Genomic DNA, 72,089 nt, shown 5'->3' with positions numbered 1-72,089 from the left:
TGGAGTCATTGCGGATAGTTCTCTGAAAACATCCACTCAATGTACAGCAGCAGTCAAAAGAGCAAACAGAATGCCAGGAATAATTAAGAAAGGGATAGATAATAGGACAGAAAATATCATGTTGCCTCTATATAAATCCATGATACACCCACATCTTGAATACTGTGTGCAGATGTGGTCACTCCATCTCAAAAAAGATATATTAGAATTGGAAAAGGTTCAGAAAAGGGCAACAAAAATGACTAGAAGTATGGAATGGCTTCTGTATGAGGAGAGATTAATAAGACTGGGACTTTTCAGCTTGGAAAAGAGATGGCTAAGGGGAGATATGATTGAGGTCTATAAATCATGACTGGTATAGAGAAAGTAGATTAGGAAGTACTGATTACTACTTCTCATAACACAAGAATTAGGAGTCACCAAATGAAATTAATAGGCAGCAGGTTTAAAACAAATAAGAGGAAGTATTTCTTCACACAACGCACAGTCAACCTGTGGAACTCCTTGTCAGAGGATGTTGTGAAGGCCAACACCATAACAGGGTTCAAAAAAGAACTCGATAAATTAATGGAGGATAGGTCCATCAATGGCTATTAGCCAGGATGGACAGGAATGGTGTCCCTCGCCTCTGTTTGCCAGAAGCTGGGAATGAGCAACAGGGTACGGATCACTTGATTACCTGTTCTGTTCATTCCCTCTGGGGCACCTGGCACTGGCCACCACTGAAAGACAGGATCCTGGGCTAGATGGCCCTTTGGTCTGACCCAGTAGGGCCATTCTTATGTTATGTTCTTATATTTATGAGGAAAGGAGAAAACTGAATAAAATCAAAAAGAAAGTTTGCTAAAGATACCTACATTTACACTTTGCATAAGACAAGGCAGTCTCTGCTACAGAAAAGAAATGCAAATGCTTACATGTTCCATAACAAAATCTGTAGCCCTGACCCCAGCGTTAGAGTCACTCTACTCTATTCCCAGAGACAGGGAGCCTCCCTCCACAGACCTCAGAGCTCTCACTCCCCACCCCAGCCATCACTTTAGGTCCATTTGCCAGTCCAGACATCATCATTTAATGCATCCTCCCCTGTTTTCATAAAAAGGTTTCCCCAGATATATACACACACAAAATATATTTCGGATTTTATTGCTTTCTCTAAAGAAATGTCTATACTAGGAGGGCTTTGTGGGGTAGGAATACCATATACAATAACTGCACAGACCTCCTAGTGTGGACACAGCTATACTGCTAACGCTGGGCTTTGCACTGGTAAGTAAAACCACCCCACACCAGCAAAACAAGCTATATAAGCAAAAGCATAGCTTTGTCAGTATAACTGCATCTAGACTAGGAGCTTCTGCCAGCACAGCTGAGTTGGTCAGGGAATCACACCTCTTCACATATCTAATGACACAGTTGTGCTTGCAGAAGTCTGTAGTAAAGATCTGGCCTATGGCTTTGTCCAGTCCAGGTCTTCAAGTTGATCCACTGAACACATAACTTTTAAATGATGCCTTTCAAAGATTTATTGGCTTCATTTCAGAGACCCTTGGGCCATGTATTCTGCAGGCATAACTATGTCTGTTGGGAAGTGACAAAGCATGATCCCTCACCAACAGCACTGTGCCAGCAGAAGTCCCTACTGTAGATGCAGCTATACAGCCAAAGCTGAGCTTTTACAAGTACAGTTTGTTTTGTTCATAGGGGATGTATTATACAGGTACAAAGTGCAACTTTACCAGTAGCACTGCATCCACACTCATAGAACTTTGGCAGCATATATCAGGATTCCTACACTGGTAAAGTGCATCTGGAATAGACATGGCCTTAAACATTACATATACATCAGGCAAAGTGGTTTCTGAGGGCCATACCCACTTCAGGAAGGTAGTTTTCCTGACTGGGAGGGGTATTTCTATAGCTGACTCTCACCAGCTCACTTCTCTTGGTTGGTAAATATTACTTTATTGACAGATATATTCAGTCTGTCACATTTGTACGTGCTGTTATTATGCCTAGAGAAGAGAAGGCTTCAGCAGTGTAATCCAAGAATTGACCTAGAGAGTGGATATTGATATTCATTTTCAACTCAATTTTTAACTACATCTTGACTCTTCATTATTAAAAAATGCCCTCAAAATAAATGGAGGGAGAGAGAGATTATTCCTTCCAAGAGCTGGTGTTATTGTCGCCAATCTCTTAGCTCACGGCAAGCAAATTGGAGGTCTCATTCATACTTGATGAATCCCCCTCAACATCCCAGCACTGACAAGTATTTTCCTGAATGAGTGATGCAGAGTCAACCAAGGCAGAACTTTAAATTCTATTCAGGAAAAAAAAAAGCTGTCAGAATGACATTATGGGGTTCCCATTCTTATTGTCTTTTAGGAATCAATCCTGCAAGGTTCTAAGCACTCCCGCCCTGATCCACCAAAGGATCTTGAATTCAGTTAGACTTTGTGTTTTAATTTACATGAACTTTCTTTCCCCAAGCTTTGTGTTACTGGGTTAAAGGATCTTTGATCTTTCCTGGTAGCCTGCCTTTCCTCATATTAGGGCACCCGATGTACAACCAGTATACCCAGAGTTCACAAAGCCATGGTTTTTGGCTATTTTCTCCTGGATTGGCTAAGTCCCATTAGCGTTAATGAGAGTGGAAGTTACATGAATGGATGGAAGGTGGAAAAGACTGCTAAGAGAGTCTTCCCTTTGTGCATTTAGGTGCCAAAAATCACAAATCTTCATTTCATAGTTCTTATGTCAAGACTATCCCAAAGAGAACACTAACACCACAGGATGTAACCCTATGGTATTTATTCATTTATAAAATAACCCTCTGAACTGAGATGGGACTCTTTAGCTGCATGTCTGAGCCCTTGTCTGTGTCAGCACAACACAATTTAATTGAAATTAACATGATTGTGTCCATACATTTGCTTCTTTGCTTGCTGCATCCTTTCTGGATAATCAGACATGCTAGCACTAAAGGAAAGCAAAATTCATACCAAGAGGTAATAAATTATTGATTAAGGCATCTTGCTCAATATGAGCCCTTACAGAAAGCTAACAGTAACTCAGACCATTAAAAAAGTGGTTCTGGCAAATGCTGAAATGAAATCAGAACAGAAATATATACTAGTGCACTAAAAGATTATACAGAAAATACTATGGTATTTGAAAGGAATTACATTATGTTTTTGAATGAAATTTTCCAATAAAGAAGATAAGATCAAAACTGTTAACTTAAGAAAGCCAGAATTGCTTTTTATCTACCCTTTGTAATTTTAATTGAATATTAATACAATATAAGAAATGTGATTAATATTATAACAGATGTATTCTACAATATTATAATAAATCCGTTTCTTATTTCTTCTGTTTCATATTTCATGTGCTTCACCTGCATAAGATCAGGGCTCAGGGTCCCCTCGTGTTAGGTCAATCCCTAAGACCTAAATGACCTAAAAGAATTTGCAATCTTTTGTTTGGACAAGGCGGACAAAACAAACACAGACTGCGGGAGGTGTCTGGTAGAAGGGGAGGATGAGGTAGTTGTGCAAAGAGCAAGTTTTACACAATCCAAGCAAATAATTTGCAAATAATCTATATACTGAAAAATGTTTGCCCAGAAATTATAAATAGTGAATAAATTAATAAAAATCAAAGTCTGTGCATGGATAATTAGCAACTAGAAAAAAAATGTCTAATTCACTGGATGAATAGTTCATCACAAATAGTCTGCTGAGTTCCAGCTGAAAAGTGAAATAATAGAATGAAGTAAATCATTCTGTAATTTTAATCCTGGCCTCTGTATTGCAGTCATTGGACCAAATTCAACCCTGGTCTAAGTAGGTGGTATCTCTTACTGAAGAGAAAGGTGCTGTGCCTGCTTACAAAACAGCTGAATTAGGCCCCTTGTTTAAAAAAAACAGCATCTGCAGAAAAAAATAAGAAAGGACAGTTTATTATAGCAAGTGTTGTTGTATTAATTTAGATGAAATAAAAAGGCCAAAGGTATTAACATAACCCAGTCATTGTCCAACATTAAACAGTGTTAAACAAGATTAGAGGTTTAATATACAGCCTGCTTAGTACCATGGCAAACACACCATTAAAAGCCTTTTAGCCTTCTATTAAAGAAAAGAAGGAAAAACAGTTAAAGCATTTGAAAGGTAAAGTATTAAATAAGGCTTTCATTTTAACAACGTCCCTTGTTCCACCTTTCCTTGTCGCTGGAGATAGTTTTTAGAAGGAAAAACCCCTTGTCTGACAGTATCTAAGATGGTAATAACTGTCCTTTTTGGGGAAAAGAGAAGAAGTTAGTTGATATGGGATGGAGCTGTTGTTGCTTTTAGAGTCCAATCCTGTTCAACGCAGGTGGAGCCAGTGGAAGTGTCAGTGTCATCTGGGCCCCTCTCTCTGGCCTGGTCTGGTAAGGACATCTCTCACTATTAGGATAACACAGGCCTCGGGTCCCAGGAGATGGTGAGGTGAAAACCATGATAGTGAAGTTTGCTCCAGTAGTCAATTTTTCTCCCCAAAGTCTCTTCCTTTAAGGACCCCAAAAGGGAATATTGATTGGAATAGCCCATCCCCTCAAAATTTTGTCCCCCGTTTAGGCCTAGTTTCCAACGTGCCAATTTTGGTTCACTGATTTCTAGTTCCACTCTTTTCTTGTTTATCAAGCATGATCTTAACACAGTCCTTGAGTTATATCAGTAGGCCTTTTTATTTGGACTAATTCAGTCTGTCTCCCTTTTGTATCTTTCCCCATCAACACTTGTTATTATAGGTTATTATGACATGTTATGAACTTTCATGTACTTTTTAAAGTTGAACTTAAAATTGGGGTAAATTTGTAGGCCAAATTATCACAACAGGGCCTAAGTGACAGCTGTAGTTAAGGTTCTCTAAATGTTTCAATTTTAATCCCATTTTTTCTAATGCAAGATTTTCTAGGCTGGGTCTCTGCATATTTTTTTCCTTCTAGTTTAAGGAAAAAGCATTGTAGACATTTGGGAGAATGAGGAGTATGGAAAAAAATGCACTACTTCAAATATAACTTTTCAAATATAAAAAGTTTTCTGTAACAGTTTTTGGAAGAGGTATCGCACCAAGTATGTGGAGTCAGAAAGTTCAAATCTGGCTGGGAACTAACCCTATGAAAAATGTGCCTTTCAGTGTAACAGTCAAAACTGGTTTTGATTTTTCTAGTTTATGAAAGTCTGAAATTAGTAGTTCAGAAACATGCAGTAATAGTTTAAGAATGATAACACTTTTTAAGCTCTCATTGTTGTAAATAAAGTAATAATAAAACCTAGCTCTTATATGGTGATTTTTATCAGTAGATCTCAAAGCAATTTACAGATGAGGTAAGTACCAGCACCCCATTTTACAGATGGGAAAACTGAGGCACACAGGAGTCTCCCAGCAGGCCAGTGGTTGAGCGAGGCCCAGAACCCAAGTCGCGTCACTCCCAGTCCAGTTCTTTATCCACTAGACAGTACTGCTACTAGGCTACTCAATCCCCTATGCCACATGAAAATGGCATGCCCTGTACATACAGCTAATTCAGAACAGGAGAAAAATATAGAGAACCCTATCTCAGTGATTACAAGATGGGCCAGGTACTAAGGGAGTGCTGAAACATTTCAGAAGACAGCTACTTGCGGCTTGTCGACACTCAAAATGCTACTACAGCAAACACTACCCTCCAGTTTTACTGCTGATGAAAGTCTTAGAACTTGCCTGTGTTTTTCAGAACTCCCAGGTTTATTTAACTTTGTGTCTAAAAGTAATTACATCATCATCCTATATATTTAGTTATAATTAATTTCATAACTGAAACCTATCAAAGCACTTAGAGGCTGCCATTTTGGCAGAAAGACACAGTGGAACAAAGGAAAATTCACTCAACACTTCAATGAATGGGAACTGCAGGAGCCTTTAAAGGCTATTTTCAGATATTTCAATGTGGAAAAATTGGGTCTTAATTATTCCAGTGAAGCCCGACTAAAAACACAACAGGGAAGCTCGTGTGAGATATTTCTAATGGGGGGTAGGTGGAAAGAAGCTTTTAAAAACTCTGAGGCTACCTTTATATATCAAATAGAAGCAGTGAAGGTTGGGTTTTTGTGTGTGTGGCTTTTCAGCCTTTAAAGGTTCAATTCATATGCAGTGTATTATGTACGTATTATTCATAGCATTACTCATTGATGAAATTGTCTGTCAGTCACAATATTGTTAATAGGTTGTCACATCCATATGAATTATAATGAAAACTGAATGCATCTGTGAGGGTTTAAGTGGAAATTAATAAGACTCATAGGTCCAAAATTTCATTAAACCATAAATGTTGCTGTGGTCTCCTCTGAAAAGTGATTCAGAAAAAATGGTAACACGGGATTACATGCTTATTGCATCTCAATGATTTCCAGATCAAATGTGATCAGTTTACAAGTAAAACGATATTTTTTTTCTAACTGCAAATCCTAAAAGGGATATGAAAGTCAAGCTGATTGCTTTCATTCTTGAGCAGTCGCACAGAATGCCCTCTGTAGGCTGCAGAGGAGACTGGCATAGGGAGAATAATAGGGGCCATAGTTATAAAAGTGGGATGATCTGAAATGCAGAACAAAAAAGAAAATCACTTTTGTGGCAGTATTTTCAAAGTGAACAGATGGAGAACTTCCACAACAGAATGTTGTACTGTGAAGATGGACCAGATTGACAAATTACCCAGTTTGGAGGATTCTGGATCTGAATCCAGGTCCAAAATTTAAATAGCCTCAACCTATAAAGTTGACAACCCAAAACCCTGAACCCCAATACCTAAGAAGTTGGGGGAAATCCATACCCAGATATTAACTGTGCATCTTGGGTCAATCTTTAAATGAGCTCACAAAATTCATACAGTGCAGCCATTTAAAATCCAGCATGCAGATTCCTTTTCTGAGCACAGAGCTTTTTGAGCAACACATTTTGCTGGCAATGAAAAAGACATTTAGAGTTTCCAACTTTCAGTTTTATCTTCTAAGTTTTAACTAAATTATTATGAATTTGAGGAATGTTTATAATTCACTTTACACAGATGAGGATGACGCAAGTATCTCTAGGGGTCATGAACCAAGTAATGCAAGCAAAACAACAAACAAGCAGTTCGGTGCTGCAATGAAGTAAAATTTTTCAGTCAGAGCAGAGCAATGAGCAGAATGACAATGAGAGTAAAGGAACTCATCTTCACGTGAAGAATGATACAAGTAAGGATACAAATAAAGAACAAATTCCTCACAAGTTCAAGCAAACTTCTGCCTTACACCAATAATTACCAACGTTCTGTTAATAATGGGCATTACAGTGAATCCATTACTAATGGTGATGGCTAAGATAATGTGCATGTAGGAGAATCACATTATAAATCTTCTACTGTTAATTAAATTGCAAGAATTAAATCAATAGCAACTAAGAGGAAATCAACATGTCAGCTACATGCTAACTTAAAAGAGAAAACTGTTCACTCTACAAATAAGAGTAATAAAACAAGGAGCTTCCCAGATAACCTGTGTCATGGAGAACCAAGAATGTGAGACCCAGAGGTTTACCCATACTCATTTTATGAGGGCTTCCAAAAGCATCTATCCAGAGGTTTTTTTCCCCGTTGGAGCATTGTTTATTGAAAGATATATTTAATTAGACTCTAATTTCCACCCTTTTTCCCTCTCACAGCTTCTTTCCTCTCTCACAGTAGCCCCTTGCTTTGTGACTGGGATATTAATCTTTGTTATCCTGTCACGTGACTGAGGCCTGGAAATAAACATCAGTCTGTTACTAGCACTCCCATTTGTCAAACCTTTCTTACTTACTTACTTTCATTTTTCACACGGACAGGATAGGAATCCTTTTAGCACATTATTTACCCCTCTTCCCCTCACTATCCTCTTCATTCTCTGTCAGCTCTCCATGGCTGCCTCTTTCGATTCCACACCTCAACCATAGCTGGTTGAGGTTCCCCTCTCCTTCCACAAGGCCTAAGAACTGTTGGTTTTTCTCCCTGATTTCATGAAGTGATGATGTATGTGCATGAGTGACACAGACAAAAAAAGAGGGGGTGAGGACCTATAAAGGGGAATATCACCACCTCACAATTGCTTGCTTTGGTTGCATCCCACCCCTCATCTGCTGAGGGCCGGATTCTTTTTTATTACTAAGATGAGTACCTGACTCTGCAAGCAGTCTCCCTGAACTGTTTGTGGAGATAGACAACATTACAATCCAGGGCAACTGCACCTGTATTTCCCCTCTGTGGTCCAGCCAGGCACTCACTCCCAGGCTTCCAGCTCCCTTGGCTGTCACCTCTCTTATAAGGGTATGTCTACACTACGAAATTAGGTCGAATTTATAGAAGTCGTTTTTTTAGAAATCGTTTTTATATATTCAAGTGTGTGTGTCTCCACAGAAAATGCTCTAAGTGCATTAAGTGCATTGACTCGGCGGAGTGCTTCCACAGTACCGAGGCAAGCGTCGACTTCCGGAGTGTTGCACTGCGGGTAGCTATCCCACAGTTCCCGCAGTCTCCACTGCCCATTGGAATTCTGGGTTGAGATCCCAATGCCTGATGGGACTAAAACATTGTCGCGGGTGGTTCTGGGTACATATCGTCAGGCCCCCGTTCCCTCCCTCCCTCCGTGAAAGCAGCAGCAGACAATTGTTTCGCGCCTTTTTTCTTGAGTGCAGACGCCATACCACGGCAAGGATGGAGCCCGCTCAGGTAACCGTCACCGTATGTCTCCTAGGTGCTGGCAGACGTGGTACTGCATTGCTACACAGTAGCAGCAACCCATTGCCTTGTGGCAGCAGACGGTGCAGTAGGACTGGTAGCCATCATCGTCATGTCCGAGGTGCTCCTGTTCGCCTCTGTGAGGTCGATCAGGAGCGCCTGGGCAGACATGGGCACAGGGACTAAATTTGGAGTGATTTGACCAGGTCATTCTCTTTGGTTCAATAGGTCTGACTGCAGGACTATCTTATGGTGAGCAGGCAGGCGATACGGATTTGCTAGCAATCCTACTGCACCATCTTCTGCCGAGCAGCCATGAGATGTGCATGGCTTGCAGTCCTTCTGCACCGTCTGCTGCCAGCCAAAGATGTAAAAGATAGATGGAGTGGATCAAAACAAGAAATAGACCAGATTTGTTTTGTACTCATTTGCTTCCCCCCATCCCCCATCTAGGGGACTCATTCCTCTAGGTCACACTGCAGTCACTCACAGAGAAGGTGCAGCGAGGTAAATCTAGCCATGTATCAATCAGTGGCCAGACCAACCTGCTTGTTGCAATAAGAACAATAACTTAGGTGCACCATTTCTTATTGGAACCCTCCGTGAAGTCCTGCCTGAAATACTCCTTGATGTAAAGCCACCCCCTTTGTTGATTTTAATTCCCTGTAAGCCAACCCTGTAAGCCATGTCATCAGTCGCCCCTCCCTCTGTCAGAGCAATGGCAGACAATCGTTCCGCACCTTTTTTCTGTGCGGACACCATACCAAGGCAAGCATGGAGGCCACTCAGCTCACTTTGGCAATTAGGAGCACATTAAACACCACATGCATTATCCAGCAGTATATGCAGCACCAGAAACTGGCAGAGCGATACCGGGTGAGGAGGCAACGTCAGCGCGGTCACGTGAGTGATCAGGACATGGACACAGATTTCTCTGAAAGCATGTGCCCTGCCATTGCATGCATCATGGTGCTAATGGGGCAGGTTCATGCTGTGGAATGCCGATTCTGGGCTCGGGAAACAAGCACAGACTGGTGGGACCGCATAGTGTTGCAGGTCTGGGACGATTCCCAGTGGCTGTGAAACTTTCACATGCGTAAGGGCACTTTCATGGAACTTTGTGACTTGCTTTCCCCTGCCCTGAAGCACATGAATACCAAGATGAGAGCAGCCCTCACAGTTGAGAAGCGAGTGGCAATAGCCCTGTGGAAGCTTGCAACGCCAGACAGCTACCAGTCAGTTGGGAATCAATTTGGAGTGGGCAAATCTACTGTGGGTGCTGTGATGCAAGTAGCCAATGCAATCAAAGATCTGCTGATATCAAGGGTAGTGACCCTGGGAAATGTGCAGGTCATAGTGGATGGCTTTGCTGCAATGGGATTCCCTAACTGTGGTGGGGCCATAGACGGAACCCATATCCCTATCTTGGCACCGGAGCACCAAGCCGGCGAGTACATAAACCGCAAGGGGTACTTTTCAATAGTGCTGCAAGCTCTGGTGGATCACAAGGGACGTTTCACCAACATCAAGGTGGGATGGCCGGGAAAGGTACATGATGCTCTCATCTTCAGGAACTCTGGTCTGTTTCAAAAGCTGCAGGAAGGGACTTTATTCCCAGACCAGAAAATAACTGTTGGGGATGTTGAAATGCCTATAGTTATCCTTGGGGACCCAGCCTACCGCAGCCTGGACAGTAGTCAGGAGCTGATCAACTACAGGCTGAGCAAGTGCAGAATGGTAGTAGAATGTGCATTTGGATGTTTAAACTGCTGGCGCAGTTTACTGACTCGTTTAGACCTCAGCGAAACCAATATTCCCACTGTTATTACTGCTGGCTGTGCGCTCCACGATATCAGTGAGAGTAAGGGGGAGACATTTATGGCGGGGTGGGAGGTTGAGGCAAATCGCCCGGCTGCTGGATACGCGCAGCCAGACACAAGGGCGGTTAGAAGAGCACAGGAGGGCGCAGTACGCATCAGAGAAGCTTCGAAAACCAGTTTCATGACTGGCCTGTTCCCATTCCTACCCTTAGCCAAACATGATTCCAACTTCCTTACTCCCATTCCCTGTTCCCATTTCCCCCTTTAGCAAAACATGATTCCAATTTTCTTATCCCCATTCCCTGTTCCCATCTCCCCCTTTAGCAAAACATGATTCCAATTTTCTTACCCCCATTCCCTGTTCCCATCTCACACACCCACATGCCCATGCCCACCCACACCCACACCCCAGTCACTTCCTCATTGACTACAGATTATATAGTAAAACTTGAGTTCTGCTTAGCTATACCTTAACCAATCATTTTCCTGAAATTTAACTAACCAATCCTAACATATTGTAACATGATTATGTAACCAATTATATCCCACCACCTCAATTAGTTTACACCCAGCAAAATTAATTATACAGCAGACAGGAACAATCACAGAACCAGACAGAGATTATACAGACAAACAACAGCAAAGTGGGAACTATAATGACAAAACAATACAGAAGTGAGGATTTCACATCCCAGCTATTGATAAGTGGGTTCTTGCCAGACAGGATGCTATCAAACTAAGTTTCCTTTTACATTTTCTAGGCACTTCCCTTTCTCTGGAGGTGATAGGAATACAATCCTGTCCTGATAGTGCCTAACAGCCCAATAGCACCTTATTTCAATGTGACTAGTTTGGAATGTGAGGATGTGACCGTTCGCTTCCCAGCTTATGGCTGCCTCTGCTGCTTAGCCAAAGGCCTGAGCCTAAGCACAGGGCCACAAACTGTCACAGTAAGAGAAGGCCCTTATACCAGCAGACAGTGATTTTGATTCTTTCTTTTATACCTCTATAACTAGCCAAGTGATAAGAATACACCTAAATTCTTAGAGTACAGGCCTTTGCAGACAGGCCTGAATATCTATATCCTAACACTCCCCATTGCTCCACTCCCGGTTTGAGGCTCGTGGGGGGCTCAGGGCTTCAGCCCCATGGCTCAATTCCTGGCGTCAGCCCCACAGAGGGTGCCAGGGCTCCCCACTGCTCTGCTTCCGGTTTCAGCCAGTGTGTGTGTGCTGGAGCTCAGGGCTTTAGCTCCGAGGGGAGCGTCAGGGTTGAAACCAGGAGCAGAACCACATGGACCCCCAGGACAACCCCCATAGCTAAAGCCCCGAGCCCCAGCACTGTCCCCGGTCTAAAGCCCTAAGCCCCAGCGCTCCTGTGGGGCAGAAACCCTGAAAAATCCCCACACCCCAGAGCCCCGGCATCCTGAGAGTCAGAAGCCCCTTGCCATCACCCCCGTCCAGAGCCATGACCCCTGGATGCCCTGCGGCTGCAACCCCAACTGTCCATGGCTGGAAAAAGGTGAGAACCCCTGCAGTATATTACTGTATTGTATCTGCTGTTTGTTTGTTTTGTCTCCACTGCTGCCTGATTACTTGTGGTTTCCCATGGTGTCCAGCTGATCAGTCAGTCTGTAACTCTGGAGTTTGTATCTTTGAGGTTCTACTGTACTAGAGACAGGGCACAGGGCCGGCTCCAGGTTTTTCACCGCCCCAGCACACACACCAAAAAAAAGCCGGAGTGCTGCCGAAGCAAAAAAAAAAAAAAAAGGGCCAGGGTGCCGCTCCTTGACAAGTGCCGCCCCACGCATGTGCTTGGTTTGCTGGTGCCTAGAGCCAGCCCTGATGAGAGAATACTTAGTCCTGCCTTGAGTGCAGGGGACTGGACTAGATTACCTCTTGAGGTCCCTTCCACTCTAACAATTCTATGATAATTGCATTTTTAATACAATGGACCCCACAGGTATGAAACTTAATTCAATAAGGTTTAACTTAATCCAGTTTGTCTTAATGCCATAAGGTGTGTCCATGATATGGCAGGATATTTTCAGTCTCTCATAGGTTCTGCTCAGCATGAGTAAGTGCTGTAGAATCTGGGTTTTAGATTTTGGGACTATGTTTTGCTTTCTAAAGGGCCTAGCTTTCTTTGGATACATAATTCATAATTGTGAATTATTTCACCTTGCACTTTTCTTCTAGCAGGAAGGGAAGCTTGCAAACCTGCCTTCCAGGTTTCAAGATGTTGCTACTATTTTGAAGTTAAATCCTGTTATCTTTATTCATTCAACTAGTTCCTGATGTCTGTGGAACTACTTGTCTGGGGAAAAGCTTTATAATTCCTGGGGTTTTTAAGTGATTTGCTCCTTACTTATGTTTTAATTGGCTTGGTTTTCCCTTTAGCTTCAGGCAGTAACAATGTGTGTTAGTTCTCCTGAGACAATTCGCTGTTATTGAAGTCCTTCTGTCACACTGGAAATAAAACATAACCTGTATAACATCATAAAAAGAAAAGGAGTACTTGTGGCACCTTAGAGACTAACAAATTTATTAGAGCATAAGCTTTCGTAAGTTACAGCTCACTTCATCGGATGCACTATTTCACAGTTGGGACAATGTATACCTTCAAATCAGCGGCACTGCTACGGGTACCTGCATGGCCCCACAGTATGCCAACATTTTTATGGCTGACTTAGAACAACGCTTCCTCAGCTCTCGTCCCCTAATGCCCCTACTCTACTTGTGGTACATTGAGGGCATCTTCATAATTTGTACCCATGAAAAAGAAACCCTTGAGGAATTCCACCATGATTTCAACAATTTCCATCCCACCATCAACCTCAGCCTGGACCAGTCCACACAAGAGATCCACTTCCTGGACACTACGGTGCTAATAAGCGATGGTCACATAAACACCACCCTATACCGGAAACCTACTGACCGCTATACTTACCTACATGCCTCCAGCTTTCATCCAGACCACACCACATGATCCATTATCTACAGCCAAGCTCTATGATACAACCGCATTTGCTCCAACCCCTCAGACAGAGACAAACACCTACAAGATCTCTATCAAGCATTCTTACAACTACAATACCCACCTGCTGAAGTGAAGAAACAGATTGACAGAGCCAGAAGAGTACCCAGAAGTCACCTACTACAGGACAGGCCCAACAAAGAAAATAACAGAACGCCACTAGCCATCACCTTCAGCCCCCAACTAAAACTTCTCCAATGCATCATCAAGGATCTACAACCTATCCTGAAGGATGGCCCATCGCTCTCACAGATCTTGGGAGACAGGCCAGTCCTTGCTTACAGACAGCCCCCCAACCTGAAGCAAATACTCACCAGCAACCACACACCACACAACAAAAACACTAACCCAGGAACCTATCCTTGCAACAAAGCCCGTTGCCAACTGTGCCCACATATCTATTCAGGGGACACCATCACAGGGCCTAATCACATCAGCCACATTATCAGATGCTCGTTCACCTGGACAGTCTCTACGTAAAAGAATAAATGGACACAAATCAGACGTCAAGAATTATAACATTCAAAAACCAGTTGGAGAACACTTCGATCTCTTTGGTCACTTGATTACAGACCGAAAAGTTGCAACTCTTCAACAAAAAAACTTCAAAAACAGACTCCAACGAGAGACTGCTGAACTGGAATTAATTTGCCAACTGGATACAATTAACTTAGGCTTGAATAAAGACTGGGAGTGGATGGGTCATTACACAAAGTAAAACTATTTCCCCTTGTTTATTTCCCCTCCTTCTGTTCTTGTCAACTGCTGGAAATGGCCCACCTTGATAATCACTACAAAAGGTCCCCCCCAGCCCCGCTCTCCTGCTGGTGATAGCTCACCTTTCCTGATCACTCTTGTTACAGTCTGTATGGGAACACCCATTGTTTCATGTTCTTTGTGTATATAAAATCTCCCCACTGTATTTTCCACTGTATGCATCCGATGAAGTGAGCTGTAGCTCACGAAACCTTAGCTCTAATAAATTTGTTAGTCTCTAAGGTGCCACAAGTCCTCCTTTTCTTTTTACGGATATAGACTAATACGGCTGCTACTCTGAAACCTGTATAACATCATGTAACAGATTGCATGTATGTCAGGGGGAGGGGGTGCCCGGGAGACCCCAGGAGCAATGCTGACTGAAAATTCCTTCTGGGGTTCCAGGGGAACACATGCTGTATCAGCAGCTCCTTCACTCCTTCAAAGTGAGGTATGTGCCGCCTTCTGTATCAGCCCAGCTGTGCCAAATGGTGCACACAGTGGCCAGATTCTACTTCCATCAGCTGTTCTTGCTGGGAGCATTTTCTCTGCTTCCCAGTAGCATCATGCCCAGCAACTATGCTGGGGCCCGGGAGGAAGAAAGAGCTTTCCTTGTGCCTTCTAGTTCTATCCCACCTTCCCATTTGCACAGGACCAAGTAGCCCCTCTGATTAACCACCCCCCACTTGTTTAGTGTTATGTTCACAGCACACACACAGAAAAGTTAGATACAAACATTCATACTCTGGCTGGAAAGTTGCAGTGTAACACTACTTTATTTCTTAGCATTCAGAATGGCAATGCCACAAGAACCCAAAAAATAGACACGCACAAAGTGGGCTGCTCCCTCAAACAGAGAGACACAACCCACCCACTTTTACTGAGGCTGTCTGTCGGCAGACGTCTGCTGCTAGACCCAGATCCCACGCTTCCTACAGAACCCCACAACCTGCAAGCAGCGCCAGGAAAACCCCTGATATTTAAAGTGACTGTTTACAATTTTAACACAGTTTTCAGTACACCTCATTTAGATACATACAACCAAAAAAACTAAAAGTATTTGTAATCACCACTGCCCATTCTAGTCAGGCTGTTTGTTTGGCTCAAAGTCAATTAGCAACAATTCTTTAAACCTTTCCTCAGCAATTCATTTCAGCAGATGACACATAAGTGCCTACTCCTTTGCAGGTCTGAGTCACTGTTACACTAGTTAACAGAAACAGGTACCTGATCACAGATTCACAGGAAATCTTTCTATTCTATACAGTGGTTATTGCTCATGTTCATGTTTAAAGAAGACATTTATACCACAAAAAGAAAAGGAGTACTTGTGGCACCTTAGAGACTAACCAATTTATTTGAGCATGAGCTTTTGTGAGTTACAGAAAGCTCATGCTCAAATAAATTGGTTAGTCTCTAACGTGCCACAAGTACTCCTTTTCTTTTTGCGAATACAGACTAACACGGCTGTTACTCTGAAACCTGTCATTTATACCACAGACATTGTCAAAATGAAGAAACCATAATACATTTCTAGGACTAGAAGGCGTAACTCCTTTGTCATAAGAGAAAAAACTAGATCCAGTTTTCTGACTACCAGTGCCTTCAGTAATAAATGTCTCTCACTCAGCTGTGACTAATTACTGCCAGCTAGATGGGAAAGAATAGAGAGCAATGCTTTCCTCTTGTCAAAAAATCTCCCAACCACAAACCATAAATATGAACATCTTAAGCAGCATCGAACATACTGATATCATATTTCCTGGGGGGAGAAAACCCAGGGCTAATCTACACAATTTTTTGTCCAAGTAGCAGCATATATCTAAACTTGCAATTGATGCTGCCTTGAGTGTTGTGCTCTGACACTGCACATCTCTTTTCATGATCCTTCATTCTTCCCGGTACCCACACTCTACTTTAGTCTTGGGTTTCTCACTGGTAATTAGCCATTGTTCAAGTACTGACATCTGTCAGTGCAAGTGGAGGATACCTGATCTGTCAGTGTGTCTGCGGATGCACCATAGTGATGTTTTTGATACCATATGCATGTCACATAAAGCCTGGACAGGTTTTTTCACTGATAGGGACTAAGAAGCTAAATAAGAATTGAAAGAACCAGACAGGATTAAATGTTCAAACAATCAATTTTTTACTTTCAAAAATGTTTGTAGAAATTGAATTTAATGTCACATTTGCAAGTATCCACTGAAATCAAATTTTACATGCACACATTCAAGTTTGTGCTGCAGAAGTTTTTGCGTGCTCATCCAATCAAGGAATAAATACCAGATGACTTCTCTGATCCACCATAATTAAGCACCATAACTCAAATTTTGTGGTTAACCCCAGAGTAAACAAATTCAAATGTATTAATTGAATAATGGATTAATCTGAGGAAATCACAATTTGCTCATGGACAGTCCAAAAAGAGGTTTAATTTGATCATTTAAATAATGATTTAGTCAAATTAATTGCTCAGTTCTAACAACCAATATCATAGAATCATAGAATATCAGGGTTGGAAGGGACCTCAGGAGGTCATCTAGTCCAACCCCCTGCTCAAAAGCAGGACCCATCCCCAGTTAAATCATCCCAGCCAGGGCTTTGTCAAGCCTGACCTTAAAAACTTCTAAGGAAGGAGATTCGACCACCTCCCTAGGCAACGCATTCCAGTGTTTCACCACCCTCCTAGTGAAAAAGTTTTTCCTAATATCCAACCTAAACCTCCCCCACTGCAACTTGAGACCATTACTCCTTGTCCTGTCCTCTTCCACCACCGAGAATAGTCTAGAACCATCCTCCCTGGAATCACCTCTCAGGTAGTTGAAAGCAGCTATCAAATCCCCCCTCATTCTTCTCTTCCGCAGACTAAACAATCCCAGTTCCCTCAGCCTCTCCTCATAAGTCATGTGTTCCAGACCCCTAATCATTTTTGTTGCCCTTCGCTGGACTTTTTCCAATTTATCCACATCCTTCTTGTAGTGTGGGGCCCAAAACTGGACACAGTACTCCAGATGAGGCCTCACCAATGTCGAAGAGAGGGGAACAATCACGTCCCTCGATCTGCTCACTATGCCCCTACTTATACATCCCAAAATGCCATTGGCCTTCTTGGCAAGAAGGGCACACTGCTGACTCATATCCAGCTTCTCGTCTACTGTCACCCCTACGTCCTTTTCCCCAGAACTGCTGCCTAGCCATTCAGTCCCTAGTCTGTAGCTGTGCATTGGGTTCTTCCGTCCTAAGTGCAGGACCCTGCACTTGTTCTTGTTGAACCCCATCAGATTTCTTTTGGCCCAATCCTCCAATTTGTCTAGGTTAATCAATATAATCAAACATTTTTCTTTTTTTTCTTAAAGTGGAGAGACAGCAGATATCACTTATACCGGTTCACTTACACACACACATATTTTTTCTACTTTTGTATAACAGTTCTCAAATGTGGTTCATGTTTCTTTTCTCTTCTTGTACACAATATTCTACAGCTTTGTACTGATTCCACAAAAATTGACAAAGATGTAATTCTGTTGATGTCAATTGATTTACACTGGGGTAAGCTCATCAGGCATTGTCATAAGTTGTAATTCTAGCATCTGCATTTTAGGCAGCAAATCCTATCATTTAAGAGAGATCTCACTGTGATAGAATGTACCCATGTCCACACCCTACACACTATTGTAATAATATTTGTACAAGGTATGTCTCATTTGAAGACTCACAATTTGCTGGTCAGTATTGTCCTGATAAAATATGTGTGGCAACATTGTATGTGACGTTATAAGAGTTTCCTGTAGGATGTTATTAACACGTGTTCCAAACAGAGGTTGGCAAACAGCTCTGTCTCAAACAAAGGAATGAGTGCTCTGCTTAATTTGCATTTAAGTAGTAAACAGTCATCAAGCAGGACAGGTAGACAAAGAAATCTCAAACAGGTGAGGAAAACCCGCAGGGAATATCCTTACATACAGAGACTCTGTCTTCTGAATCTCAAGCTGCAAATCAATATCTCCCTCTCCTTCATGAGAATGGACAAAGAAAGCAGCCACTAAACAGAAGAAGAGGTCCTGGCCTAAGAAGTTTGGCCAGTAAGACTGTTGAGAGCATGTGCTGTGGTGAGAAAAACTTTGCTTTGAATTTAATATAGTTTGTTAAGTTGGGCACCAGTTGGGTTTTATCTTTATTTTTCTTATAACCATTTCTGACTTTTATGCCCTATTACTTGTATTCATTTCAAATCTCTCTGTTTGTAGTTCATAAACTTGTTTAACTGTTTTATGTAATCCAGTGTTTTGAAATTGAAGAGTCTGAAGAACTATTTGAAATAATAAGCTGGCATATTATTATCATAAAGTAATAACAGACTTAACATACATGTATTGTTCAGGAGAGGGCTGGACAGTACTGGACATATATTTCTGGTGGGAAAATCTAAGACTGGGAGTGAGTTGGAGTCACCCTGTAATACACCCAGACTTGAATATACTTTGCTATTCAGGGAAGCTAGTATCCCTTTCCTTTTCTCCCCCCATCTTACTCCTTTGGCCCTTTGCTGTCTGCAATAGAGGGTCAATGATGAGGACTAGTTTACAGATTACAATCAACACTTTAGAATTTACTTTAAATTGTACTAAAATTGTGAAAATCTTGCTGAACAGTGTAAAAGTCAGAAGAACAACAAAGAAAAGAGACAGTTTGTTACAAGTTCCATTTTATATGAATTAATCTTTACTTAATAAAGTATATATTTTGTTCCGGTTGTGCTGACAAAGGCCTCATTCTGTTGTATTCGGCAGTCTTTATCTAGGCATGCTTTAAGTGACTGACCATTATGAGTTAATTTCATATTTGGCATAATAGCAGTGATCATAAACTCACCTGGTATCCATGTGGAATTCACATCCATTCCCATAGGTGTTCTGTCATTCAGCAAGCTGCTTGATATACTCTTAAAGTAAGATGGTTCCATGCAATCTATAATGAATCTTAAACTAACATCTGATAATGTTACAATTGAGTTTTGATTGAATTTCAAGGAAGTGCGGAATAGTCTACCTTTATTTTTCCCCATTCGCAGGTCTTTAGAGGGAGATTTCAAATTGTGCAATGCTGATATATTCATCTTAAAAGATAATATACAGGTTATTTTAGTTTTCCAGTCTGATAAGGCTGAGATCTTGATGAAAACAACTAGCTGTGACACAACTCAAAACAAAAACAAAAAAAACCCAACCAGAAATACAGTTTTTTAGTAGGAAGGAAGTATTTAGGGGTGGATAGAAGCTATGCCTGTACCATATATGCACATCCTACATTTGCCAAAATGGTTTGCAGCCTTGAGAGTCCTACTGGATACAATGCAGTTCCTGGATTCACAGATAGGGTATTTTCAGCATTTACATCTGGCCAGGAGACTGTGGCCATGTCTTTGAAATGCAGACTATGTAACATGCATCCATTCCCATGGCACTCGCAGACTAAGCTCTAAATAGATCATATTCCAGCAGCCATCATTGCAGTCATTCAGGAAACTCTAGATAATGTAAAAAAATAGATGCCCACACGACTTAGGAGATGATCCTAAATCATCTGAATGAAAGTCATGCACCATCTTCCTGTTCACTTCTGAGTTCAATTCAAGGTGTTGGTGATGATCCAAGAAAGCCCTGAATCATCTGGTGTTTTGTTCTGAAAGACATCTAACCCCCTACCCCGTCAACCTCTTTTTGCACCAGTTAAAAGTTAGCCTACAAGTGCTTGCTTTCAGAACTTTAAAATGTAAACACTCCATGGATTGCAGTTTGGCTTTTTAAATTGAGGACACCTTCCTTTGGTTTGGCTGCCACAGCGTCAAGTGCTATAGAAATTAATAAAATAATTTTTCCTGTCCCTCCAATTTCCTCCACAACTGAGGTGCTGTAGTTCTTCCATGCAATGAGACAACCATTGTTTGCTTTGAAATGGTTTGTTTTGTTATGTTGTTAATCCTTCAGGTACTATGTAAACATGCTATCAGGAAATGTACTCCACAGCCTGTGTAGATTCCCTCTGGATTAGTATTATGCCTTCCTTTGAATTACAAGAACAATAAAGATGAATTTTCTTTTCTTTTCTTTTCTTTTCTTTTCTGAGAGTTGTGCTTGACTGTGATCTCTTTATGCAGGTAAGTAAAACTCACCTTCATTTCAACAGGAGTTTTGCCTGAATAGGGAGTTCAAGATTTGGCCTTTTGTGGGGGGCACCTCCTCATATATATGTCCCACTGAGATATTTTCCTCTATCTTCTATCTGTCCAGTAATGTAGTTTAGCATGACAAGATTGAGTTCTGTTTACATAATAATCTCCAAGTATTTGTAAAATGCTTGTCAGCATGAGATCTGCATACTCAGATATTTCAGAGAAGGGTTTGGTATAAAATCTAGATAAGCAGGTCAGCTGCTAACATTTCTTATTCTGCTTTCACTTATTAGCCTAAGAATGGATTATTATGCAGTTCCCTTTTCTATTCTCATTACAGTCATTTCAAGAAAGAGGTTTTTAATCCCTTTTACATTTTGTGAAAATCATCAGTTTGATATTTTCACTGCTCCTACAATCTAATTTGATTGAGTGGACATTCATATTCTCCATTGTAAAGCCATGGCAACCAGTGAGAAAAATGAAATGACTAGGACTAGCTAATCCACACATATAATACTGAGAATGTTAAAAGTAGCACTTCAGACTCTGATTTACATACTGTGTACAGGCTAATCAAATTCTAATAATCCATCCTCAGGACAAAGATTACAAATCCTTCTCATTACAGTCTTATGGGCCTTACTCATCAATTACTCCTTTCTCATGTAAGCCCTGGATCAGCCATTACAGTACTGCTTTCTCTTGTAACTTAAAACAAACTGATATCACTAATACAGGCTATTTAAATGTGCAATAAGGGAAGCTAGTAAGTACATCAGCAGAGAATGCTGACTGAAAATGGGGCGGGGGCTGTGCAAAAATAAAAGACAACTGACATGAAAGTGTCAAGACAGCCAGTTTGTGAAGGAAAAATTCCCATGAGCATGAATTTGAGTATCATTTACCTATGTGCCCTTCATATAAACTTACACGTACAGTACAGATTCTGCGTCTTAAGGGAAGAAGTCTTGTGCTCAAACACCAGCCTGGGACTCAGGAGACCCAAGTTGAGTTCTCAGGTACACCACAGACTCCCTTAGCAAGTCACATAGATACACACAAGGACTTAGCCACCTAAAATGGGAGTTAGGTGCCTAACTCTAAAATTTAGGCACCACTGAGATCCTTAAAATCCTGGCTATGCTGCTGCCTAACTCTGGAGGCACTTACGTTTCTGCTGTCAAAGTCCCCTAGGTTTCTACCTAAGGGCATGTGTTCTACTACCTCAGTTTGGGCACCTGGGCATCTATCCCACACTCAAACCCAGCAGGATCCTCAAACTGGTGGGCCAAATCTGGTAGGTGTTCTCAGAGCAAGCAGCAGCAACTATCACCCCTTATAACCTTTAGTCTAGTAGTTAGTTAAGGAACTCAGCTGAGATGTGAGAGACCTCCATTCTGCCTGACGAGAAGGAATTCTAACTGGGGTCTCCCACCTTTCAGGTGAGTGCCCTAACCACTGGTCTAATAGATATTCTGATGTGGGGCTCTCTCAATACCTCCTGTTGAAGCTGTTCCACTTTGGGTACATAACTAAATATGCATGATGCCAAAGAGTGAGTAAGGATGATTCTATAATCCAGTAGTTAAGGGAACTCACCTTGGAGGTGGAAAAACCCCTGTTCAAATTCCTTCTCGTCAACTAGAGGGGGAAACTGAACTGGGGTGTCCCGCCTGCCAGCTGCTGGGCTGTAGGTGATAAGAGAGGCTCCCTGTCCCTCCCTCTGTAGCCATTTTGTGTGGAGTTAGGCAGGCACTGCCACCATGCTTGCAAAAAACACTTTAGGTGCCTAACTCCAGGAGAGGGCGCATGGCAGGAGATCCTAAGCAAACATAAAATGCCAGCCTCCAGCCTGAATAAAATGCCAGTCTCCGCAGCAGCTGGGAGGCGTAATTCCCAGCTCAGTAGATGTGCATGCATGTTAGCGGTATGGCCGCTGTGGCTCTGGCTAGCTACCGGAGTACAATCCCACCCAACCCCGGGGTATGTAGTCAGGCGGAGAGCCACCTGAGCTGCTGCAGCCACACTGCTATTTTTATGCACTAGCTCAAGCAGACCTAGGACACGTGTCTACTCGAGCTGGGAATTACACCTCCCAGCTGTTGTCTAGATGTACCCTTAGGCACCTAACTCCCTGAGAGGGGCCAGACTTAGGACAAACCCGTCCCTTCATCATCTGCTATGGGCTATCTTAGTTGGCTCCCTGCCTAGTATGCTGGCTTGTGTGGATCCCATTCTTAGATGCCTATTTTTCCCCATGCATTGCATAGGCTAACTCACGCTATGTGGATTCCACTTGGTGGCTAGGCCCCTAAAAGTGAAGCACTGCAATGCTTTGTGGATTTGGGTCTGTCTCTCTCTGCAGATCAGTTCTCCATCTGCAAAACGGAGATAATAATCCTTCTTTTTCCTATCGGTTGCCAACTCTTTGGGTCAGAGACTTTTTCTTACTCTGTGTTTGCATATCACCCAGTACAACAGGGCACTATAAATGGTGAACAAAATAGGCCTACTTATCCATTGTCTTGCATCTTGTTTAGTCACTGGCATGAGTGCAGAGTGCCTACAAGCACTGCCAAATCACAGTGGTAACGTTTTACACCCGCTTTGCACAGGTGATGCAAAGTGGGTGTAAAACTGGATTTAAAATCAGTAGGAATTGGATTGGACCTTTAAGTAGGTTTTGAAGAGAAGGGTCCAAAGATGAAAGGCTAATGCTTTAATTCACTGTTTCACCTATCCCCCCCTTCCTAGTTATTCTGATTATTATTTATAAATGTGTTTCATAGATTCCAAGGCTAGAAGGAACCATTGTGATCATCTAATCTGACCTCCTGTATAACACAGGCCATAGAACGTCCCCAAAATAAAATGTGATTTGCATTCATTTTAATTAAATAAATTCTATTAAAATATTCCAGCATCCAATTTGTCTTAAAAATGTGTGTAGCAAACTCTAACCTGCGTGGAATATTTTATACACTGTATACCCAAAGCACCTCAACCATAGCCTTGTTATAACAACAGACTTTCTCCAAATTTCTCTTGTGACCATGACATTATCATAACCCACAATTCCCCACTCATATATAGCATAGTACATAAAAAAGAAGCTAGCAGTGATGAAGCTTTGTTGGCTTCCAAAACAAAACCTCAGATGTAATTTTATATAAACCTACGACTGAAGAACAAACATCAAAATCTAAATCTCCATTCAATGTTTTGCTCATGTTTAAAGTGATGTGTTTACATTACCTAGGCACTGTTCGATAATTCAAATTTTGCATGAAAGTAGTTTAGTGTTTGATGTAGAAATACTGTTTGCTGCATTAAAACCCAGCATGTTTATGAGCACACAGTATATACAAGTGGCAAGCCATGTTTTCCTAAAACTCAAAAGGTACATTAATAGTATAGTTTATGTTAATATTATGATTTCCCATCAGCTTTTAGCACGAGTGTGTGAGCTCTGCTAATAATTCAAGTTCCTTTGGGTTATTGCATAATTGAAAAAATGCAGATGAGCCTAGCAGCAAATAGCAAGGGCAGGTACCATCATTTTCATATTTCTTTAGGATACAGACTGTCACATTAAGTACCGAACAAGGGCTCAAGTTATATCTGAATGGCTAATCTCAGTATTCAGCTCCTCCACCTCCTTATAAATGCAAACAGTCCACAAAGCATTTGAGCACCAGAATGAAGAATATCAAATTTATCAACACAGAAGGATCTTATTCACAAATCTTTTTAGATTAAGTTCATGATTCGGAGTGAAATGACTGCTGATGGGAACTCCATAGATTTGACAGCAGAAAGTATGTATAGAGGAGAAAAGTCTGTTCCTTCAATTACTGAGTGCCGCTATCAGGGGAGGAGCACTCTCTCCTCACTGCTGGGCGTCCCCCACAGAGGCATCCTGAGAAATCTCTGAAGGGTGTTAACTGTTTTAGGATGGCCGGAGACCAATCAAGAGATTTGTCTCCCTACCCAAATCTATCATTGGGGTTAAAGATCACCCAGAATAAAAACCAATAAGGGAGTGTAGGTGCAAAACACAGCTATGTTTATTAGACCAACAACAGTTAAACAAGGCAAGTAAACAGGGTATTGTGATGGGTTCGTTTACAGAGACCCCCTTGGGACTGTCACCTGATGTGCTGAGACTACCTCTGAGCCTGTTTTCTCTGCCAGTTTGGGCCTCCAAAACCCTGCCTTGTTGAGCCAGACATGCCAGTCTGCTCCAACACGGACCCAGTGTCTGAACCACATGCCCCAACACTGAAGACTTAATTGAAAACCACTTAGCAGATTACCTTAAGTCCAGCACCCAGACACGCAGCTCCCAGTGGGCTCCAAACCCCAAATAAATCCATTTAACTCTGTATAAAGTCCATTGGGAGCTGGGCGTCTGGGTGCTAGAGACAGGAGCACTTGCTAAGCCATTTTCAGTTAAGTCTGCAGCGTTGGGGCGCGTGGTTCAGACCCTGGGTCTGTGCTGGAGCAGACTGGCGTGTCTGGCTCAACAAGGCAGGGTTCTGGAGGCCCAAACTGGCAGAGAAAACAGGCTCAGAGGTAGTCTCTGCACATCAGGTGAGAGTCCCAAGGGGGTCTCTGTGACCCAATCTGTCACAAACAGGGTATGCTATAAAGGACTCCCAACACAAATAAACAAGGTAAACAGGGCACTATAACTATACTGACTGTGACCAAAAGAGTTTATTCTCTCCCCAAGACGGATCCCAGGTAAAGGGGTTTGGAGGACTTAAAAGGTCTCTACCATTTCTTGCAGCTTGTGTGTGGAGCCTCCTGACTGCACGGTGCAGATCGGGTCCGGAACTAACCAGGTGACTCAGCAGGGTGAAGAGTGGACCTCAGGAGACAGGAAAGCTGGCAAACTCTACGTGATGCTGGTGATTCTTCTTTCTCCTCCCCTGCGTCATCATGGGTGCAAGTAAGATCCAGATGAGAGGGTGGCACTAGCAACTCACTCTTGCGTGCAAGTGTGTTAAACCCTCCCACAAGCCTAAGGTGCGGTGCTCAGGCTGACACACCCGAGTAGAACACACTGCTGTGGTAACAGCATCTACAGCACTCTACCACTCAGATGGGCAGCCCTGTCCTCCTGACATGCTAGCCCTTATATGCCCTGCACTTCCTGGGCAAATTACATGTCACATGGTTACCTGGTTTCCCACCTTTTGGTAGAAAGGGCAGGAAACTGTACCTGAGGAGGGGGAAGGAGGACAGCCAAGATGGACTCCCAGTTGTTGTTGCCAGAAATTCAAGATGGGTATTAATGACAAACAGAAATTTTCCCCCTACAGGGGCATGTGACCCTGCATGTTCCCCCACGTCACCTCTGGTTGTACATGTAAAGATCCTGGCAGGGAGCTTCCCAATTGTATTGTTGCTCCGCCTGAAATATTTGAAATTTTGGTCTGCCATATGTAAGATTTGGAACAACACAGATTTCATTGTGTATCAGTCAAAGTGCACAGCTTTCCAAGTAAGAGGCTCCGCTTGGAGACTCAGAATAAATAAGTGGTCTCAAATCTAGCTTTCAGACAGGGAGGAGGGCTCAAAGGATTTTAGAAAGATACAAGATGTAACAGCTGCCAGGACTGAAGAGATGGGTGGCTGAAGGCAGGGGAGATGGCAGGTAGAGGGATGACTAGAATGCTGAAAAGAGGAGGTTCAATGAAGGTGTCTTCTCAGCATGCTCTTTGGTGAAGAATGACTCAAAGAAATTATCTGTTTTCTCTGCAAGCTTTTTGCCTCCTCAATTTCCATTTCTACTCCCCATTGGCCCAGCAAGCCCACCATTTATCTCACACACAAAGAGCTCCAGCTATACTTAAATAATTTCTTATTTGTATTAATGATTCTGGCTGTATGCACTTCAGATTCCCTCTGAGCCGTTACTAATGTCTACCTGACATATATCCGCTATAATGTAAGCTCCTCTCTATTGACCTGTGTAGGACAGGAGTACTCCAGGCAGGTCCCTCTAACTTTCTTTTTAGTAATACTACAAAAAATATTTTCCTTGTAGTGATCAGTGCTGGTTATCCTTGTGTTGCGGTAATAGAAGGGGAGAGCAATTGTCTGGATCGTGATGAGCAATTGTCTGGATCGTGATGAGCAAAAATAGACAATCTTCAGTTCTTTTCCAGTGTATCAAATAAGTATTGTATTGTGAACAATATTTAAACCCAAGCTGGGTAATAGGAAGGATTGTACCACCTGAGTAGTTTCTCAGTCATTCCAGTTATTTTTAAAGGAGTGTGAAAGTACACATTTTGGTCTTCTTTCCTCGGAAGTTCATAGCAGAAAATAACGAGCTTAGCAGGGAGAGTGGTAAATTCATCATCACTTTGAGTCTTTACCTTGAGACTGGATGCCTTTCTGTGAAATATATGCTTTAGCTGAACCTCAGTTTACTGAGTTCAGTGTTTAATCACACAGAAGGGAAGAATAGTGCTCTTCACTGCAGGAATTATGGGATGAAATCTATGGTTTGGGTAATGCAAGGGGTTTGATAAGATAATAGTGTTCCTAGTTCCACTGAAGCTGATGGCAAACTTCCCATTGGCGTCAGTGAGGGGGCTAGGATTTCACGCCATATTCATAGCAAAATACATTACAAATCTACTGAGCCACAAAAGCCAAGTTTTCGATTTTAAATATCAGTCCCACCATGCAACAAAATGCAAAAAAGAAATAATGAATGAAACGACAACATACTGATCAACAATGAAAATATGGCAGTGCTTCTCAAATGCTGACCCCAGCTTTTTATGAAGATTATTAAATGCATCTAAGTGTAAATTGGATGATTTCCCAATTTGCACGAAACCAAAATGGTAATATGATTTAAAGTCATTCCATAATTTCAAGATGTTTATAGAAAAAAAACCATACCTTTTCAGAAGAGGAGCTCTACTTTATTGAGGTCATGCCCCAACTCTGCCATTTCTTACTGTGGATAAGAGTGGCAGAACTGGGCCCATAAAGAAAGAAGAATCTAACCCATCTAAAATATTTAGATTTTCCAGGGAAGAGATGTTTCAAGGAGCAAATCAAGTCAATTTTTATTGTCATGAACTAGGAAGAGACAGGCATACTGAAACAGGTGCAATAGAATCATTAACATCACAATTCTGCCAATGCACCTTATTTCTTATCTGCAACAAAGATTTGCAGAGAATGAAAATTATGCCAAGTTATGTACCAATTTTATGTTGTAGAATGACATCTCCAAACCCATTTCATTTGTATTCTAAACCAAATTTACATCCAGGTCTCCAGACATAAAACTCTTGTGCATTAACATATTTCACCCAGCAATCAGAGCTTTAAAACTCAAGCGGTGGTACTTTTAACTTGAGTTGGCTGTGTGTGAGTTGAAGACATGGGCAAGGGGTAGCACAACTTACAAGCTGCTAACACAAGCATTCTAATGTAGATGCAGACTAATCCCACTGAAATGCTGTTATTCCTCCAATGCTACCCCACAATTCTTACTGTGGGCCCAGAAAGGACAGACTGACTCTTCCACAATTAATTGAGAAAGAATTCCTAGAACAGCTCAGTTTAGTGAAGAGCAAAAAACCCTGGGACGTGCTCCCAAAAGTCCCAGCACCACCCATGAGTGAGTGCAGTGCCAGGACAGATAGAGCAGCTCAGACGTCAGTGTGGCTGACCTCATTTGAGCTAGGCTAACTCAAGAAAATATCTTGAGTTAGCTATGTAGTGAATACATACTCTAAAAGAACATGAGGTTTGATCTATTTATTCCAGAAGTCATACATTTTAGTGATTTCAAATGTCTTGTAGCTTTTTGGTTCTCAGTTTCCTTCTTTCACCTTCAACAATCACTGTTTAATTTCTTTAGAGTTCAGTGTCACAACCTAAATCAGACACCTTGTGAGGATTCTTGGAGCATTTGAGTACTCCTACTGATTTCATAAAGTTAACACTTGCCATTTGCTTTGCTGAATCATAGCCAGAATGCTCCTTGCAGGAGCAAGCCCATCGTTACTGGAGTTGTGGTGTTCGGTTATGTTTGCTTCTTGGATTCGAGCTGAAGTAAATATTAAATAGAGGCACAGAAGTTATTAATTATTATTACTACAGATCTTTTGGTAGTTTTTTATGAAGTGAAATAAATACATATTTTATTCTTTAGTTGACCTCTGTAGATTTCACACCTATCTGTGATGTGGCCCTTTTTCCCATGGATCTATTGTTTTGTCCTCCATTAAAGTTCCTGGTCTCTCCATAAGTGCTAAGAAGCCAAAGGAATGTTAAATGGATGCCTAAAGCAATACGCAGTTAAGATTGCAGAACCTTAACACAACCATATAGGAAAAAAACATGAAAGTTTGGTGTTGGGATTGAGGAATCAGGGCCTGAGAATGATGTTTGGATAAAGTGTTTGTGGTGAGATAAGGAACTAGTCAAGGCACTACTGGTAAATGTCAGATCCACTATTAGACACACATTTACCAAGTGCGTGAAGAAAGGAAGAACCTGAACATTGATTTCTGTGTTTGCCCTAGTACCTGTTTTTGCCATAAGTTGATGTCCTACCATACAAGTTTTTCTTGCATTATATTCATTTTGTATATTGACCTGGTCTCACTGTCCCCTTTGCCTCCAAATAAGCTTCACTTTTCACAATGACTGGAAATAACATTATATAAGGACAATTATGCTTCTGCAAAAAAGACCTGATTGGATGATGAATCATATTTATCAAAATGTTACTGTCAAGGTTCCTCCCCCACTCTGAACTCTAGGGTACAGATGTGGGGACCTGCATGAAAAACCTCCTAAGCTTATCTTTACCAGCTTAGGTCAAAACTTCCCCAAAGTACAAAATATTCCACCTGTCGTCCTTGGACTGGCCGCTACCACCACCAAACTAATACTGGTTACTGGGGAAGAGCTGTTTGGACGCGTCCTTCCCCCGAAAATACTTCCCAAAACCTTGCACCCCACTTCCTGGACAAGGTTTGGTAAAAAGCCTCACCAATTTGCCTAGGTGACTACAGACCCAGACCCTTGGATCTTAAGAACAATGAACAATCCTCCCAACACTTGCACCCCCCCTTTCCTGGGAAATGTTGGATAAAAAGCCTCACCAATTTGCATAGGTGACCACAGACCCAAACCCTTGGATCTGAGAACAATGAAAAAGCATTCAGTTTCTTACAAGAAGACTTTTAATAAAAATAGAAGTAAATAGAAATAAAGAAATCCCCCCTGTAAAATCAGGATGGTAGATGTCTTACAGGGTAATTAGATTCAAAAACATAGAGAACCCCTCTAGGCAAAACCTTAAGTTACAAAAAAGATACACAGACAGAAATAGTTATTCTATTCAGCACAATTCTTTTCTCAGCCATTTAAAGAAATCATAATCTAACACATACCTAGCTAGATTACTTACTAAAAGTTCTAAGACTCCATTCCTGGTCTATCCCCGGTAAAGACCAGCATACAGACAGACACAGACCCTTTGTTTCTCTCCCTCCTCCCAGCTTTTGAAAGTATCTTGTCTCCTCATTGGTCATTTTGGTCAGGTGCCAGCGAGGTTACCTTTAGCTTCTTAACCCTTTACAGGTGAGAGGAGCTTTCCCCTGGCCAGGAGGGATTTCAAAGGGGTTTACCCTTCCCTTTATATTTATGACAGTTACATATCATAACTCTTGTGCTGCACCCTTTGCCATGTTATGCTTACTGTCATGAAGAGGTGAAGTTCCCCCCAACCCCAAACAAAACAAAAAACCCACCAAAACCAGGGTTTGTAGAACTTTATGGATGTAATGAGATCCCAGCACTGACATTACACAACTGAGACAGTGCCATAAATTTCACTGGCATATGTCCAATATACCCCAGCATGCTGCATGACCTACTCTTGTTCTGTATGAGAAGTGTCCATTCTGTTGTGCTCTCTTGCATGTGGTTGTGACTCTGCAGACACGCAATGTGACAGTGATGTTCTATAATTCGAACAAGTAAATAAAAACCAAAAATCCTTATATTAACTTGTTTCTAATGTATTTATATTATGTTGCAAAATAGCAAAGATCTAAAGTAGTATAAGAAAATTCATACATTTTAAACACAGAAAGACTATTAGAAGATCTAGTATATATGAAATAACATAGCATATATAATACTATAGTTAGTAGATGTTTATGTGTATACACACCAACACACACTAATCACAACATATACTGACCACAAGTGGATTATTTTGTCACACACACACACACCCTACTTGTGATTATTAAAAGTTCCATGTTATTTTTAGTAAGAGGCGGGGCATGAACCAAATTCCAACTTGCCTAATTAATTAACTTTCCATCTCCCACCCATCCAATTAGAGATGCTAATTTTCATTTCTTCCTTTGAAACGTTGTGGTATAAAATGACTGGTATAGAATGACAGCTGTATTCCACAATGCTGCACAGATTTCACCAGTGCATGATGGAAGACAACCCAGGTGCTATGCCTAGTGAAACATATCACTAAGATTTCCTCAGCATTTCCAGTGCAAAGGGTCACTTTCAGTGCTTAGAAGTTTCTCTAAACACTACATTTTCAGATGGGATTAGATATACTTGCTTTCAGTCAAGGGGTGATTTTTTTCAAATGATAGTGTAAGCAAAACACAGTGACATTGTTAACATGCAAGGAATCAGTGAAGAAAATGCAGTTTTTATACTTGGAAAAAAAATTGGCACTTTTTTCCCTTCAGTAGCTCTGGCATTTCAGTGAAAGTGTTGGAAATTTGAAATTTCACAGGGACTTTTTCTTTAGGTTGTAGACGTGCCTTTCATTGGTTCAGTGCAAGTCAAATCTGTCTGGAAAAGTTATAATAGCATTTAAAATGTATTATAAATATGAACACTAGGGTTTATGTTAATAGTTTTATTAAGATTGCCTATACAACCTTAATGCTGCTCCCTTTTGCATAACCCACATGTCCAGTTAAAAATTCCAAATATCAAATACACATAACAAGCTGCAGTTTCCTTTTGGGTTTTGACTAGAGAAGAGCTACAGGCTCAGACAGTACCTGGAAAATTTTGGACAAAGAAGTTTATGAAAATTATTATTATTTGTGTTGCAGTTGCAGCAACAGGCCAGGGTTCCACTGTGCTAGGCACTGTACAAACAAATAAAGAAACAATCTCAGTCCCAAAAAGCTTACAGTCTAAAGATATGCCCTCACTGCATAGTTAACCCAGGTTCTTACCCAGGTTTTAGCCCAATCCCCCTCTACCCCACCATCCATATTAAAAAAATCTTCTGGACTAGATTTGGAGGTACCCTAAACCCAGACTAGCTGTCCTAGCTGGGGAGAGGGGGCTAGGTTAAAGCCCAGACTAGAACCCATCCACTTGCAGATGGATTCAGGCAAAAGTCATTCAAGTTCCGATAGTCTTCCAATCTCTTCCCACAGTTTCCTCTGAAGGACAGACAAGTTTTCCCACAATTGACCCAACTGACCCATGGGACGCACGTGGGTGAATGCAGAAACAATGAGGACACAGTAACATGTGTAAGGTTTGTTGTTGTAGCCTAGGTTGCTCACATCCAACCTAGGCTAACCCGGCTGCAAATTAACCAGGTTAACCATACAGCAAAGACATTCCAAAAGATAGAGACTATAGGCAACAGGTAAATACAACAAGCTGACAAAGGGGTACAAAGAAACAATGAGCCGATACTGGTCAGCTAGGGTTGCCAATTTTGGTTGGATGTATTCCTGGAGGTTTCATCACATGACATAATCTTTAATTAAAGATTAATCATAGAATCATAGAATAACAGAGTTGGAAGGGATCTCTGGAGGCCATCTAGTCCAACCCCCTGCCCAGAGCAGGACCAATCCCAACTAAATCATCCCAGCCAGGGCTTTATCAAGCCTGACCTTAAAAACTTCTAAGGAAGGGGATTCCACCACCTCCTTAGGTAACGCATTCCAGTGTTTCACCACCCTCCTAGTGAAAAAGCTTTTCCTAATATCCAACCTAAACCTCCCCCACTGCAACTTGAGACCATTACTCCTTGTCCTCTCATCTGCTATCACTGAGAATAGTCTAGATCCATCCTCTTTGGATCCACCTTTCAGGTAGTTAAAAGCAGCTATCAAATCACCCCTCATTCTTCTCTTCTGTAGACTAAACAATCCCAGTTCCCTCAGCCTCTCCTCATAACTCATGTGTTCCAGTCCCCTAATCATTTTTGTTGCCCTTCGCTGGACTCTCTCCAATTTCTCCACATCCTTCTTGTAGTGTGGGGCCCAAAACTGGACACAGTACTCCAGATGAGGCCTCATCAATGTCGAATAGAGGGGAACGATCACGTCCCTCGATCTGGTGGCAATGCCCCTACTTATACACCCCAAAATGCCATTGGCCTTCTTGGCAACAAGGGCACACTGTTGACTCATATCCAGCTTCTCGTCCACTGTAACCCCTAGGTCCTTCTCTGCAGAACTGCTGCCTAGCCATTCAGTCGCTAGTCTGTAGCGGTGCATTGGATTCTTCCGTCCTAAGTGCAGGACTCTGCACTTGTTCTTGTTGAACCCCATCAGATTTCTTTTGGCCCAATCCTCCAATTTGTCTAGGGCCCTCTGTATCCTATCCCTATTCTCCAGCGTATCTACCACTCCTCCCAGTTTAGTATCATCCGCAAACTTGCTGAGGGTGCAATCCACACCATCCTCCAGATCATTAATGAAGATATTGAACAAAACCGGCCCCAGGACCGACCCTTGGGGCACTCCGCTAGATACCGGCTGCCAACTAGACATGGAGCCATTGATCACTACCCGTTGAGCCCGACAATCTAGCCAACTTTCTACCCATCTCGTAGTGCATCCATGCAGCCCATACTTCTTTAACTTGCTGACAAGAATACTGTGGGAGACCGTATCAAAAGCTTTGCTGACGTCAAGAAATAACACGTCCACTGCTTTCCCTTCATCCACAGAACCAGTTATCTCATCATAGAAGGCAATTAGATTAGTCAGGCATGACTTTCCCTTGGTGAATCCATGCTGACTGTTCCTGATCACTTTCCTCTCGTCTAAGTGCTTTAGAATTGATTCCTTGAGGACATGCTCCATGATTTTTCTGGGGACTGAGGTGAGGCTGACCGGCCTGTAGTTCCCAGGATCATCCTTCTTCCCTTTTTTAAAGATGGGCACTACATTAGCCTTTTTCCAGTCTTCCGGGACTTCCCCCGATCACCATGAGTTTTCAAAGATAATGGCCAATAGCTCTGCAATCACATCCACCAATTCCTTTAGCACTCTCGGATGCAATGCATCCGGCACCATGGACTTGTGCACGTCCAGTTTTTCTAAATAGTCCCGAACCACTTATTCCTTCACAGAGGGCTGGCCACCTCCTCCCCATGCTGTGCTGCCCAGTGCAGTAGTCTGGGAGCTGACCTTGTTCGTGAAGACAGAGGCAAAAAAAGCATTGAGTACATTAGCTTTTTCCACATCCTCTGTCACTAGGTTGCCTCTCTCATTTAGTAAGGGGCCCACACTTTCCTTGGCTTTCTTCTTATTCTTCTTTAATTCCTGGAGACTCCAGGACAATCCTGGAGTGTTGGCAACCCCGTGGTCAGCATGGAAATCAGTGGTCACAGCACACCAGCTACCTAATCATACAACAGAAATGAAATTGTTCCTTGTGAATTGATCGCCATATTTAATTTTAGGAAACATCACTAACCCCAAACTAAAGCAGGAGTTGTTTAGTATAAGGTGTGCTTTGTCATTTAAATAACAGTTATACACATTATACATAACAACATGCTGCAAGATAGATCAAAATCTATACCAAAGTTCCCCACTAAGTTTACTATAGCAAGACAATTTTGCTCTTGTGGTGACTTTATATAAAGTTTTTCCGGGCAGCTCCTGCTGCTCTTCTCTTTTCTGTTTAGCCAGCTGGGTCCTGCAATGGCATACACACACTGTGCCATAAAAGACCAAAGCACAGAAGACATGCTGATTGTATGGGCAGAGACCTGCAGTGATGAGAAAGCAATGCGGGGAGGTGGGGGTTCTGCTAGGAGGGCTTGCAGCACCGCTCTGCAGCAGAGCATTGTGCTGTGAAGAAAATTATGCAAATTGCTAAATGGATCTGCTACAGATGCAGTAAAGAAATTGCTTCCTTTATCAGTGGGGAAAAGGGAGATGAAGTAGCTGTGGCAAGATACAGCTGTTATTTCCACTATCCATTCAGACATTGGATAATTTCATGCTGAAGCTTTTCTGTTGCATCAAAATAATATTCCAAAACACAAATAGCGCACACACTTTCAAACACACTGGCTGGAGGCACGCCAAGAACCTTGCTCCTCATATCCCAGGCACAAAGACTGCTCCCTCCTAGTGACCCTGAGAAGGTCTCCATTGTATATTGGCTAAAAACCCAAGGGTACTGTTGAGCACTAAGTGATGCAGGCCAGGAGGGTCACACAGGGAACAGTAGAAGACTACACAATAAGACCAGACTTCTGAATGCCCCAGAGACCTCCAAGGAGTATATGAGCAGCATGTGTGATGAATCCCTAGCCAAAGCTCCACTGAAAGACGTGATGCCTGATAACAAAGCCACTGCTTTATCAGAAGCAGGAGGTGGAGGATTCTAACTGTAGGCAACTTTGCCTTCTAGTTAATGACCAAGTTCACCCATGTCACCAAAATAGACGGAGGAAAGATAAGAGGATCAGCCAGTGTCTCAGGCAGTGAACTGTTACTGTGCTGTGCCTACCTTGCTACCTGGACTCCTCTTCATAAGGCACGCTGGAACAACAGAGATTCTGAATGCAGATAGTAGCTTCAGGCTTGATCCACTGACATAGAAAATTAATAGTTTCACTTGCTCTGTCTTCTTGGCAAAGCACTTCCCTGCCTCTGGCATAATGAGAAAAGTAAGATAGGAAAACAATTGTACCTTTATAAACATTATTAGTGGGTTGGGGGAATACATGACTGCTGCTGGGCATACTGAGTGGGTGCCATGCTCTCTCATAGTGATGCTGGTCTCCTACACCCAAACATGCTGGTCTCCTACACCCAAAGGCTTCTCGGGAAGTCAGGAGTTAAAAGGGATGATTTAATGCTGCTGGTCAAGGCATCCATCTGAGCTCATTTGTGAAGGCCCAGTTTTGGACCCAGGCCATGAATAAAGTGTTCTCTTGCCATGTAGCCACCCACAGCATTCAGAGCACCTACAGAAAAGGTGGAGGGATCTCTGCCAGAAACTGAAGATGCCAAAGGGTATGTCTACACAGAAGCTGGGATATGCCCACCGCAGGTATATGTACACACACAAGTTCTTTTTGAACTAATGGCAAAAATTACCAGAGTGGCTGCAGTAGCACCCACGTATGTACCCCAGAGGTCAGGCAGGATCGTATTCAGGCAGGTAGCCTGAGCCGTCCCTGTGCTGCTGTGGCCACACTACTACTGTTAGGCACTAGCTTAAGCAGAGCTAGCCCATGTACCTTGACCCATGTAACATGCAACCACAGTAGGGGACAGCAGAGCATCCCCAGAGCTGATTCCATAGGTGGAGGCTATTCCCATCACCAGCCCCACAAACCCATCCCCTTGAACACTAATCTGAGCAAAAGAAAGCAAAAACTATTACAGATACCCATCAAGAAGAGCTGTGAGTGGAGACAAAGAATAGACAGAGCACTTTGCACCTTGCTGAGGTTGCTTCCACAGTAAGGTGCATCAACATAAGTGACCCTCACAAGACAGGAAAAGAATACTCTCTTCTTTTGAGTGAGTAAGCAGATAGAGTAGGGATTAGTTATAAAAATTATGTGGTCTTTTAGGTCCTGTAAAATACTGGCCAGGCATGACAGGGATTTTGACAGCTCATTAAATGTACTGATGCAAAATGAAGGTTCCCTACAATATAAATGAAATGCTCCATCTCCATTGAGTGTTTGCCTTATTTTTTTTTAATAATTGGCATTTGCTTACTTTCCACTCCAACACTTGTGTGTATAAAGGACCTTGAGAAGTCATCAAATCCAGCCCTCTGCACTGTGACAGGATTAAGTAAACCTAGACCATTCCTGATAGGTGTTTATCCACCCTGTTTGTAAAAAAACTCCAGTGAGGGGGATTCCAAACCTCCCTTGGAAGCCTGTTCCAGAGCTTAACTACACTTATAGTTAAAGAGGTTTTTCCCCCTTTAATATCTAACCTAAAATTTCCTTGCAACAGATAAGGTCATTACTTCTTGTCCTATCTAGAGTGGGCATGGAGAACAATTGATCACCATCCTCTTTGTAACAGCCTGTAGCACATTTGGAGACTTATCAGGTCCCCTGTCAATCTTCTTTTCTCAAGACTAAACAGGCCCACCTTTTATATTTGTTGCTCTCCTCTGGACCTGTCCAACTTGTCCACATCTTTCCTAAAGTATGGCACACAGAATTGGACACAGTACTCCTGCAGAGGCCTCACCAGTGCCAAGAAGAGCAGGACAATTACCTCCTGTGTCTTACATAGGATACTTCTATTAATATACCCCAGAATACTACTAGCCTTTTTCATAACATCATCAAATTGCTAATGCATGTTCAATTTGTTATTCACTATCAGTGCTATCATCTAGACAGTTATTCTCCATTTTGTAGTTGTGCATTTGATTTTTCCTCCCGAAGTGAAGTACTTTGCACTTGTCTTCATTAAATTCCATTTTGTTGAATTCAGACCAATTCTCCAATTTGTCAACGCTATTTTGAATTCTAATCCTGTCTTCCAAAGAGTTTGCAACCCCTCCTAGCTTGGTGTCTGTCACAGCTCACGACCAAGAATGCCAACCTCAGGGCAGACTGGCAAAAGCAGGGCAGATACCCCAAACCGTTGGTATGTTCTATCATTAGATTTCACCAACCCAGTAACCAATGTGAACTCCTGGCTCACTGTAACAGCCATGAAGTCACAGACAGTCACAGACTGTCATTGGTTCAGTGCAAGCCAAATCTATCCGGAAAAGTTATAATGGCAATTAAAATGTATTATATACATGAACATAAGGGTTTATGTTAATATCTTGGTTAAGTCTGCCTTGGTTAAAAGTGCCATCTTGGGCATTCCACTCTATCTTGTCATCCAGACAAGCTGGACTTAGTGATAAATGGTTACTCACATCAAAAATCACAAAATATTCAGGTTGCTCCCAGTCCCAAAGAACCAGTCCCTTATCCCAAATCAATTTTGTACCTTAGATCTCACACCAAAGACAACACTTGCAGCCAATCCTATAATAAACTAATTAGGCATTTATTAACTAGGAAAAAGAAATGAGAGTTATTTACAGGTTAAAGGAGGAAATATATATTCACAAATGAGGTCAGTCTATGGTTCCAAAAAGTGACAGAGATGTAGTAATCTGTCAGCATTGAATGTCTTTTTAGGGCTAACCCACTAAAGTTGATTCTGGGGATCCCTGCTTTAGTTTCTTAACTCTAGCCCTTGTAAGAGTCAAAACAGCAAAGAGATGAAAAATGTTCATGTCAGCTATCTGTATTTCCTTCTTCCATAATTCAAGCTGATGGAATGTGCTGTCTCTCATGTAGCACCTTCATGGGTGTAAGAGGGCCATCAAACTAGCCTTTGTGTTGTGATGTTCCACAATGGCTCACTTACTCAAGATGGTTCTTCTGGATGGGTGGAAGAACCACATTTCCTGTCTAGGTTCACAAGTTCAGAACAGGCATTTTTACAGTTATAAAGCAAAACTTACTTGTAATGTTTGTATCCCACACTATAAGGTAATAAGTGAGATTAATGCATGCAGCAACTCACAAGTATTTCAGAGATTCTAAACACTAAACACATTCTTACAAGTTCAAACACATATCTTGAACAATATTAACATATAAGTGAACTGGTCAGGTTTCCAGCTATGAATTTGTCAGTGCTCAACTAGATGCCTAGAGACTTGTCAAGAACTGGTGTTTGGTTTACCAGTGTCACAATGTCATCTACAAATTTTATAAGCATACTATCTACTCTATTATCCAAGTCATTAATGAAAATTTTGACTAGTACCAAACCCAAGATTGACCCCTATGAGACCCCACTAGAAATGCCCTCGCAGTTTGACAGCAAACAACTGATTACTGCTCTAAGGTCTTTCAACCAGTTGTGTTTATAGTAACTTCATGTAGACCATATTTTCCTAGTTTGCTTATGAGAAAGTCATGTGAGACTGTCAAAAGCCTTAAAAAATAATCAAGGTATATCACATTTACGGATTCCCTCCTCCTCATCCACTAGGCCAGTAACCTGGTCAAAAAAGGAAAATAAATTAGTTTAGCATGATGTGTTCTTGACAAAATCCATGCTGGCTATTCCTTATCACCCCATTATTTGCTTACAAATTGATTGTTTCATAATCTGTTTCAGTACCTTTTCACACATTGAAGTTAGGGTAGCTGGTCTATATTTCCCCAGGTCCTCTTATGTATATGTGTTTTCACACACATTCACACAATATGTATGTGTATATACACACAAGCCTACTGTTGACAGACAAGTTCATGTGTTATTTACTTTTTAAAAGTTAGTAAAAATTACAGTTCTCAGTATATCATAGTAGGAGCTAGCCTCTGTTCAGTGTGTGTTTCACATCCCTTTGTGAACCCAATTCACCAAAGATATGAATTACGCTCATTAAATTCAGACTGTAAAAAGTCATGTCTTGAGATGTCCCTTGTTTGACCTCCAGTCATGACCAAGATAGCAGTCTTCACATCACATTCATTCTGCTTACTGCCCAACACCATCATTTTCTTCTTAATCCATATGATAAATTGAACTACTAGTAAGAAATATGGACTAATAACCTTCCATGTATCTTATTTGAAGTCAATATTATTTTCCAGGGATAGGTTGACTCAATTGCACAATGGCATATTTCCAGAAGTAGATATGATCTTCTGAACTTCCGGATGTGTGGTCAAAACAAGGCTCTGAACATTGGGAACAGTTACAGGAGGAGTGATGGAATTTGTGGTGGTGTTTGGTAAACATACAGGAGTCAGGCTAATTGGAGAGAAGGCACAGCACATTATCTGCATCAGCACTCTGATCAATCTGAGCCTCTTTCAGCCTCTAAGAAACATCTATACACACTGAGTTTTAACATAGTCAGCCCCATACTTGTGACTTGATACCTATCCTGCATTTATGAGGATATTAGAGAACAGATATATTCTCTAGTTATTTTTAAGACGTGGTAGAAAGACTGTAGTTATGTATTACACCAATAGCACCTACACACTTAAAAAAAACCTGTCGTAAGTCTCTTTCTCTCACACACACAGTCTTAGGACCCCCACTTTAATAAGTTATCTTATTATACTTTTAAATAACAGTATTTTATACTTTCCCAGGTGCCTATATGACAAAGGACAGTGCTATAATGAGAAAGGTGTATACTAGACTGATAGCTGCTTTAATGCTTTAGGAGTGGGTGACCTGGTTCTGGTAAAATAAAGGTTACTTGCTTTTTGTTCACCTGTCAAATGTAATTTGAATCTTTTAAAAAGCTAGAAAAGTATGGTAAAAGACAGCTGCTGTCCTCCCCCATGTTCTCTTCTCCTCCTCCTGACTCTTTTGGGAATGTGCTTATAACTTCTGCTCCTTCCCATGATCCACCCCTTCACTCAGCCAGTACAGGGTACTGTTGCATACCCAGGGCTAGGTATGTGTACCGCTGTACTGGATGAAATGGCAGAGGTTGCTCCACCCTCTAAATCCACAGAAGGCAAACGCCCCACTAATATGATTTATTTGCATAGCACTTCACATTTCCAAAATAATTAATCCTCACAACAGGCCTGTACAGTAGGTTGATAAGTGTTAATTATTATTCCTATTTTATAGATGGAGAAAGCCAGAAGGTTGACTTCAGAAGTGACACACAAGGCGGTTTAAGTCCCCCCGTCCCGCCCCAGGCTTTCTTGCTTGCACTCTGATTCCCTTACAACTACTTATACTCACTATCAGTGGAAAAAGGTCTTAATTTATGCAACTAACATGCCAATGGACTGCAAATTAAAGTGCGGGTGGGGGGGTACTTTAGCTTACAACCTCTTTTATTGTCCAGCTCCTCAGCAGGTAAATTACACCAACTAACAGACTCTCTTAAATCCCCAACATATTTGTATACAGTAAATAGGTCAAATGGAATTAGTGTTAAATTTAGACCACTTTATATCACATCTGCATTCAGCCCAGACAAAAATTAACATGCCTAAAGCCACTAGGCAAGTCAATGGCAGAGCTACTGCTGACAGTCAGTGGTGATTGTCCATTAGTTCAAGTGACAGAGATTTGTGTTTTTTGTGTACAGAACCCCCAAAGTCTATCCTAGTTGAGCATCATGAAGTCTGTGGGCCAGATCCCCAGCAAGGGCACATGAAGTCTATAGAGCTATGACCATTTACACTGAGGGATGTGCTGGCCGCCCTTCCTGCAGCCCCCATTGGCCTGGAGCAGTGAACTGCGGCCAGTGGGAGCCGCGATCGGCCGAACCTGCGGTCAAGGCAGGTAAACAAACTGGCCCGGCCCACCAGGGGCTTTCCCTAAACAAGCGGTGGCCCTAGTTTGAGAACCACTGATCAAAATGAAATGTTTTGACAATTTGGAAACTCCCCCAAACATACACACATTTTTTCAATTTGGAAAATTCTTTGAACTTGCCCCTTTTTCACAAACAGTTTTGACAAATTGGCATTCTTTGATAAAAAATGATTTATTAAAAAAAACTCCTGACCAGCTGTACCCTGCAGGTCATCAGAGTGGGGACTGGGGAGCAACACCACAGTCAATCAGATTAAAGGAGGGGACCAGGGAAGAGGTAGGGTCAATTGTTTAGAAGAGGAGAGAGCTGGAGCTGGGTTGGGGAGCGGCAGTATCACTGGAGATAGAAAGAGGGAACTGAGGGACACAGAGGCAGGGAGAAAGGGAGGCTGTTGCTGAGATTGCAGAAGGGACCTCCAAAAGTGAAAAGAGCTTAGTGAAGGAGTCTCCTGATCTGAACTGAACCTTTCATAGATTTATCTGTTTATGACTTAGCTCACAGCTGCTTGCTGCATCTGATTTTACATTCAATTCCTATTTTTTAATTAGTATTCCAGGCAGGATTTTTTTGTCCTCGTGATATCCTTTCACTTAAAGAAAAAAAAAAAAGCGTAAGCTGCTTCTGGCAGTTAGTCTGGCTTCACACGTGTTTACGCTGTGACCTTAAAAACTCTGATATTTCATTTCAAGCTGGCCCAGAAGAGGTAGCATTTTGTTTTGATTCTCTATAAATTCTGCATGAATGTCACAACATAGTCTGTCCTGATATGCCGTCCTTCGTTGTTCCTTTTTTATATTTGGTGACTCTTAGAAGCCCTACAACTATGAAGGAAGAACTAGATCAAGTATTGTACTTCCTTGCTACCAGCTACAATTCGCAAGGGCAAGAAATACACTCATACTAGAAAAACTATGTATATGTTCACAGGTGTTGAGTTATGTCTCTTCATTGCAATGATATTGTTAATTAGGAATTCACAGTTGTCTCTAGCCCAGATATTTGGAAATGTATGGCTATAAAGGGGAAACATTTTGGATCATCCTGCTCCAGAAGTACAATACCACTCAAGGGACATCCAAAATTACATTAGCTGTTAACTGTTCTGGTTACATCCAGTAGGGCGCAGTGGCAGACATACACACTAAATAGTTTATCACGCTATTTGGATGCTTTATAAGCTTAATGAAAAAAACCACAATTTAAGGTCCTGAACAGATAGCATACCAGATGCCTCCTTGTTAAGCTACATTAATTTAATGTATTCTTTTATTACACCTATCGCAGACTCTTACTAAGTAAATTACTCATTTTTCTTAGTAAATTACTCAAATTTTAACTCTCATGGGTATGCATGGGAGTTGCAAAAGTGTATCACGAGGAGATTATGTCCATACATAAGGATAATCACATTAAATTATAAATTATGATGCTCTTTGGATAACATGCATTTCAAATACATTTTATATAATTTAGTGTATTTCCAAAAGGTAATATTATGATGTACCATTTCTTCAAAGGAATTGCTATATATTATAATATCTGCATTATAATCATTAAGGCTAAAAAACACCCTCCCATTTAGGAGATAAAAATAGTTTGGAAAATGTGTCTGTTAATTTATTCTGGTAATAGATTCAGTCTAGCTTCCACTGCCGGCAGCTCACCAGACTGCTTCAAGGAGATCCAGACACTTAAACCCCTGTGTGTTTTAAGGCTCCAGAGTATGAACAGAGTTCAGGCACTGTCCTGGTCTTAGGGACCCTAGGCACATCTTCTTTCTGGCACACTGTCCCAAGAGTTAGGACACACGGTGTACTTGCCCAGTCATCAGTGCTCATCTCTCATTCCCCCATAAAACTCCCACAACTCCACCCAAAGGAGAGAGCTTTCCGATTTACCTCTTCAAGGGGCCATGTGGTAGGTGTAGCACAAAACATTGACACTTTGCACAGGATTCTAACACATTATTGCTCTTTACTTAACCACACATGAAATACACAGATATATTTAAGACTAACAACCCTATATTCACTTTCCTGTTTCAATTTCCTCACCACTCCAAAGTGTTCTTTGGGCTAGGGTCAGGGTCCTCTATGGAATACAAGGATCTTTCTACTGCAGCTGTATGACTTCTCTTATGAAACATGGGCAGCTTGCTTCTTCCTCTGACCTTGGCCAGTTCCTCCTGCCTCTTTGGGTCTTCCCCCCATGAGTCCTTCCATAATCTTTTGCTATGGTCACCTCTCTCGTTGTCCTGCTTTGGTAACTTTCCACTGCTCTCCACTTCCCTCTAACTTCCTCCTCCTATCTGTATCTTCTCCTAGCTCAAAGTACCGTCGCACAATGGGCTTGCTTTCCTTGATTAGTCTGTCATTCTAATTACACACTATTGTCCCTAATCTGGGAGAGATGTTACAACCTTGCCAGCTCATGATGTATGATCGTATGCAGGGGCATTCATGGTAACAGCTTCATAATAACTTCATAATATCAGCCAGGATACATAAATTGTACAGACAGATGCCTCAGACCGCCACAGTGCTTATTAAAGATTCTTTTAATAAAAAAAAGACTACCCTTAATTGATACCACATTCTTTTGGAGACATGCACATAAGCCAATGTTTCTCCATCAGAGCAGTAGATCACATCCTGGAACAGGCCACCCAAATACCCAGAGAAAACACTTCAATACAAGAGAAAAATCACTGACCACAAACTGAACATGAGTCAATGTTATGCAGCTGCAAAGAAGGCTAGTATGATTCTGCACTGTATTACCCGGATGGTTGTATGTAAAACAAGGGAGGTAATTGTCCTGCTCTGCTCGGCACTAGTGAGGACCCAGCTGAAGTGGTGTGTCCAATTCTGGGCACCACAGTTTAGGAAAGATGTGAACAAATTGAAAAGAGTCCAAAGGAGAGCAATAAAACCGAAAAAAGGTTTAGACAGCCTGACCTCTGAGGAAAGGTTAAAAAAATGGGCATGTTTAATCTTGAGAAAAAAGTCAACGTGGGGGGGAAGGGGGGCTAATAACAGCCCTTCACATGTTGGAAGACTGTTATAAAGAGGATGGTGATCAACTGTTCTCCATGTCCACTGAAGGTAGAACTAGAAGTAATGGACTTAATCTGCAGCAAGGGAGATTTAGGTTAGCTGTTAGGAAAAACTTCCTAATTATAAGGGTATTTAAGCTCTGGCATATGCTTCAAAGGGAGATCATGGAGTCCCCATCACTTTTAAAAACAAGCTGGACAAACACCCATCAGGAATGGTCTAGGTTTACTTGATCCTGCCACAGTGCAGGGGGCTGGACTTGATGACTTCTCAAGGTCCCTTCCAGCCCTACATTTCTGAGTCTACAATTTTATGACTGCACACCCCAAGTTGTCACCTACCACTCCACACTGGAATGGGGTATGATTAAATAATTACAACCTGTGCTTAATGGAAACCACATCCTGAAAAAAGAAAAGAAGGACTTGTGGCACCTTAGAGACTAAAATTTATTTGAGCATAAGCTTTCATGAGCTACAGCTCACTTCACTGGAAATGCATCCGATGAAATGAGTTGTAGCTCACGAAAGCTTATGCTCAAATAAATTTGTTAGTCTCTCAGGTGCCACAAGTCCTCCTTTTCTTTTTGCAGATACAGACTAACACGGCTGCTACTCTGAAACCTGTCACATCCTGAAAGAAATCTTTCCCAAATTCCCTCTTCTGGTCTTCAGACAACCTCCCATTCTCCTCATCAGAAGCAAACTGCCAACAGATCAGGAGACACCAACTGAAAATGGCAACAAACCCTACCATAACAGATGCAAAATCTGAAGACACACTCCACTGATACACTTAATACCCCCTCCCCCCCCACACACACACAGCTTTCAAGATCCATGCATCCTACACATGCATATCACTAAATGCCCCAACATCTATGTGGGTGAAATGAGAATCACTATGCTCCCAAATAAACTCTCATGGAAAAGCAAAACAAAAAACAAAAATGCCATATCACCCATGGGCAAACAGTTTTCACAAGATGATCATTCCGTATCTGACCTCAGTTCTCATCCTCAGAGGAAACCTGCACAAACACCTTCACAAGATGAACCTGGGAGCTTAAATTCATAACTTTGCTAGATACTAAAAATCATGGACTCACTAAAGATATTGCTGTAATGAGCAAATAAATCCAATCTATAACCCACTACCCCTCCTTTGTCCTATGACTGCAGTGGTGTTAACTGCCCACTTCATCTTGAATGGTCTCTTGCAACATGTGTTAACTTCTTATGTTAAACAATCTGTTCCACCCTGAATTTAGCTGTGACGCTCAGAGTACCCTTCCCAGACAGGCAGAGGACCTCTGTGTAAGCTTGAAAGCTTGTCTCTTTCACCAACAGAATCTGATACAATAAAAGATATTAGCTTACAACCCTGTCTTTCTAATAATCTGGGATCAACATGACTACAACTAGGATGTTAGAAAACATATTTATATATTTTCATTTAAAGTGTGTGTTCTCAAAGTGCTGTTATACTCTGACAAATAGCTCAAAATGGCATAGGTTTCTGGGTTAGTGTTTTTGTTGTGTGGTGTGTGGTTGCTGGTGAGTATTTGCTTCAGGTTGCGGGGGGCTGTCTGTCTACAAATGCTGGTGAATATTTGCTTCAGAATATTTGTAGAACGACAGCCCCCCAACCTGAAGCAAATACTCACCAGCAACCATACACCACACAACAAAAACACTAACCCAGAAACCTATCCTTGCAACAAAGCCTGTTGCCAACTCTGTCCACATATCTATTCAGGGGACACTATCATAGGACCTAATCATATCGGCCACACTATCAGAGGCTCGTTCACCTGCACATCTACCAATGTGATATATGCCATCATGTGCTAGCAATGCCCATCTGCCATGTACGTTGGCCAAACTGGACAGTCTCTACATAAAAGAATAAATGGACACAAATCAGACGTCAAGAATTATAACATTCATAAACCAGTCGGAGAACACTTCAATCTCCCTGGTCACTCGATTACAGACCTAAAAGTCACAATACTACAACAAAAAAAACTTCAAAAACAGACTCCAATGAGAGACTGCTGAATTGGAATTAATTTGCCAACTGGATACAATTAACTTAGGCTTGAATAGAGACTGGGAGTGTATGGGTCATTACACAAAGTAAAACTATTTCCCCATGCTTATTTTTCCCCCTACTGTTACTCACACCTTCTTATCAACTGTTGGAAATGGGCCATCCTGATCATCACTACAAAAGTTTTTTTTCTCCTGCTGATAATAGCTCACCTTAACTGATTACTCTCGTTATAGTTGGTATAGCAACACCCATTTTTTCCATGTTCTCTCTGTGTGTATATATATATCTTCCTACTGTATTTTCCACTGCATGCATCTGATGAAGTGGGTTTTAGCCCATGAAATCTTATGTTCAAATACATTTGTTAGTCTCTAAGGTGCCACAAATACTTCTCATTCTTTTTGCTGATACAGACTAACACTGCTACCACTCTGAACTCTACATACAATGATCACAAAGTCCAGAGGCTAGCTAACAGCCATTCTCTGAGAGGAAGGATGATCTTGTGTTTAAGGCACTAGATTGGGACTCACTAGCTCTTGGTTTTATTCCCAGCTCTGCCATGGATTTCCTGTTCGACCTTGGGCAAGTCACTTATGTCTCAATCCTGCAAATGCTTATGCACATGCTTAATTTTAAGCATATGAACAATCCCAGTGACTTCAATAGCAGTGCTCACACACCTAAAATTAAGCACATGTGCAAATGCTTGCAGGATCAAGGTTCTAATCTGTGCATGCCACAATTCCCCATTTTAAAAGTAAAGAAAATAATCCTTCCTTTCTCCCAATTTTGGTCTATTTTTTCTATTTACATTATGAATTCTTTGGTGCAGAGACTGCCTCCTACTATGTGTTTGTAGAGTCCTTAACATCATTGCACTCAGATCCTGATTGGCTAATGTAATACATCATTAATAACAGCACAGCATTGCCTTTGTCAAATGTTCCTAAATTTCATAAAGTTTCAATGAACCTCCCATTGTTACATTAGTTAGTAGAAAAGGTGTTCCAAGTTCAGATTAATTTTGAATTTCAAGAGTGATGGGCCAGATGACTTTTTTGTATGATTTTACATAAATCGTATCTATCTAAAATACTAAACAAGCATATAATGGCCAGCTGAATTTGAGATGGAAATGAAGCAGGAATGGTTTCCGTTAGAATCTTTCTGTAGACTTTCCTTATATGAAAAAGGATAAAAACCATAAGTGGTATGTGAATCCTTTGTCCATGTAAAAGCAGCTTGATTCCTGGGGTTACCAAGGGGTGTGTTGTGCAATACAAGGTTTCATTTATATTATGATGAAGTTGAAAGGTTTGGGTAAACACAAAGCTGAACCCTTCAGGGTAAAATTGCAATTCATGTGCTTCAGAATTTCTTCATTCTAGCACAGAACATTTTCTACATCATTAAGCAGAAGAGAAGGCTTCATAGATCTTCTCTGAAATACTTGAAGGCTAGTCAAAATCTTTAGTTACATTGCAAATAAGAATACAGTATGCTTCACTACTCTTCTAGTGCCTTCACTACTCTTCCCGACTGTCCTGTTTTAACATGTTTAACATGTTGAAGAAACTGATTGAAATAGCTACACAGATGCTAACCTGTATCAAAAATTATTATGATTCTATGAAGCTATGAGGCAAGAAGTAGAAGAATTAACAACATTGAAGAAGTAAAATCCATTTGGCACCTGCTTTCATAGGCAACCCATATTTAAAATCAATAGATAAGAGCAGAACACAGCAGTTCAGATCATAGAAGAATAAATGAAGACGGTCATTTGAAGTTACCTGGGTAAGTGTTTATGAAAGTTGTAAAGAGCTGGTTATAGTCTCTTTATCTCATGATCATGTTCAGGCTTCATCTGGGACCAGTAGAGAAAGGTCTGAAATAAACGAGAAAAACTACTCAAGTTGAGATTGTTTAATTCAGTGGATTTAGGATCAGGCCCGTAGGACCACATTCTGTGACTCTTGATTACATTGAGCAGTAACTTACTCTGCAAATAGTCCTAGTGGAGTCAGTCAAGCAACAGGACTACTAGTTGGAGTCAGGTACTTATCATGAGAAAGTGTGGTAGAGAATCAGGCATTGGTATTTCTGATCTGTCTGGAAACAGATCATGCATCATGAACAAGCCGGCTCTTGTGAGATTTCCTGAGGAGATTTTTCAACCAGAGAGACTGGTTTAAACCTTTGAAAAGTTTTTGATCAGCAAATTAACTTCTGGAGTGGTTTTGAGAATTGAGAGAGATGAGGAGAATCCTAGTAAGAAATAATGTTATAGGCAAGAGGGTCAGAGGGAATAACCAGTATGATTACTAGAGTTTCAAGTGACGATGACACCAGAAAACTAAAAGATTTAGCAAGGCCAGACTGAAGTAAATGAGACTATTTATGTAGTAAGGCACTGCTAGGGTTGCCAACTTTCTATTGGCACAAAACCAAACACCCTAGTCCCACCCCTTCCCCAAGGCGCAGTATCAGCCAGGACAGGTCGGGACTAGCCTGCCTTAGCCCTGCAGCATCACCAACCAGACTTTTAAAAGCCCAGTTGGCGATGCCGACGAGCTGGCAGGGTCCCTTTTCAACACTGAATAAAAGATCAGCATTAGACCGAGTAGTGATTACATCCAAGAAAGCCTGAAAGTCAGAGTATACAGGTTGAAAGGGCCTATGGAGTACAGAAAGTGTTAGGTTGGCTGGTGATGAAAGAAACAGTTTGACAATTTCCAAGGAGTGGGCTGAATGTGGGAGAATTTAGATTCAGGTTTGGTAGGGATGGCTAAGCCTCATCTACATGCTTGAGGGGCAGGATTTATTTTTTTAGTCTATAAAAGGTAAGAAAGGAAAGGGGGCACCGCTGGAGTGCCTGGTCTCAGTCTGGAAAACAATCAACATTTCCTATCAAAGAAAGAGGTGTGGAGAGTAGGGCTTTCTTGCTAATGGCTCAGATATGAGAGTGAACAAGTCTACAGTAGATCAGTTAAGGAGCGTTATGGAGAAGCCCCTCTTAGGTGGTTGCACATTTTATATCATATTACATATGTTTAAGCCAACACACCAGAGAAAAGTTTTCTCCTCCTCCTATATACAGACTGTCTCCCACATCCTCAAAATGGAAACTGCCTGATCCCCAGGCAAGGCAAAATTCAGTTCCGAGCAAGTGGAAGATTTCTACAAATCAAAAGATCACAGCTTTATAGACTAGTATCCTGCACACCTGCACAACCAGGAAAAAGAAGCTTCCCGACTATAAGAGGTTTCCAGTATAGAGCACTCACTGCTAGCACTGGCAGATCCTGAGATACTGGGCTTTAAACTTACAACATTGCATATTCAGATAATTACTGGAGAAGTTTTACATGTATTCATTTTAATTTCTCTCTTCCTCAGAACCTGCATAACTGGATTCATAGTAATTAAGATACATGGTTTCCCATGCCGGAGGATACAAAAAAAGTCCCTTAAAAAAACCAAAAACCTCCTCTAAAACATTCATTAAACAGTTGTTCTGTAACACATATGTCACCTACATAGTCAATGACAACTGAATGTGATGGTATAAAAGGTTTTACTAATATGAGTTGGCTTACTGACATGGGATGGCCATACTTATTCAAGTGACAAAGACAAGAGTAAGTCATGTAAATCAGTGGCTCTCAACCTTTCCAGACTACTGTACCCTTTTCAGGAGTCTGATTTGTCTTGTTTACCCCCAAGTTTCACCTTACTTAAAAACTATTTGCTTACAAAATCAGACATAAAAATACAAAAGTGTCACAGTACACTATTACTGAAAAATTGCTTACTTTCTCATTTTTACCATATGATTATAAAATAAATCAATCTGAATATAAATAGTGTACTTATGTTTCAGTGTATAGTATGTAGAGCAGTATAAACAAGTCATTGTCTGTATGACATTTTAGTTTGTACTCACTTCACTAATGCTTTTTATGTAGCCTGTTGTAAAACTAGGCAAATATCTAAATGAATTGATGTATCTCTGCGTACCCCCAGGGATATATGTACTCCTGGTTGAGAACCACTGATGTAAATCAACCCAAAGACCTTCAGAAATGCCATATAATTTCAAAACTTTGAAGGCCTGTATCTCAGAAGTTCCCAGGACTCGAAGCAAGAATTTGTAGCCCATGCCCAGTGGACCAAAACTACTTTTTCTAGCCCTGTGAAGATGTGAGATACCAGATTTTAAATCTGGGGCATTTCTATGTACAGGGATCTTTTACTGACCCAGTACTAAATCCTACCTGGGCTAGGCCTCGGACAGATTATTTTGGGTTGAGAGAGAGGGAATTCCACATTAGATGGGGAGAAGTAGGACATATTTACAGGCATGTTGATTTATATGTGAATGACAGTCATTTGAAGCTGCTGAGGGATCTGAAGTGTTAAAACAAGCCCCGGGATGATGGGTTAGAGGGTATGATTCAGGTGAAGCAGACAACGGTGAGTGAAATAAATTTTTCACGTGTCTGTGCAATTTATGATATGTATACCATTTCCACAGAGATAGGTATAACTAGTCTTGGAAGGATCAGATTTTTATTAGTAAATGTTGATGTCACTGTACACACACACAAACCAATGAAAAATATTGCCCATGATAATTGAAATTTACAGATATGCAAAATAAGAAAAACACTGCTTGAGAACTTAGAGCCCCACCTTAATGTGTATAAAACATGTTGCAATGTGTGAGCAGAGCTGGAGCAAGGATGCCATTTAGGCAGCTTTAACTTTTTGAATCTCAACAGCTACTGTCATTAAATCATTATTGTCCAACACGCTCCCCCATTAATTGCATACAACTTTGAAAACTGAAATCAAATTTGGACAAAATGTTTAGATAGAATCAATATTAAATGTCAAGATTATAAAATAAAAATCAAATTCTGCCAAGCCTGGGTATAACACACACTCACAGTAATGTCCTTTTCATCTTTATGCCTGAAATATTACAATAAGGCATACATGTCTCTTTTACAAAGATTTCCTTTAAAAATCCTTGTACATTTTTCCGATAAGATGTTCAAAACTGTCACCACTGCTTTAATTTTGATTTTCAGCAAAACTAATCCTTTATTTTAAACATTTACAAGAAATCAACACATCTGGGTAATGTTTTCCATAGTCTATAAACCACAGTTAAGATGCAGAAAATTTTTACTTATTTTATAGTTTTGCAAATGTGGACTTTACCAGTCGCTTGAGACATTTGTTCTAAGACGTGTCCAATTAGCATCAAATATCAGAGAGTCATTTTTAGTTTCTTGAATATTCTTAGCTAATTAGGATCAGCCATGAATTGAATTAATTAATTCTCTGCCAACCGGGAAAGAGCATTCATATGATCCTCATCTTTGAAGTGCTGCTTAATAATGCTGACATGCTCAGAAAGAGGCATTAGTTCTGTTCAGATGATACTGCCACTCACTTGTAAAAAGGAAATGCTTGGTTCCCCTGAGCTGGGGATAAGGTTGTATTAAGAAAATCCTTCAAAATTGAATATCACTTCCTTTCTGCAGAGATAACTTTCTGTAGCTCAAAAACAAATGCTGATCCTTCACTAAGGAAACGAACAAGCTTGACCCATGTAGCATGCACTTTAAGATAAGGAAAAGATTTTCATAATGCCCTTCTCTAGCATGAACTGTCTTTTATACATTTACAATCCTTGCAAGTTTCGCATTGACTTGGACACATGAAGCATATGGCAACCAGGAGAAGATAAAATGATCTAAAATTTACCTATGATCACCATTGGCCTAATGATCTCAATATAATACCAAGACAGTTTTGTCAGTTGCACCTCCATAAAGTTCAGCAAGTTCCTTCTAGAACAGTATCTACCAGAACATAGTGGTATGACAAGTTAGAGTGTTCAATATTGCAATACTATGCAATTACAAGAGAAGCTGTCTGAGATGACAAATAGGGTGGCCCAAATCCTGAAGGGCAGAGGGCTTCCATCTGCCCATGTAGGGGATCACCACGCTGGTCTAAAAAGCCTTCAGAAATTCGGAGGCCAGTGTGATAGCAGATTATAGGAAAAAGTTCTCATCTACTCTGCATGGTCAAGGGCTTCTCAGGCCAAAGAAGGAAATTTTACCATCTCCACTGATGTCCTTCCACAATTCCTGATCCCTCGTGTGTGTGAGTGTGTGAGAGAGAGAAGTTGCAGTATTCTTCACAAAGCAGACTTCATGGCGAAGACAGAAGAATCCATGGAAGTGGGAACACTCAGAGCCTACAGAAAAGTTAGCTGCTGGTGTATTGCCTAGTTAGCAGCTGTGAACCCCGACCCTGATGGTTTGGAGACGAGGGGAGAAAAAAATTTCCTTGTCCACTGAATGTCCAGTCCTGGCTTACAACACTGTTTCTGCAGGAGATTTAGTTTTTCACACTGGGACGTGGAAGGGGTCACCACTTCCCCTGAATAACCTCTGCTACTTATGGCACTGTGGAAGTGGAGTCAGCAGGGCAGGGTCTAGTGAGTGGCTGAACTGGGCAGGTCTGAGGGGGCTTTCTACTCAGGATAAGAATACAACCTCATGGGCATGGGGTCCAAGTGGGCTGCAGATCTCTGCCTGGTACACACACCTAGTGGCCAGTATGTGGCTCTGCATGTTTTATGCCCTGTGTTCTTGTAATGTGAACACCTTTTTAAACCAAGTATAACATTTTCAACACAAAATTTCAATCTAGACTTTCCTAGACTTACAGCAGCAGGACAATAACAAATGTACCATATGTCCAGGCTCAAATGAAATCTAACAGAACATATATCTCTTGCCAACAAAGGCAATGAACTTTCAAATCTGACGTTTCCAGGGGGCAAATCAAAATCAGCAGATCATTAGATTGCTTATGCCTAGTACTCCTCCAGAGCACCTCTGGAGGGCTTTACTTGTTTGGCTGTGCTGCATGAGTCAGTGAATTACACTAAGGGCCATCTATTCAAATACACCAAAGACTTTTTTTACCATGTTGACAATAACAAGTGGAAGCAGGCATATAGCTGATGAAAACAAGTAAGAATCCTGGCATGCTACTCTGTCTTAATTTCTTTTAAACATATTTTGACTAGAAAAATCAAAGTTAACAAATAAAGAAATCCATTTACTAGAGGTTGTTTCTTCCAGTTTTATGGAAAACAATGACTTATGGCTACATAGAAAAAGTGAGGCCTTTAACCTGTGCTTTGTGCGCTCTGTGTAGGATCACTTAACTTACAATCCCAGGAGCAGGATCAAACCCTACACACATAAACAAACCACAAGAGTTTCAGTTTTTCTATGACCAGGGAAGTTTCTAACCGTCAAGGTTATGAAGGCTATTAATACATACCCAGTGTATATCAGCAGTGAATAGGAGCATGAACAATATTGGCAGACATATGATTAGGGAAGATCAGATAGTGCGGGTAGCCTGGTAGATATATATAAAATCATGTTATATTTGTGTAGTTCACACTGTTCTTAGAATAAATAAGACAGACTTACAAATGAAAATACAAAAATATATTATTAGGTTTTCAGACTAATACAGGTTAGAAACCTCTAAAATATGTGAAATACATTTTCTATATGAAATCATGTCAGAGTTCTAAGGTAGAATATATTTGGACTTTCTATTGTTAGGGGCAAGTGATGTGTATCTCCAAAGAAAAGATTAAAAAATTCCATTTCTACTATTATGAAGATTCAAATTTTATCCCTGAATGTTTTAAGATATCAGACTTTAAACCTGCTGTTACAAGACAGAATTTTGCCTGTCTGGGGCTCTGACCAATATAATTCTGGAAGTTTGGAAAATACGTATATATATAGAGAGAGAGAGAGAGAGAGAGAGAGAGCTTCTTGGAATTCTTGACAAAAGGTGAGATATATATATAAATGAATGAGACAAAGATAACTCACTACTGAACTACAACTATTAGTCTGCATTAGTAACAATACAAGAGTTTTCTAGTTCTCATGGGGGTTGGGGAGATGAGGGATTTAGAAGAGGAAATGAAGAACAGTTTCTCTAGTTGAAACTATCGAGGAAATCTGGTGTATGAAAATGCAATTACTGAGGTTGGAATATGACCAGACAACATAAGCAAACTAAAAACGTTCTTCTGTCTTCACAAAGTATGATTCCCCCCCCCCCCTTAAGTGTTCCAAGAACTTGGGTTTGAAAAAGTTATAGTTACAAATGAGTCTCAGTTAGCAACGACTAACTGCTCAAGCTTCATGTTACAGTTCATGATATTAGCTAAACCCCTGACTTGATTTATAACCTGATTATCTATTCACACCCATTCACTAAACCAACATGCAGTGTCATTACAATCACAAACCATTTTCATACATTTTTAGTGCACCATCTAGCATAGTAATGAGTGAATAAAGGTAAACTAAAATAAATCTGAGTAGTTCTTGACAGCACCACCCTAGTGAATTCCAGAAGATAGAATTGCAAATATCCCAGGGCAGATCCTCAGCTGATTTATGGAGCTATGCAAACCTACACCAGCTGAAAATCTGCCCTTTGGAGTTTTAAAATGCAAGAAAAATCAAAGCCGGGGGGGGGGCACAAGGTAAAGTATTATTTACTATTCTACAGCATCCAATAGCATGCAACACAGTATAGATAAGAGGACGTAGTCCCTGCTACCCCAAAGATTTCCAGTCTCAGACCCTGATCATGCCATCAGATCAATATAGGCAAACTTACACCTGTGTAAATTCTGATTGAAATCAGTAAGGTTCCATATGGGTGCAGGTGTCCAACCACGACCATTAGATTGCAGGATCAGGATCTAATTTTGGACAATGGCAGAACAAAGGGAGAGAGAAAACAACATGGTGTGCCAGGGAAGGAAGGGCAGGTGTTAACAATAAGGCCACATGGTGACTCAGTGAAGTCAGGTACACAAAGTGTGGTCTCCCCACCCCTTTTGCCTGATTATAGAGAAAAACTAAATCTTTGTTGACTCACTTCTTGCAGTAGTAGCAGAAGAAGTGGTCTTCAGAAGATATCTGAATGTATAGGGGGCACTGGCCTTGCAGAAAAGCTCAGCAAGGTCATTTTATAAGGGATGGCATGGGAAAAGACACAGGGATGATACCCTGGGTTCCTGATATTACTGACAGGGAAGGGAGTTCTTGCAGTTGTTTTAGGTTCATAAGGAGAAAGGCAAATCCTCTTCCACTGCAATGAGCAACCAAACCTAGTGTTTTCAGTTCAGAACAAAGATTTCAAGCAGTAGAGGCTTCAGAGGTACTGAAGAGATACCAAAGAGAGATACTGCGGGGATATTAGACTCTCATGTCAGTTACACATTCATTGTAGCTCACCCTTTGCGGTCAGCATCAGCCAGAATACATGACAAGCAAGCAACTGTCACCCACTACTGACGAGATGTGTTGCTGGTGAGGACTGAAAGGAAAGTGGCAAAGTCCTTCTCGAGGCAAAACTTGGAACTACAATGAGTGAATTATGAGGACAGGGATGGTAGTGTCAAAGGACAGCAGGATAATGTGTTAAATATACTGTGTGCTTTAAGAGATTAACAGATTCATAGATTTTTAAGGCCAGAATGGGCCATTACATCATCTAGCTTTGCAACCTCCTTTTTCAAAAGTGGACACCAGTCCTCCCATATCAGTCTCACCAATGCTGTACACAGAGATAAAGTCATCTCTCTACTCCTACTCACCACTCCTAGGTTCATACTGTATTGTATGAGACCCAAAACAGATTAGAACTGAAAAAGATCTTTTATTTGAATACAGGTTCACACAGAAAACTAATCAGCCTCCATCTTCCAAAAACATCCCCACACACAATCTCAAGCCTCCTTCCCTACCCACCCCCGTCATGTTCGGTACAGCCTTGGGGCTTCTAACAGTAAATAGCTATTCTAGCACTGGCCACCAGGAAGCAATAAGCATAACAAAATGCCTACAATATTACACTTTAAGTTAGTAATAAATGTAAAACATTAACCTTATAACAAAACAGAACATCCTAACCCAGAGATTGGGTAGAGCAGTGGTTCTTAACCTTTCCAGACTACTGTACCCCTTTCAGGAATATGATTTGTCTTGTGTACCCCAAGTTTCACTTCACTTAAAAACTACTTGCTTAGAAAATCTGACACAAAAATACAAAAGTGTCACAGCACACTATTACTGAAAATGTGGAATGTAAATATTGTACTTACATTTCAGTATATAGAGCAATATAAACAAGTCATGGTCTGTCTGAAATTTTAGTTGGACTGGCAAACAGCCCAGCAGGAACGGGCACCTCTGAATATCCCCTTAAGAAAAGCACCCTATTTCAACCAGGTGACCATGAATGATATCACTCTCCTGAGGATAACACAGAGAGATAAAGAACGGATATTGTTCGAATGCCAGCAAACATACATTGCAATGCTTTGTTCTACAGTGACTCCCGAGTACGTGCTACTGGCCTGGTGTGGTAAAGTGTCCTACCATGGTGGACGGAATAAGGCTGCCCTCCCCAGGAACCTTTTGCAAAGGCTTTGGGAGTACATCCAGGAGAGCCGCAAATGCCAGGGCAAATTAATCATTAAACACGCTTGCTTTTAAACCATGTATAGTATTTTAAAAGGTACACTCACCAGAGGTCCCTTCTCTGCCTGGCGGGTCCAGGAGACAGCCTTGGGTGGGTTCGCGGGGTACTGGCTCCAGGTCCAGGGAGAAAAACTGTTCCTGGCTGTCGGGAAAACCGGTTTCTCCACTTGCTTGCTGTGAGCTATCTACAACTTCATCATCATCATCTTCCTCATCCCCAAAACCTGCTTCTGTACTGCCGCCATTTCCATTGAAGGATGGAAACACGGCTGGGGTAGTGGTGGCTGAACCCCCTAAAATGGCATGCAGCTCATCATAGAAGTGGCATGTTTGGGGCTCTGACCTGGAGCGGCCGTTCGCCTCTCTGGTTTTCTGGTAGGCTTGCCTCAGCTCCTTAAGTTTCATGCGGCATTGCTTCGGGTCCCTGTTATGGCCTCTGTGCTTCATGCCCTGGGAGATTTTGACAAAGGTTTTGGCATTTTGAAAACCGGAATGGAGTTCTGATAGCATGGATTCCTCTCCCCATACAGCGATCAGATCCCGTAGCTCCCGTTCGGTCCATGCTGGAGCTCTTTTGCGATTCTGGGACTCCATCATGGTTACCTCTGCTGATGAGCTCTGCATGGTCACCTCTGCTGATGAGTTCTGGCCAGCGTGGCAAGCTGAAGGTGACCATGCAAACAGGCAATTGAAATTCAAAAGTTTGCAGGCCTTTTCCTGTCTACCTGACCAGTGCATCTGAGTTGAGAGTGCTGTCCAGAGCGGTCACAATAGAGCACTCTGGGATAGGTCCCGGAGGCCAATATTGTCTAATTGCGTCCACAGTACCCCAAATTCGACCCGACAAGGCCGATTTAAGTGCTAATCCCCTTGTCAGGGGTGGAGTACGGAAATCTATTTTAAGAGCCCTTTAAGTAAAAAAAAAGGGCTTCATCGTGTGGACAGGTGCAGGGTTAAATCGATTTAACGCTGCTAAATTCGACCTCAACTCCTAGTGTAGACCAGGGCTTAGACCTTTTAGCCACAGCATCTGACTGGGAGATCATATTTAGTTGCTTGCCCACTAAATCTAGTTTTCCTAAATCCTTTTCTAGGCTACAGTAGGTTTGGTCTATATTCTGTGTACTTAGATGGTAACCTGGGCCCATTCAAACATAATTCATTTTAATATAGACAAGTGCAAGGTTATACAAGTGATCAAATCGCTCTGTAGGTCTGCCATCCTCATTTTCTACCGCGCTGCCAATTTGTGTTACGCAAATTTTTATCAGCAATGGTTTTATATTTACTTCTAGATTCTTGATAAAATATTGAATAGTGAATGTTGGGTCACAATACACAGAACTTTAGAGCACCTTAATTTGTACCCATTGCTTCCAAACAGTGGGATTTGAACTTCTGTGGACTTTTCCTAAAACTAGCTGATGAGAGGATGGGCACATGAGACATTCTGAACAGCACCCCAGAAAACAAATCATAGTTACTGGTGCTACAGGAAGGAGAGAAGCTGTTGTCTTTTGGAGGGCTGACAGGAAAGAAAGCATCAGGCATTGATGACTGGTCCAGGCAGACAGCATCTACCCACTTTCTTCTCCCTGAGGGGAGCAGCTATTAAATTCCTGGGAGAGAGAAAAATGAAAGCAAAAGAACAAGGCAGAGGACCTCAGTGTTACATTTTTGGAATTAACTTCCTCCTTGGTCCAAGGGACTGACCCCACTGAGCTTCATTTCTGGTGCAAGAAATCAACCCACCTCTTTAGAGGTCATATACAGGAAGTGCACAGATTGTTTTGGGGTGGATTTATTTTCTCACTGATAATTGTATTTAATGTGACTATCCTAGACACTGATCCTGCAGCTGTTACTTGCTTGATTTTTCTTTTCATATACGTTTTTTTGTGTGTGGGTGGATGAAGAAATGGTACCCGTTTTTGTAAGTTCTTTTTCTTTTATATCCCTCCCCTCTCCTGTCCCATGGCTCAGTTCTTCTGTTCTGCCCTTGAGGTTGCAGAAATGCACTATGCTTCACCCCTTCCATGACACAGAACTTTTGTTAAATAAACTGCTGGTACCTCATTTGATTAAGAGTTCAGGGCACCTGTTGGAGTCTGATCCAACAGCCACTGAAGTCAGTGGGAAGACTCCCAAGTCCCCTATACTCAAATGGGCTTTGGAGTAGGCTCCTAAAGAGAGTGAAGTTGAGCCTTCCTAGTGAAACCAACCTTCAGTGAAAGTTATTATGCTCCATTTTACAACTCTCAAACTTCAGTTGAGACTGAAGACTGGCCACTTCAGATTTGTGAAAGGTAGACTTCTAAAGTGTGATTTGTATGGTCATTTCAGCTTAATAAATGCGCAAATGAGAAACAAACAAGCCCCAAATCTGACAACACGGAAAGAAACTACTTAGAGGATCCTTGTTAAATGTTTCTTTTCCATCTGCTTAAATTTGTGTCAGCAGCACACCATACAGCAGATAAAAATAAATCTGCAAACGAAAGGAGGCTATATTTTGGTATTTGTCAAAACCACCAGTAAATTACTTCCAAAAGGTTAGAACAAGTTGACAAAAACGTATGTTGTTTGCAGATGCCTTTTTTACGTTAGGCTGAAATTCTTTAATTGTAAATATTGTAAGTCCTTTGTTGGTTCCTTCAGAGCTGATGACATGAACACAGAACAGTCAAGGCATTTTGGGATGTGAAAGCAGGTGCTAAAGCTGGACTAAAAGAAAATCCACACACTATTTAGACTTATACAAAAAAACGCCCTGCTTCCTGGGGTATCACATTTATTAACAAAGAAATTAAGAAGAGGATAATGGTTCTGGTCAAGTCTTGTCTCCAGACTTAGGTGCTCCTAGGATCCTTCCTCAGGACTACTTCGCCCACCCACACTCAAGGTCCTCTCTTCTCCTTAAAGAGTCAGTCCCACCTCACCTTAAATATGGCCTCTTCATTCAGTGGGTAGTCAGAATTACCCTTTTTTTCAGGGGCGGGGTAGGGTGTTTCATGCAAACTCTGCCAGGCTGTTACAGGCTATTTTCTAAATGCCCGCCAAAACAGTAGGGCAAAGGGGAATGTTGCTGCCAAAATGGTTTCTGACAGACAGCTATTAAAGCTATGTAAGTGTTTTTCATTGTTGCCATGTTAAAAGGAGTCCCACTGAGTAATCATCTGTTTTTTGTTGATTCTCTTTCAATAGGAAGTACCTCTCCCTCCCCCATCACCTGTTCAAACTTGCCTTTTTTAGTATAACTGTAAATTTAAAGTGTTCCAAGATTGTAATATAAAATAGATTTGGTATTAACATTAAAATTGATGTGCAAATATGTCTAGTAATTATCTTCTCTTTGAATAATAAGCTGCATGCCACACTAAGTCTTGATTACTTGATTCCACATCCTAAGGCTATTTGGAAGATGGCTTCTCCATTGGAAATGAATTGAGATATAAAATTTCTTTCCCCCCCTTAATTGCTTACAATTCAAAGAGGCTATTAAACTGCACTGCGTATTTATTCCCCTTAAATATTGAGCTCTTTAATGAATGTTGCCCTCTGCATTTTAACAGCAGTGACAGGTAGTTTAAAATGTGCTTGACACATATTTTACTGCAAGTTACAAGATGTTTTTTTCTGTAGAGGGAGGGGAAAGAATTTAATCAGCATGTGCCTTCAAAATGCTTTCCAGTTCCGACCAAGTAACTTGTTTTGTGTAAAATGAAAAGATTGACAGAACACATTACTTTTTCTCTGCTGCTGCTTTCCTTTTATTACTAGGATTTGAATCAGTGTCTGGTGACATACATTTATTTCAGAGTAGCAGCCTTATGCTCAAATAAATTTGTTAGTCTCTAAGGTGCCACAAGTACTCCTGTTCTATTTATTTTGAGAGTTACCAGCAATTAAAAAAACCCACCTGGTGTTCTCACGTGTTCTGTGAGACAGAATTTAACCTTCCCCCCGCATTGTTTTTGAACTCATTTGGTTAGCTAACTTATTTCCCCACCTCTCCTTCCCCACCCTAGCCATTTCTCCACTCTCCATTCCCTGTATAGACTGGTGACATTGTGGCATGCTACTGAAAGCATTCATGGGAAGAGATCCTGTCTGAGCTGAAAGCATGTCTTCTCCTTAATCAAGCTGTTGTACATGCAACTTCAACAAAGTGTTCAGTAGCATATGGTCTTGTTAGACCTCTGCCATGTTATTACTGGTTGCCATTAGCTCCTAGAGCACCTGTACAGTGTATTGCTAAAGCCTGGAGCGCCTATCTGGCGGTGCTCTGTATAGACCTGAATCAGCACTGCACTAGTGAGCTGCACCTGAAAACTGCACATCTGTTGGGCGCTCTGTGTGTGTGTAAAGAACTGCTGACAGGGTGTGTGCTCATCACATTATTTACCCAATCAAAATGAAAGTGGCACTGATAGATATAGATATAAAAATAGTGCTTTAGGCACATAATCTACCAAAGACTTTCAATGCTGGCCTGAAGGAGTCCTCTGGGTTATTCCCAGATTCCAGTTTGTCCCTTTGTTTGCAAAAATGAAAGAAAAAGAACTTGAGGAGGTATTGTGTCAATGCATTCAGCCAGGTACAGAGGGGGGAAATGTACGGAGAGTCTTGCATTACTTTATAACCATTTTACTGGAATTGTTGGCTTACGCTTTTAACTGGATCCCAACCAGACCCGATCAAATAATGCTAAGTGTGATTCACTAATATTTTCACATGTCATGACGAGTTAGTTCTGCTGTTTTGCAGGGGATCATACTGTTTACTGTCCTTAAATATTTGAACTTAGTTTATTCACAAGTGTTGTGGAGGCTAAACATTTTATTCATAGTAGGATGAATGAATATTTATTAAAACATTTGCACCAGAATTGCATTATTTGCTGTACATTATTGTGGTTTTAAGAGGGTTCTATTCCCTGACTTGCAGGATATTGTTTGTTATCCACTTAGGTTGACCAATCACAAACCAAAAATAATGAATTATTAAAGTTAACATTTTACTATCACCTGAAATTGGTTCACACACACACACTGTCAAATGCTTCTGAAGCACGTATATATTTGTTGAAGTGGGGATTGGTTACCAAATGACTTGCAAACAGCAGAGAGGGCTAAATGTCAATAACTTGAGCAGCTTTACTCCAAACTGAATATTTTCTACTCGTGATAGAAATGGAAGTTTTTGTCTTCAGTGCAATGAGCATCTTCCATTTAGGAGCATTAAAGAGAGAAAACATTAGAATTCTCACCAGCTAGAGTTTGGGAGCACCCTTTTGAGGATAGATAGTCACACCCTATACGATCGCTCTGATTCTAACATGTTACCAGTCCTTTGCTCACTCCACTGGCTTCCTATAGCAGTAATTCTCAAACTTTTTTTTCGCAGACGACTAGAAAATTGCTGCAGGTCTCAGCAAACCACTTAATGACCTTTCCAAATGTTGTTTGTACCGTTAGCTACCTATTGTAAAGTGCTTTGGATAAAAGCACTATATAAAAAAACCTTAATAAAGTTTTTTGTTCTCGAAATAAAAGCACACAACTCATATTTTAACATCAGTAGTCTTACCTTTCTAATGCGATGGATGTGCCCTCTCTCCCCCGCTGCGGCAGCCTTCGAACTGGGGCTGGGAAGGAGCGGGGGTTGCTCCCCCGCCACAGCAGCCACAGAGCTGAGGTTGGGAAGGAGGGCCATCTCTCCCTAGCGCGGCAGCCCTGGAGCTGGGGAAAGTCACCTCTTTCTCTGGCCGCTGCAGCCCTGCATGTCCCAAATTCCCCCCACCCCCTCTTCTCACCCCACTACCCCCTCCCACCTACCTCCTATTCCCCCCAAGGCCCCACCTCACCTTACATGTGCATCTTCTCCAGGGTACAGGCACCTAATTTGTGGAGCCACGCCTACACACACCTTAGAGGGAACTATCTGCGGACCACCTGAATGGAGCTCATAGACCACTGGTGGTCTATGGAATACAGTTTGAGAAGCTCTGTCCTATAGAATACCAATCAGATTCAAGACCCTGGTCTTGATATTTAAAACTTTGGCAAAGGCCCAGATTTTCTCAGGAACCAATCACCTATAATTACGACTGCACACAGATGCACTGGAACTGTCCACAACAAGGCTAAGACAACTAGCAATAGTCTCGTTGTTCTTGTGAAATGAATGCAAAGGACCATCACAGTCTGATCACCTGCATCCAAAATGTAAATCTCACCTCTTTATCACGGATTTTCAATGACAGCATTAAAAAAACCCAACTAACTACATACCCATTGTAATAGAGAGATGATGGAAACCAAGACTATTTTGTGTTAATTAAGTAGGACCATTTGATACCACTCTAAATATGTCAAATGCCTAAATATACAGAGAAAAATTCTCTGCCAGTATAAATCCACTGCTATGTATGAAATTACACCATCAGAGAATTTGGCCCATAAAACAATAGGTAATTTCTTATAAGCTTGTGCGTCTAGTGCCAGAAATGAAGAATTATTTTATTAAAGCAGAGCTGAGGTTCATAGAGAAGTTATTCCAAGATTCCAGGCAGCAAAAATGATTCTTCTTCTCAAACAGAGAAAGTGTTATGGCGGCAGAATGGAGAAAAATGAGCCAGAAAAAGAAAAAAAGGGTACTTTCTCCTCTAGATTATGTTTAATGATGTGTTACAAATAAAATAAGCTCACATACAGCAAAGGAGATGATGCTAAATACACAAAGAATGGGAAAGGGAAAAATAAGTTGCTCCCTATAATAGGTTCTGTAATATTATGCCTGTATTGCATCTCTCAGTCTGTATCTTTATAAATTATACACAGTTATTAGGCCCCAAATTATTTGCCATGTAAATTGTATTCTGATTTAGAAGACAGAAAGAATGTATTTACTTGTAGATATTTATTAGGGTATGAGGAAATGTGCTAAAACAAGTCTGGGGAAAGTTCTTCACAGCATGCACTTTGAAATCTCCATTAAGCAACCTGTCAGAATGAGCACGAGGCATTGTTTCATAAAGCTAGGCTGGGAGTCATGACATGGCATGCCCCATATTTGCGTAGGTACTTATATGGCCCTTATTGCCATACAAGCTGAATGTATTTTATTCATTAATGGATTTTATGCTCCCGACAAAGTATTATCCCCATTTTACAGCACAGGATAAATTGACTTGCTCAACATCAGCTGAGAAGACCTGCTGAGTCAGGAACTAAATCCCAGTTTTCTGTGTCCTTGTCCAGTTATGTACTAAGTCAGCCTTTCTGCCTTAACACACTAGTTTATACCACATGCAGATCTCCTAGGATCAAGCATACTATTGCACCACTGTCAGTCACATGGATAGAATATTACCACTGTCAAACTGCACACCCTTAAATTCACCATTTCCTACCATTTTTAAAAGGGCTTTTTCGTTTTATTTACATAGGTAGTATATTAGATTTTTATATGTTACATACAGTTTTAGGGAAAGAGAGAGAGAGAGAGAGATTTTCAAAATCACAAAAGGGAATTAGCCACCTAACTCCTGTTTGTTCCTTTGGAAAATAAATCTCACCTGTAGAATGCACTTCCATGTATGATACAATATATTCTGTATAAGTGCAACATATGTTACATCTATTTTGTTCTATGTATTTTATGCAGCCTCTAAATGGCTCTCCTGTGTTACGGTCCCCACACATCACACCTTATTGACACATGAAGCAGCGTTAACTTTCTGTACATTATATGCACACTTACAGGAAGAGCTTTCCAAAACATAAGGGTTGCATCTTTTCTTCACCCCTGTGTAAAAGGTCATCATATGGGCCCATGTAAAAAAAAAAAAAAAGTTCCACTTGGTTCCATTTATCTACAAGTAAATACATTATTTCTGTCTTCTAAATCAGAATACAATTTACATGGAAAATAGTTTGGGACCTATTACGATCACTGCAGCAATGACAAGCATTTTGTAACTCAGGGCCTGATCCAAAGACGATTCACGCTAAAAGAAAGGCTTTGGATCAGGCGCTTACAGCCCCATGTAATGATGTACATAGATATAAAATAAGATGGTGTTAACGAATGATCATGGTCTGCTAGGTGCTATAGGTGGTTTTCCTTTCTCCTTACTTAAGCCAAGCAGCGGATTCTGTCTTTCCAAGCTGTGGGGTGGACAACGAGGCAGAGATCAAAAACAGAGGACACTCTCCTAAAACAGGAGAGAGAAAATATACAAATTTGCCTCATCTCAGTTTATTCAGAAGCATTTTAATAATGTAGATCCTGCTTAGGAATTTTTTTTCATAATTAAATATTAACCCCATCAAGCAGCCCAGTGGATGATTGATGCACGGTTAGTAAAATGAAACTATGGAACTAGATTTTATGTTCTTGCATTCCACTTCAGATTTATGATGGCCCAGTCAGATTAATAGATTCCAAGGCCAGAAAGGACAACTATGATCATCTAGTCTGACCTTCTATATAACACAGGCCATAGAATTTCCCGCAAAATAATTTCTAGAGCATGTCTTTTTATAAAAACAGATAGTCTTGATTTAAAAATTGCTAGAGATGGAAAATCCACCATATCCTTTGGTCAATTGTTGCTATGGTTAGTTACCCTTACTGTTAAGAATTTACACCTATAAGTCAAAGGTTTTTAATTTAAGTCAAGGGTCTAAGGCTATTGCAGTAAAAACAAAAATAGAGAAGGAGACGATTTATATAGATAAGAAAGTCCTAAATACAGTGGTGGTAGAAACAATTCAAAGGATAGGACAGATCATACTTATAACTGTATGTTTAATTATTGGTAGGGAAATCAGATTTTTGTATGGGGGTTTTTATTAATGGTTACATTTAAATAAATAAAAATGAATACTAATGACAATCACTGCAGCAATAACAAGCTTTAAAGATCACCACAAGTGACAGTACAATAAGTGAAATAAAAACATTAGATTTGGCAAATTGATTGAATGATTTAAAAAGTCAGAGAGAACAAGCCACAGCTGCAGGTGTAATTCTGAGTCATATAATGGTTTATTAAGCAAATTGCTAGGGCATAGCAAAATGGAACAGATGTACCACTAACCCTTGATGTGGAAGTCAAGAAGGCTGGAAGAAAATACTGGTATGGAACTGAGGACAAGCATCCTCACATCTATGGAAGAGATTTAGCGTGCACAGGAGAAGAGAGAAAAATAATTTAGTACTCAGAGCTGCTCTCTGTAGAAGCAGAATTTATCATCCTTACTCATGCTGAGTAAAACACTGCCACCCAGGGCAAGTACCTCCTTCCCCATATAGTGACTGACACATGAATCGAATAGTTATTGCTGAAAAAGCAGTGACACAAACATGTCTGAGCTAAAGAACAGCTTGCACTCACCAGCAAAAGGATAAACTTGGCCCACCTTAATGCAAAGCACCTTATCTACCACCTACAGAGACGCCAGGACCTGAATGTGCATAGGCTACCTAGCACGGCACCCATTCATGCAGATTCTGCCTCATGCTCTGGTAATGACAATACAAACCCTCAGTTTTCCACTCCTAGCTGTAGCCTTCCCATACCCACCACCTCCACAAAATACAGGCCCTGCTACCAAAAATGGGAGAGTAACTGTCTAATCTTGCCTCCAAGAGGTATTTGCTGACAAGATGAGGAGTCACTCACAGTGGAGTCTCAGGGAATCACAGAATTACAGAGCTGGCAGGGAACTCAAGAAGTCATGAAGTACAGCTCCCTGCACTGTGGCAGGACCAAGTAAACCAAGACCATCCCTGATGAGTGTTTGTCACAAAATCCAAAAAGACAAAAAGGGTGCCAAAACTTGTGACGTTGACAAGAGAAACTTCCTGCTTAGGCACAGTCTTTTGCTGGATACACCTGGTGCAGGTGTGAACATGGTGGGTTCTCACCCCCCCTCATGTAGAATAGAATCTTGCCTTAACCAGGACCTCTAGCCAGTCTACTCGCATGTGCCCCAGTTGATCACGGCAGACCTGCAAACACCCCCAATGGGACTTTTGTGGTAGCACCAACTGCTTTGGGTGAGGCCACTGGGGATTCTTCTGTCCTTGGTAAAGTCACCCATCCCAAACCAATAGATGGTCTCATTCCTTTAGCAAAAAGGCCTCTTCCAGGTAACTTGGCTGGATAGCCTTGGGTCCCTTTCTCCTTTCCAATGCGTAAAGGACATCCTTCTTTTGTGGAATGGCTCACTGAGCATGCTCCACCTCTTAGTCCTTCAGTCTGGGAAGCTGAGGCTCCTGTACTGCAGTAAAACTTGAGCAGACAGTGGGTATGGCTTCCGGTGGTGTCCCCAGACAGTTGCTTTTTCTCCATTGGCTGTGGATTTAGCTTCCACAAAGGATACCTGCTTGTAAAGCTCTCAATTCAGGGGTCCCCACATCCATCCGAGCACATCGTCAGTGTGAAGTTGACAAGACAAGGCATCGTCATTCATATTTATTCCTCCAGGCCAGTACTGCAGGGTACAATCATAGGCAGAAAGTGCTGCTAACCAGTGCCCCACTATGGATAATTTCACTGTTGTCTTGATGTACGTCAAAGGGCTGTCAGTCTTTGTGATGAACTTGGCCCTATAGAAGTAGTCATGGAACTTCACGGTCATGGCCCACTTTAACACCAGGGTCTCCACTTAATGACCAGGGTAGTTTCTGTTAGAGGGCATGAGGCCTCAACTTGCAAAAGCTACTGGTCAGAGTTCACCCTCATGCTGTCAGTAAAGGACAGTTTCTAACCCGCAGTAGCTTGCACCAACCTGGAGCTCATATGGCTGGGTGGGATCGGTGTACAGCAAGACAGACACTTGAGTGAGCTGTCAAATTATTTTCTGGAAAGCTTCTTCACATCGGGCAGTCCACCGCTTGCGGAAAGTTGTGTTCATATTAAAACATTGGGAGCGGAGGTATCCTTTGGTGAACTCTGTGAGCATATGCACAATGTGAGAAGCATTCTTTATGAACCTGAGATAATAACTGCAGAATTCCGTCAGGGTCATGGGCTTCAGCCAGGTAGTTAATGCACCTTCTCTGGGTCCATAGATATTCACAGATCGTTCTTAAAGAAAGATGCCCAGAACTGGACACAGTACTTCAGCTGAGGCCTCAGTACTGCCAAGTAGAGCAGAACAATTACTTCCCATGTTTTAATTATGCAACTCCTATTAATACTCTCCAAAATGATATTAGCCTTTTTAAAACAAACAAAACAACAACAAAAATGAGGAGTCTGGAAGCACCTTAAAGATTAACAGATTTATTTGGGCATAAACTTTCGTGGGTAAAATACCCACTTCTTCAGATACATGGCAATTTTACCCACGAAAGCTTATGCTCAAATAAATCTGTTAGTCTTTAAGGTGCCACCAGACTCCTCTGTTTTCGTGGATACAGACTAACACTGCTACCCTTCTGATATTAGCCTTTTTTGCAACTGCATTATATTGTTAATTCGTTCAATTTGTGATCCACTATAACTCTTGGGTGTTTTCCATAGATACTGCCACTTAGCCAGTTATTTCCAAATTTGTAGTTGGGGATTTGATTTTTCTTTCCTTGGTGTAGTACTTTGCATTTGTCTTTATTGACTTTCATCTTGCTGATTTCAAACCGGTTCTCCAATTTGCCAGGCTGCTTTTAATTATAGTCCTGTTCTCTAAAGTGCTTGCAACCCCTCCCAGCTTGGTGTCGTCTGCAAATTATGTAAGCATATTTTATACTGTTATCCAAGTCATTAATGAAAATATTAAATAGTACAGAACCCAGGACTGACACCTGTGGGACTAAACTTGAGAAACCCTTCCAGTTTGACAGCAAATCTTTGATAACTACTCTGAATGTGGTTTTTCAACCAGTTATGCACCCACGTTATGAGTAATTTCATCTAGACCACATTTCCCTATTAGGCTTATGAGTATGTCATGTGGGATCATGCCTTACTAAAAAACAAAACAAAAAACCCCACCAAGATGTCATGTCTAGCCTCACTCCTCTCTTTCCAAGGGGCACAGACATCTCACTCTAAGATCATGCAATCTCATAAATTCCCTATACACACTGGTTTATGTACATATCTCAATGATTAGACTCTGAAAATCCCAACCATAATATCATCACACGCCTATTCCTTGAGGGATCTTTCACATTAAGGCCTATATAATTAAACGCCTATAAAATTTAGTTAACGCTGTTATATTAATATTATCTAATCATCTTACAGAGCCATAAGAAAAAATTATCATTCTGACCATGCTAAATCGCTTGATTATGCCGAAAGAAATTGTATTCAAAGAAAAAGTGAACAATGTTTTATTTTTTCCAGCACCTCTTCTTACACTGTAGTAGCAAAAAAAATAAACCCAGTTCTCCCAGTACCACCTTTTCCTAGCTGCAAGTCCCTCTCTCCAGCTGATGAAAAATGATGCAAGGCTCTGTCAGCCATGTCTTAGGTAGACACTCAAAGAATCAATATTTTAATGATACACCTCTCTAGGAAGCCTCATTCACCTGGTTCTATCACGTCTATTTTATAGATGTGATATTCTGTGTGCTCCCTCCTGCAACTGGCGTGTTTGCAATTCAATTCTAAAAAAAGCACTAAACTAAAATATGGCCGTTTTATAGGCAAATTATTCCACTAATACAGTAATATTGCCTTTTAAATCAACATTTATAGGATAATACATGCAAAAAAATCAGTTAAAAGAATAAGGTTACAGCGTCAAGCACTGAGACGCTCTCTTTGTGCAGTGCCAATCACATTTATTGGGTTAGGCTGACTGTTTGATTTATATCTGACAAAATCTGGATACCAATATAATTTTGACAACCACCATTAAAGGAAGTCACCTGTTACACAGATTGTTCCTCAGTGGGAGCTGAATGCTCTGAGATACTAATATGGCCCCCATTAATATAGTATTTGAGCACCCCAATCTTTAATGTATTAATCCTCAAGGTGCCCCTCTTAAGGGGGGGGGAGGAAGAGTATTATGCCCATTTTACCCTGGAGAACTGAGGTACAGAGAGACGTAGGCCCAGATCCTCAGGCATCTAACTCCTATTACAATTATTGTGAGTTACATGCCTAGCTACATTTGAGGAACTAGAGCCAAGTGACTTACCCAAGATCACACAGGAAGTCGGTGACAGAGCATAGAATTAAAGCCAGGTCTCCTAAGTCCCACCCTAGCACCTTAACCACTGCATCATCCTTCCTGTCCCAAAATGTTGGGACACAGACTCAATAATCCTACTTTAGAATCTCAAGTTTTTAACCAATAAGGATCGTGTGTATATATATATATATATACACACATACATACATACACACACATATATAAAAAATATTTATTTATTTATTTTATATATAGTAGGGGTGGTATTTTTTTCAAGAATGAATCAGTCTCTAACTTTCCACATTATTTTTGTGCTATAATGCTAGTTGCATGATAACTGTATTCACTATTACCGTCTTAAATCTGAAATGTGCCTAAGAACAGTCACTGTTATAGTAGAGTCTCTATAAAAAGTTACTCGCTGTCCTAACTTTAAGCCAGACTTCTTTGATTCTCTCATCGATTTTACTCCAATGAGATGTCTTTAACCTCCCAACTGGCAAGTATTTGCTTCTCTTTAAAATGTTACAACAATGACCACCCTGCACCTTTAAGCAGGGGGGTGTTTGGCTGGATGACCGAAAAAAGGGTACAGCGTGTTATGGCTGGGGAGTGGGGAGGGGGAAAAAGATTAAAAGTGCTGCAAAAGGGTCAGCGTGTTCACTGACTTATCCCATAGGAATGCAGGGTTTAAAAGGTGCAGCCCTGGGCCTGGAGCCTCCCTTTTACAGAGAGCAGTCTGAAGCAGAAGGCAACACAGCACTGCATTAGTTCTCCACCACACGGCTCCACATGGAAGCAAAATGCCCTGTCTACACTGGCAAGTTTCTGCGCAGTAAAGCAGCTTTCTGCGCTGTAACTCCCGAGGTGTACACACTGCCAAGCCACTTAGTGCGCAGAAACTGCACAGTTGCAGTACTGTAAAAAAACCACCTCAACGAGAGGCGTAGAGCTTTCTGCGCCGAGGGTACAGTGCTGCGGTGCCAGGATAGACACCGTGGTCGATTACAGCTCTGTGACTGGCCTCCGGGAGGTGTCCCACAATGCCCGTTCTCGCCCCTCTGGTTACCGTTTTAAACTCTACTGCCCTGCCCTCAGGTGACCAACCGTCATCCCCACCCTGTACATTCCTTTGGAATTTTGAAAGTCCCCTTCCTGTTTGCTCGGTGATGCGTGCAGTGGTCTCAGCGCATCTTTCCAGGCTTGGAACAATGCCGAGCTGCTGAACCTCATCAGCATTTGGGGAGAGGAGACTGTCCAGTCCCAGCTGCGGTCCAGCTGTAGGAACTATGATGCATCTAGAAATATGTCCATAGGTATGATAGAAAAGGAGCCATGACCAGGACACGTTGCAGTGCAGGGTCAAAATGAAGGAGCTGCAGAATGCCTACCACAAGGCCCGGGAGGCAAACCACCCCTCCGGTGCTGCGCCCGCGAGCTGCGGGTTCTACAAAGAGTTGGACATGATACTCGGCAGTGACCCCACCACCACTGCAAAAGCCCCTGTGGATATTTCATTGGCTCATGTGCCAGTCGAGAGTGGACCGAGCCAGGAGGAGGAAATCTTGAATGAGGATGTGGAGGGGGAGGGGGACCCAGAGGCAGAGGATGACTTGGAGGTCAGAGATGCATGCAGTCAGGAGCTCTTTTCTACCCTGGAGGAGGCTAACCAGTCACAGTTGTTGGATCTTGGCGAAGCGGAAACAGGAGTGGAGGCCCCTGGTAAGTGTATTTGATTCTGGGAATCGCTGAGGTGAGTTGTTGGGGACAGGAGGGTTGCAGAAAGCCGGCATGTCTCTGTATGTTGCATGTACCACCTCATGCCTACTCTGAGCGGCGGAACAGGCTGTTGATTGACCCCCCCTCACTTCATGGGAATCTGCCTCAGAGATCTCCAGGAAACTGTCGTGGAGATACCGGACAATCCGCTGCCGCAGTTTCTTTGGCAGAGCTGCTTTGTTTC

This window comes from Lepidochelys olivacea (assembly GCF_965140295.1).
Source record: "Lepidochelys olivacea isolate rLepOli2 genome assembly, chromosome: 1".
NCBI lineage: Eukaryota > Metazoa > Chordata > Testudines > Cheloniidae > Lepidochelys > Lepidochelys olivacea.
Note: the sequence above shows the minus strand (reverse complement) of the source record.